The 72,089-nt window shown below is 39.6% G+C and overlaps 1 protein-coding gene across 1 annotated transcript; it reads right to left on the bottom strand.

The window, feature by feature from the left end:
- Positions 1-56,036: 56,036 nt before the first annotated feature.
- Positions 56,037-71,461, bottom strand: tmem200b (transmembrane protein 200B). The gene is made up of 2 exons (XM_040121801.1): positions 71,175-71,461; positions 56,037-61,846 (listed from the first exon to the last, which is right to left on the bottom strand). Exon 2 carries the CDS (start codon positions 61,794-61,796, stop codon positions 60,540-60,542), a length of 1,257 nt encoding a protein of 418 aa, XP_039977735.1. The 5' UTR covers positions 61,797-61,846; positions 71,175-71,461; the 3' UTR covers positions 56,037-60,539.
- Between the last annotated feature and the right edge of the window lie 628 nt (positions 71,462-72,089).

The following is a 72,089-nucleotide window of genomic DNA, read 5'->3' as shown; positions in this document are numbered from 1 at the left end:
TCTATTTTCTGTTTTGTTTGGACAAGTAATATGTAAAAAGTTCTATTTGCATTTGCAATCAAGATTGCAATCTGCGGTCAGAAGCTAAAGATATTGTCCACATTCAGGACCATGGGTAATCCATCATCAGTCTGTATTTCCTCCTGTGCACTTATTCATGGTCCAATGTCTAAGTACGTATTAAGAGCAACCGACAATCCAGGTCAAATTTATTGTATGTGGAAAATGGATGGATGGATGGATGGATGGAATGTGTTTTTTCAGATATACAGTATGTACAGCATAGGCAGTTTTCACGTGGCATTTCACAGAATTAATACAAAAGTGCTTTGAGTTCACATACTTGTTTTGAATAATTGTTTTTGTGTTGGTGCGAGTGTGTCAGTGTGTCAGTGTGTTCACGTTGTTCTGGGAGCCTGTCTTAGATCACCTGTGCAGCCCTGACACTCGGCAATAGGTATGGTCTCTTGCCTTCAGGCTGTTTGCGCTGTCAAATTTTCATACAGTCTCGTAGCATGACTCTGGGCTTAGACAGAGTTTCTTGGAGCAGAGCAGCAATGCCAGGGGGACAGTTGTAAAGATGCAGTGTACAGTTGAGGTTAGCGAAACTATGAGCTAGCTTCCCACTCAAGAGAATGATTTCTCTGGTCCTGCTCTGGTCTGGAGTGTTCTCTAGCATTACACAATCCCTCAGAGGATTAGACAAATTCTATTACTAATCACTTCTGGCAATAACAAGTCCATCCGTGACCAAATTGATCCTATGAAGAATTTTCCATGATGTTTATAGGCAATGGCATTAGCTGTACAAAAGGCCTTTTTAATAACCAGATATTATCTTGATGAAGCTTTTATGGTGGATACCATGTTAAAGAGAGAGGTAGAGCTACGTAAGTGAATCCAGTGCATTTTTTTTTCCAAAACACCATAACATTTCTGTCTTTTAACATGAAGGCTATAATTTGGCCGAGTATGTATTCAAACAGCTTGAAATGATATTGTAGAGATTCTGGTGCTCATATGACCATCAAATAGGCTTTTTTCTTCTTTATAAATTTTACCTAATGAATGTATGGGGACCGAAACATCATTATAAAGTGAGTATAAGTGATGGACAGTGTGAGTGACTTTTGCCTTTTGTCAACAGTGATAAACCCTATGATAGGTGGACAGGAAACATTTTTCATACCAGAAAAACTAGGCATTGGCTATTTATTAAAATGCTAAAAAATAACCTGTGTTTATATTTTTGGAAACATGATGGTTGGAGTTGACATGGTACTAACATTCATATCGGACAAATCCGCAATGCACAATTTACTTCCTTTGCTAATTTTTAGCTCACCTCTTTAGAAAGTAGAATGCCCTTTGTGTCGCGAGTTAGAAAATAAGTTGGTGAAAGGGTATGTAGCATCCTTGAACTAATGTTCCCTTTTTAAAACTTTAATCTTAACCATGATCTTTCCCTAACCTTTGAAATACTGTGCCTTTTAGATTTACAGTAGAGCTGCATTAAGCATTTTTAGACTATCAATAGGGAGAAAGATCCCAAAACAGCCATACAACTTTCTTAATATAGTAGGGGCTTATCAGTTGCTTATGGGCTAGCCAACCATTGCCTGCTTAAACATCTAACAGATACAGAGCAAACTGATCATCTCATTGGAGTTGTTTTTCTGTCTTTCTGATGTCTAATATGCACTGGCATTTTAGCACTGCTTTGACCCATGATCTCTGTGTCTGCTTAGGTTGTTAGATGTTCTTTGTTCACCATAGCTTTCACCTTCTCCTGCTTACTCTCCTTTTAGATGTTACCAAACTCACTGTCAGCCATGCAAAAGAAAGCACTACAAACTCATGTGAGTACTGTGTGATAAAGTTAAGCTTTAAGCAGTGCAGGTTGTGACTGACTGAATCAAGTTTTCCCTTTGGGGCTTAGTGTAGCTGTATGCACTCACCACTGAGACTGTTCAGTTAAACCCATACAAACACTTGTACTTGACTCGGCTTGAATGCTGCTGAAACGTAAGCAGCAGGAATCAGGAGTAATATCCACAGGCTAACAAGCTATTAAGTTAACAAGCACTGAGTCTACTGTCTGACTTTGGTACATGGATATCCGCAAGCCCTGGAGCTCCGAAGTGCTCTCTATGGCATTCTTCAGCATACGGGCTGCAATTCAGCATGTACAGGAATTGCTAAGGGCAGCGAGTCTGTGCAAGAGCTGTCATCAGCAGCAGTCAAGCTGAATCGACTATACAGGTTTGTAGTACTGACCGGTCTCAGCCCAGAGAGGAAAACGTTTCAGAATAAAAAAGCAGTGGCCATGATATGTTGACTACTTTCTGCCAAAAGTCTCAAGGTGCATCACATTTTATAGATGTGAAAATTATCGTTGTGCGATACTTTACCTGTCAGTGATAACACAAAATAACAATTCGAGGCAGTGATGATCCATCTGTGTCTGAAATCTCAGCCTAGTGCTCACTATAGAGTAAACTACTGAGTGTCTGTTCTACAGGGAGTAGTGAATGAGTGGATGGGGGAGTGATTTTGGAAACAGGACAAGTTTCGTTTAGTGACAATGTGCATGTATGCAGGCATCACCTGGCCTCTTCAGAAAATGAACACATTTGTCATTTACCATTAAAGACTCGCATTTTAACTTGCATGTCATAATGTAATTATCAGGAAATAGTTAAAAGAAATAATTACGGGAATAGTATGCAATCTTGAGAAATACAACTTTTTACTTTCTTACTTACGGTTAGTTTAGTTCATCACAAAGAGGGGCAGCAGGGGGAAACAGCAAGCCTTTGAATAGTAATGCGAATGTGGCAAAGAGAGTGAGATGGGAGAGAGCTATATTTTTAGTGGGTGCATTAGAAAGGGAACCAACAACAACACCTGGGGAATTAATCCAAAGGGAATAAGTACAGCTATGAAATAGGTATTGCCAAATACCAACAACCTTAAATCCACAGTTAAACAAGGCACAAAGCCTTAGATGTGATTCAAAATGAAATGAATCAAATAAAAGAAACCAGAAGATATCGCTGGAAAAAAAACAGACATCAGTAAGTGGTTGAAAATGAATGGAGTGGATGCCAGACAAAGCTATAAAAGTATGCTTTTATTACAAAACCTACTTAAATATCTGATCAAAATATTTTACAAGTAGAAGTTATATGTATATAATGTGTAATGTATCAGTATCCAAAAAGCAAACCAAAACATGGGGCTGCAAGCTATGCTAAGGACTATCTACGGGTGTTACCATATACTCACCACTAGTGCAGTCACAACAACCTAAACACACTTACACAGGAAACAGGTGTACCACTCATGCGTCCCAGTGGCTTCAACTACAGCAAACTGTGAAGGGACCCCGCCCAGGATGACTATCCTCCCGAGTGGACCGGGAGTGGCTCCCCTAAATAAATTGAACAAAAATGAACTACACACAAGGTTAGGGAATGAACTAAAGATACAAGTTGGTTAAAATGTTAAACAGTATTTTAAAATGGTTACAAGAAGCAGTGTCTAAATAGTGTTAATATTTGCTATGCACCTAAACAAAGGCAAAATTAGGCAAAAGCTAGGCAAAAACAGCAGCAGATGGGGACCTACAAAGTAACAAAATAAGTAAATTTATCTTCAATCTGCATATACAACAAGCTACTTCCTAAAGCAAACAAAGTGTCAGACTACATACCTCTGCAGGTATGAATGAGGACACCTACAACCATTGCACATGGCAGCAGCAAGAAACAGACGAGTTTAAGTTATATTCTTACACTGCAAATGATTTTAAAAAAACCATACAGTGTCTGTATCTACTTTGGACCAAAATAAAAAGTGACAGCATTTATTTCCTCATTATGAATAAATGATAAAATTTGTGTGTAAACACTTTGCAAGGGTGTTTGGCAGGCTGAGGGTTATGTAACACGCAATCTCAATCCAAGTCAAAACACTGCAAACAGAGGGAAAGAAGCAACATCAGCTTCATTAGAGACAAATGTCAGAGGTATATCTTCAAGCATCCACTCACACATTCACACACACACAGTGAACAGCCAACACGTACAAGAACCTCATTTGCTTTACTTTACAGCGCTCTTTTTCAGGTTAGTAATCTAACCAAATGGAGACCATTTAAAACAGAAAAACTACAGTTTTGGGCCTGTGCCTTATTCCCTGATTTCAGTATCTCACTGTTTTGGGATACAATTGCAGTAGCTTTTTCTAAAAAACTGCAAAGAAATACTATAGTTTGTTATTTTGCAATAAATTGCAGTAATATCATACCATTAATTATGATGTGTGATTGTTTTCAGTAAAAGTTAAAAGGATCTGCAGAAAATCAAGGAAGTTAAATATATATTTGTGGACCATTTTTGCCCTGAAGTGGCCCTATTAGTTGTGTTTCTTCCTAAGCTATGTAGCAGTCCAAACTCTTTTTAATATTCTTTGCATTCCTTTTATTCCCCTTTTTATATAATGGCAATGCAGAGAGACTGCAAATTAAGAATTTCAGGTGGTGTGTAGTTAGTCTATAGCAGCCGGTGTCATTTGCATGCAGTTTAATCAAAATGCTGCCTTCAGAGGGATTTAATGGCTAGAGGGATTTAATGAACTGAAGGAGAAACTTTTCAGACAGTATAAAAGAGCTGTGGACAACGTATACAATAAGAATCACTCATATTCATTTATTGATAAACGCAGACTGAATTACCAGCATTCCCGCTGTAAACACATTTCTCATGGCGGCGCAACACCCAGTCTAGGTAGCGCTCTGACAGTTTGGTTTTTTCCTTGACCTTGAAATTCACGTTGCACATCTGTGTGGCATTTTGGTCTTCAGAGCAGAACACCGATGCGCACACCAAGTACTTGGAGCATACAGTATGTGCAGCAATGACAGAAAAATGTTTAAAATGTAAATTAACTATTTAAAGAGGCTATCTGTACGTTTTTTCTATGGCTACATAGGCAACATTAACATTAACAGCTGTTTACTTACCAGTACAGAAGAAATGTGAGTTCAGCATCAAACTTCATTCTTTTACCCCCCAAGAGCTGTCTCCAGCGGTGGAAAGCAACGCCAATGTGAACTCTTGTTTTGCTTCTATTTCTATCAGTATATTCATATAAATCTGCCTCAGAAATAACTTTTAAAGTGGTTAAAGCTGGAACACCAATAAATTAGTCTGCATTAAATTAATATTAATGACTCTTACAGTATCTGTAGTGTAGTTTATATTCCCCGTGAGCCAGCATTTTTGCACTCTGCGCTGCTGCCCCATCATAAACCAAAATACCAGGTGCACTCAGATGCCTACACAGTCCCTGCGCCCAAGACCTACCACTTTGCACTTGTCTAATTACTTTATTTCCATTTTGAGCATCATTCTTTTATTGCTGCTCAAGATCAGAGATGCTTGCACTGGTCATTGTGCCTCTGGGAATTAGAGCCAACAGTTTTTGTAGGGGGAAAAAAAGTCCTTTGTATTTGCAAGGAAGTTGGTCCATTGAGGAAGAAGTGTAATTTAATTTGACCTGTGCTCTTGTCAGTGCTTCTTAATTGGATAATTCGAAGCAGGGAAACAGTTATGATGCAAAGATGACAGCAACCCTGAACAAATTCCGTGTTCTGTTGATTTTTGAGGTAAAAAGAAGTAAATACGACCCCTGCAGCACACATACATTAAAATGAGCCTTTCTTCAAAAGTTAAAGCAGTGTTATTTTTTATAAATGAACTTAAATTTGTTTAAAAAAAACTACAGTAACTGTGGCATGTACAAAAGTTAAGGCACCTTCCTAAGTCAGTATGTAGCAACCCTCTTTTGGCAGACACACAGCTTGCAAAAACTTCTTGTAGCAGAGTCTTTCTATTCTTGATTGATGAATTTTCAGCCGCTCATCCAGCAGATCACTTCAAGTTCTGAGATATTTTTAGGTTGTCCCGACATACAGCATGTTTAAGATCTACCTGTAGATTTTCAGTGATGTTCAGGTAAGGGCGACTGTGAGGGCCATTCCAAAAACTTCAGCCTGTGTTTCTTGAAGTGGTTCAGCCTCTTTTCAATTTCACTTTATTGACCGACTGCAGGACATTTGAAAGCAGAATTTGCTGATATGTAGTGGAATCCATTCTTCCCTCCGTCTGTACATTGTTTCCTGTGTCACTGGCTGCCACACAATCCCAAAGCAGAATATTTCCAACCCTATGCTCAACAGTTGGCAAAGGTGTTTTTTTCATCAAGAGCTCAGTTTTAACTTCATCTGTCCACAGCATTTGTTTCCAGAACCACTCTGGCAGACGTTGACTTTTGTGATCTGGTTGCAGGTAAGGTTTCCTTCCTGTCTTGACTTCCACAGTTCCCCTTAACAGCCATTTCTTAATTGTTTGTTTGTTTGTTTTCTTGAGTTGTGTTTTTTTTTTTTGTTCCTTATCCAGTCCGTACCATGTCAAATGATACATTTTTTAATATGTATATATATATTTGTAATATCTGCCAAGAGCACTTGCTGACCTAATGTGCCCTATCTCTCTCTCAATAACAAAAACTTATGTGTGTCTTGTGTCAGGTGGAACATGAAACTGAGTATAGGGCCAATTATTCTCAAAGGCTTCTCCTTGATCTACTGCAGCTCAGATTGTACCACATTTGTACATCCCTTTCAACAAAGGCCTAAATAAATGTAAGTGTAAAACTGTTCAATTAAAAACATTAAAGCAGCCAAAAGGCACAATGAAAACAAAGTATACAACAGGAAGAAACACACTCTCTTACACACACACATAAAAGAAATTGCTTCAAATGAGTATGCACTTGAAGTGCTACACAGTATGCATAAAAAAAAACAAATTCAATCATTTACTCCAACCATAGAGTTGTCTAGGTGAGCAAGGATTTGGCCCCAAATACTGTAGATGTTCTCCAGGGAAATGCTTCTTATTTTCCTATCTGTGTGATCAAAACCCTCTCAGCTATCCACCTCTGAAAGTATGGGATGAGGTTCTCCAGTCCATTAAAATTAGTCTCTTGGTCATGATCCACCCAAGCATACAAGATTGTTGTACAGCTGTAGTTAGATGCAGTGTAAAGTTTGTAGAAAGAATCTCAGCTTCAGGCTTTGCCATACAACTTTGACTACGAGGCAAAAAAGTGCAGTTGTGGAAGAACGAGAATGTATGCGATAGAGTGCCTTTTGCAATTATTCATCTGTCACACTGCGATGAAACAGAGAGAAAAAACATATGTAATGTAGACTTGGAATTGTTTAATAGGTGAACAAGTTACCTGCTTGCTGATGTTTACTATTGGTATAATAGGAGTGTATTACCATTAACCGACCAGGGATAAGCGGCAGAAAATGGATGAATGGATGGATGGATAATGGGAGGGAAATCTAGCTATGTTCCCAGTCCATGCATTCTCAGAGAAGTCCGTGCTGAGGTCACTACTCTAGGCATCTTTCAAGTAGACTTTTCACACCGTAAAATGATCACTAAACATGAATGCATAATGTCTCTGTAGGTGCAACAGGGGTATTCAGATCAGTCTCATAAAATCAGAATATCAGTCTCATAAATTATCAGTCTCATGAATGATTATCCATAGATTTTGGAATTTTAATTTTTAATTAAAATGATCAAAATTCATGTAAAATCTAGTTAAACTATTAGTGCTTAAATTTAGTTATTATTATGTTACAACAACGTTTATAACACCAATGAAATAACAATATAATGAAGGCAACTGGGAGTACTTTGTTTGCAGATGATGGCTTCAGAAAATATTCTGGCAACAACAACCAATGACGACTGCTTATTAAAATATGACAGGGTTTATTACATTCAAAACCAGTAACTACACAGCCAATAGTTTTCAAGTATGACAAACACAAGTCACAAAAACATCAAAAAATCCTAAATCATAAATAGTGGTGAGGCTATACACAGATGTGATTGGTATGTGTTTGGTGCGTAAGAGACAAAAGGGAGACAAAGAGAAGCAGCGAGCACGAACCCGCAAAGTCGGGGGTAAGATCGTGTGGGTGGGAACGTGGGCAGACAAACGATTTAGAGCAGGAAAATTAGATTTTCGCCTGAATCTCGAAAATGAAACCTTTATACTAACTTACTGGTAACGCGCAGGTCAAAATGCTGAAGCAGGAATGTGTGCCGCACTTTAGGAATAGAAACGGAGAGAGAGAGAAGCAAGCAAAGTCTTTCCACAGTAAAAGCCCAACGTTTAGGTCCTGCTCCATGACTTAACAAGCCTCCCTCTCCTACCAAGCACCGACATCAGTGTCAATTTTGACTGACTTGACTTTATTGAAAAATCGTGCTCAAAAATATGCCTTGTGAACATTTATCCAGTTGGCAAATGCAGTGCCATACATATTGATAACATGCTCTGGTGAGGCTGGCACAGCAGGAGAGCAATGGGCTTGAATTGGATTTGAACATGGCAGCTAAGCATCCCGGTCCCTAAACTCACAAAGTGCAATATGAAACCCAACAACAAAGATGAAACACCTACGCCTGCAGCTGCCCAAAACCACCACCAACTCCCAGCCACTGCGCATGAAATACCACAACTAGATCCAGGGTCCGGCTGCACAAAAGACCTTAAGTTAAGATTTTCCTTATAGTTATTTTTCGTAAAGTTAAGGTGAGCGGAGATGGATGGCTCCAACTCCGCTGTTGGGTCCTCTCTCAGTGTTCCTGGGGAGATTAAATTTCACCCTCACCTACACCCCTGGCTCCCGCAATACTAAACCAGATGCCTTCTTCTGTCAGTCAGCCCCATAGAAAAACATGTCCTAGCCTGAGACCATTGTCCCTCCATCCTGTGTGGCAGCCGCAGTGACATGGGAGATGGAAACCCTTGTCCGGGAGAAAGAGCGCTCCCAACCAGACCCAGACTGGTTGGGAGGGACAGCACTCCCAACAAGACCCAGACTGGTTGGAAGCCTAACCATGTGTTTGCGCTTAGCTCTGCTAGATCCCAAGTTCCTCAGTGGGGTAATTTCACCAAACTCATCTTTTACCCCGGCTTCAACCACAACCTTTATTAAACAATGGCCCTCCATCTCCCGAGACACCTGCACCTTTGTTTCCACCTGCTCCATCTGTACCTGCAGCAAGTCTTACCACCAACCTCTGCACCGTCTGCCCCTTCCTAGCCATCCCTGGTCTCACATCGACGTGGACTTCATTACTGGTCTTCCCCCATCTGAAGGTAACACCATTATCATAACCATAGTAGACCATTTTTCCAAAGCTGTGCATTTTAGCCCTCTCCCTAAATTAACATCTACCACTCAGACTGAGGACCTCCTGGGGCTCCAAATGTTCCAACTCCATGGCACTCCCCTGGACTTCATGTCTACACAGGGTCCGCAGTTTTCCTCCCAAATATTGAAGGCTTTCTGCCAGGCTTTGGGTGCCACCACCAGCCTTTCCTCCGGTTACCATCCACAGATGAAAGGGCAGAAGGAGTGGGCTAACCAAGCCTTCCATACCCGGAGTCAGCAAACTGTCATTTGGCCTGTATCATCCCTAAATCCAGACCAGATCAGTGAAATATGTGTTTTTTGTGTAAGTTATGTCTTTTTTCTTCAGTAAGGGCCATCTCTTCTCTGGCTTACCTTAAAGCCGAAGTTCACAAGCGACACGCTGAGAAAGGTTTAATCATAAGCAAAGCTAGATTAGACCCACAACCTGAGCTCAGTCAGTAGAGTGGTTCTAGGCCACATTTATAACCAGACAAAACAATTCTATTTCTATGTAAAAAATTAAGTAAAACGGATCCGACAGTCTACTCAACCTCAACGTTGGCATTATTTGCCTTGCGAACAGAATTCAGCTAATTATGGTTCATGATCTTTACCTGCCTCTAAGCCAGTCATTTCCTCATTTACTCACAGTGTGTCTGGGCAACACAGTGCAGTATGTCCATAGTCCATACTGCACTATACAACCTTGTAGGGTTGTAATCACCAAATTTGATGTAAAAGACACCAACAGTCTTATCATTTCAGGTGCCTACCATGTCACAACTCTTCTGGTAAGACATCGCCATGATAAGGTCCATCATCAAGGTGGCATTTACTGAGGGAGCCGCCAGGATAGTTGGACAGTAGATTGTTGGGGCAAAGCAATTAAAAAGTAGCATAATGCAGACATGTGTCGTATGCAAAAGACTCTAGGAAAGTGACAATAAACGGCAGAGCTGCCAGTGAGCGGCATCAGATCCTCCTTTCTCATATCGTGATCAAGATGTGTCTGGCCTTTGGGGAGAGACTGCAAAATGCAACAAATGCGTTTTGTTGCCAGGCAAACACTAAAACATGGGCGGTGTTGTTCACTTATACAGTATGTTTACAAGGGTAGTGCACATTGAGTTATTAGCGGAAATTAGTTCTTCAAGTTTTATAAATGCCCTTTGGACATTTTTGCTGTCAGGTGCCCATCCAAACAACTTCACTTTGACTGTGTTACAAACTACAAGTCTAGCCACTGAGTTCAAAATGGATGTTGCTGAACAAGCAAATGTGCAGGAGTACTTCAAAAAGGTCAAACTACCTTCATGACAGAATTCCCAGCCATCATCAGTGCACACGATCTAGTCGCTCTTTCATTTGACCCAGAATGTTTTCATATACTAACACAATCCACGCACTTTATAGTCTGTTATATCTCTGCCTCCTCCTGGTGACTTTGGCAAGGGAGAGATGTTCAAACAACAATGGAAGCATGTTCTAAGCTTGGCTAAGGAATCCTGGAGTAGGTGGCGGAAGGCATATCTCTATACATTGCAAAGCTGTCAACAATGGCATTATAAAAAAAAAACCTGACAAAAAAGAGGGAGGTGTTGTCCTCCTCAAAGAGAGGCAAGCCAGGACGAATGACTGACAATGGGGATTATGTGAAGACTGTCCCAAGCAAAGATAGAATGACAAGAAAGGTGCACGTAAATGTCATAGAAGAGTTTATGTTTATAAGATATTCCTGAGACCTATTTCAGAGCTTGATCTTTTTTTGCCAGCTCAGCCTGTTCTTGAAATTGTACCTTAAACATACTGGGGAGGGAGTGTTATGCACCTGACAGGTTTTTTTTGTTAATTTAACACCCCCTGCTGGCCATTTGGTATATTGACAACAGACTAATGTAACTTCCTTTTGCAGCCATTTTGTAGTGCCCAGTGTTGAATGAAGGGGATGTTCAGTCCTTCACCTTCACTTGTTTATCTAGTGGATCTAACTCTGAGTCAAGGTGTTTGAAAGAAAGGACACGTGTCCTGGGAATGTCTCTGAGAAAAATTTGTTTGCCAACCCACAGCAACACCAACTGTAATCATGAAGAAATAAGACATTCACAGGATTTCTCCCGCGTACATGCTCTCAGGGCCTTCCCGACAAAAGCTCAGAAACAAAGAGAATATTCACAGTAGCATTACAAAAGGAATGAATAAAGTTCAAAATACAGAAACAAATTAATCCAATATACTGTATTTTCTATTAGAAATATAATAAAAGAACTAGGCCTACACAAACCCACATACATGCAATTATGAAGAAATAGGACATTCACTGGGTTTCCCTTGCACAGACGCTCTCAGCACCTTTGTAACATCATAGTAAAATCACTTAATGCTCCATGCTGGCAAACAGTCTCAACATTACACTTTAGTATGGCAAGCTACACCGCAGCCCCGTGTCCCACTCAAACTTTGACACACTTCTACCCCAATTAGAAGATTTATTAATGAAGAGAAACAAAATTACTACCTTTAAAATGTAATAATGTTACTTCACTAACATTACACGTTTTTAAGCTACTTAACTTCACATTTAAAACCAAATATAGAAAAAGTTCAGAGAGCAGAGTGAACGTGTACCTTCTTAAGAAGAGTTTTTAAATCTAGGGTAAGTAAAGCCAACGGAAGTGCGGCAGATGCAGTTGGAAAAATAAAATACCCACGATACTTCCAGCTAAAACCTCCAGTTTTTCCCTCTTTAGGAAGGTGGCTAACCTTTATATTAAACCCAATAACTTAATGTACACAATTTTAAATGAACATAGTGATGACATATCAACAACACTTAAAGAACATGTGACAGTGGAAATGCTAACCCACATCCATCAAAATAAAAGTCTGTGCTTCAATGTATCAAATTAAATCCAGATATCTTCCAAGATGTACAATGCCTGTTCAAAATATAGTACAACAGCATCATACTACTACATTTAATAACATGTACTTATCTTATATTTGTTTTTGTATTGTAATTACAAAGGACCGGAATGGATTTTTAGACTTCTCACAGTTGTACTTTGTACATCACAGTGGCCTTGCCAGCATCACAGCATCAAAGCCAGCATCACAGGTCTTTGCAGACCAGTGAAATCACAAATGAGTAAGAATAACACTTGAAAAAAAAGACTTTATTCAAACTTAACAGATAAGATTTAAATACTGTAATGTTTAAACAGATTTTTTTATTCTGTTTAGATTTATTAGACCAACTACTTTCATTTATGTTGTTCAGTTTAGAAAGGTAGCATTGTGTTTGTGCTGGAAATATAAGATTACATTGCCTTTACAGCTCACATCATACTAACAGTTATTGTAAAGACAGCATGTTCCACTCATTCAGGCACCTAATTTATTGAATAATGTTGATTAAAAATAAATATGCAAACCAGAACAGGTTTCATATCTATCTTCAATTAATTATAACAGATCCGACTCCTTATCTGCACAGCCACATTCTTAACCCATTACCAGACACCAACCTTTTTTGTGCACAAGCCTGAAAATGTATACCCAAAACAAAAACGTTACTGTTCTCCAATTACAGTCATAACCCTGGTCTCCTTTTATCAAGTTACTCTTTAAATGTTACAACCAAAAAGTCAGAATGAGTAATGGAGATACTGAAACAAACTTACAGATGCACAAACATGGTAGAAATGTAAGGGTTTTTTGCCTTGCATAAAACAGGCATAAAAAGGGATAATAAGACCTGTAGGACCTTTTGTCTGGAAAACACTTTGGAACTATAACTACAAGTCTGAACATACTTTGTGTCTCAACAGATGTTGCAGTGATATTGGGATCCTAAAATGCATTAAGCAGATAGACTAAGGAGACCTAGTGCTTTTCACAGGACGATGGATTTTAAAAGGTAAATCATACAAGCTGTCACTTTGGGGCCAATTTTCTGCACCAGTTCTTTTAGCCTAAAATGAACTAGTCTTATTTGAAAGAAGTTTGAAGTTTGATTAAAATCCTCATTCTTGGTCTACACTAAAACAAGGCTAAACTTTCTTGTCAACTTATCTTTTTGATGACTAAAAATCACACAAAAAAAAGCCAAAAATGTCAAGTTTTACTCGACTAAAAATTGACTGAAAATAAAAATTATTCAGTTGACTAAAAGTGAGGAACAGTAACACAGACTTTATACTATTTTCAAACTAAAACTAAATCTAAAAATACTTTACAAAAGTAATGCTAGTAGTAAAAAACGAAAGCATTAACGAATTGTTATTGTCATACTGGTGTAATATGACTTTGTCCCATGCTGTGTCTTTGAGAATAGCTTGGCGCTGGTGATTGTGAGGTCATGATTGGATGTAGATGAAAATAAGTTAGTGTGAGTCGACAGTCTGCCATCTCCTCTGACTCATCTCCTCGGCACTGTTTAGCTTCACTCCCCCTCAGCCACAAAGGATGTTAGCAGGGAGACGAGCTGCACTGCATGACAGGCTGCTCGGCACACTCAGTACTCATCTCCTTGTAAAGCCCATTAGCTCAACGTTGCTCTGACATTGGGATTACACTGGTTTTTAATTTTTGACAGCAGTGATATCAACATGTCTCATGAAGCCAAATCTGTGAGTACTGCAGTCAGTCAGAGATTGCTGCAGCAGGTTTGTTATCAGAGAGCCAAAAGCTGCAGCTGTATTATGCATTACTGAAAATTTTCCACACCCTGTGCAGATGTGGAATGCATTTTCCTCAAAATCCTGTCCGCAGTTTGGATTTTCAGTTTGTTTTAGATTAAGAGTATAAGTACAACCTTACAATTTACAGAAGCTGTGCTGCTTATTCATATTGTCTACTTTGCAGTCATCTATAGCAGTAAAGTGGTCATGATGCTGAAGGGAGAAAGTGGTTTTGCTGTTGTTTGACTGAACAGCGGGATGTGAAAAGGGCTGCTTATATGAAGCAGTGGGATTTTTAAACAAGAGCACCAGCTGAACTTTCTCTGATCTGTCTCCCGCAGGGAGGCTGCTCTGCTCACAGTATTACAAAGACATTCAATTACTTTCATCAGGTCCTGTGCCTGCTAACCCTACCCTAACAGCAGCATTGAAGCATTCAATTATGTGTGATACAATGCTATCTTTGATTGATTCTATTGTGTTGCTCCCTGTAAATAAAAGAGTCAACATTCATTTCATTGATCACACTGCTATATGTCTAAACTTTAACCAAGTTGTTTGAATCTGGTTTTGTGCAGTAGTGGGCTTTTTTTCACGATCTCTTCTTTACGTACACAGTTCACTCAGCTCAGTTCACTCAAAATACTGAGTTGTCCATGATGTGGTCTGCCACGGGTCAGTGGTTAGCGCTGTCGCCTCATAGCAAGAAGGTCCTGGGTTTCATTCAAAAACCTTTCCTATGTGAAATTTACCTGTCCCCTCCTATGTTGGCGTAGATTTCCTCTAGGTACTCTGGTGTCCTACTACAGGTTCGGTTCATATTCTTTTAGCAGAGAAGTTAGTATTGACCAGCATTATATCTCTTTACCGAGGCATTTATCCATTTACAAAAAAAATTTTATTACTCGTCATGAGTAAGAGTCCAGTTTTATTGTACAATTGTGCAAAAAAAAAAAAAAAGGATTAAGTAAGTAAGTTATTTGTGTTGTATTTGTATCTGTGTTTGGATTATACTAGAAGTGGGTTTGGTCAATATCAAAAGTTGTCAGAAATTGAGAAGTCTCCTCCATACTCTGAATTTAATTGTTTTCTTCTGTCATTTATACTCTTCATACATACTTTATATCTATACACTGTCCTCAAAATAATATAATATTTCAATAATGTACCTGAATTAATCTGATAATAAACATGATTTGTATTTGAACGCCACCTTCAAAAAAAAAAAAAGGCTAAACTTAACACTTTTGCACACTTTTACAATATGCCAAAATTTTGTAAAATTCCCCAAAATAAAGAAGAACTCTTTGTTACCAAAAAATAAATGAAATAAAAAATTTTCAAAAAGGGTTCTAAGACTTTTTTTTGAGTCTGAGTCTTTTTTTCCTAAATGTCTCTCTACCTGGGTAGGATAAATGACTGTGTCCTAGTTATTTGTTATCTGGCAGTTTCCTGCAATCTGTTATGTCATTCCTGTAGAATAGAATCAGAAGCAGCTGGCCAGAACGTTTTCCTATTCTCCACAGGATGCTTCACCTCTGGGACTGGCTCGCCATCAAGTTCCAGCAAAGAGTTAACTCCAAGCTATGAATCCAGGGTCGTCAAACATAAATCGGAGCTTCCAAAAAAGAAAAAAAAAGGAAGAACACAATCCAACTCGTTTGGCAGACGATGACAAAACACTGTCAGTCACAAAACATTCAAAAAACAAGACAGATTGTTTTCTCACGCTTTAGACTTGTGTCTATGCTCATGCTCCCACACTTTTTCAACCAGAGATTAAGCTCTGTGTTTTAACACACTTTCCTTCTCTTTCTATGGCTGAATCCAAACGTCCACCTTCTTTCAAACTGAGCCCTTGCAGACTTTTGTCATACGTACAGTGACGTCTTTACCACGATCACTTTAAGTCTGCGAGAGTGTTGGACCACGAGGGGATGAAATGTAATATGAGACGAGACTTTAAGACCTCATGTGTTTCCATTAGATGACCTGAAATTTTTGAACATGTGATAATTTTAAAGTGTCTTTCTGAACGGTTCTGAACAGTAATGATATCTGCAACTTATGTTCAGAATTTGCAGTAAAATTATCTCTTTATATGAGCTGCCAAATACAATATTATATCAACATTAAATTTAAGTGAGGATCCTCACACCACAGAAGGATTAAAAAAAACAAAAAACAACTTTGCCCATTTGGTTGCATATTGTAAGAAATCTAAACTATTCAGTCTATTCATGTGCTGTATGTGCAATATGAAACCTTACTACATTAATAAACCTATGCAACAAAAATGAAAAATTTCTTCAAAAACGAATATGGTAAACATTATTTATTTTTTACTTATTTATGTATTTACTACATCATCACATCAATATAGCGATGGATTATGGTTAATTTACTGAGGGAAGTCTGGTTAAGTCTGCACCCTGTTAGGACTCTCTGGAAGACAAAAAGTCCGCTTGTGGACTTGATCAATTGTAGGTCTTGACAGCCCTCAGTAAAAACGGAGTCCACGAGTATGCAAGTGGAGTGAAGTCCGGATATTTGGATTTAGCCCATTGGTGGAATCTGGCGCTATTAGTGAGCACGCTCCCCAGAGTGACCTGACAGGATGCACCAAGGGTCAAAATAGCCTCAATTGAGGAGCTAATCCTTTAATGCCCATACACTTTTATGTGGGCTACATATATAATGGAAAGGGGGGCTCAGATGTATACTTTTAAAGATTCTTGTGACTCTTGATACGGTCAACTGCAGCTCATGTGACACAAACACTTACATTTTAACATCTACAATATACATATAACTTATCATAAACAATGTACTATTCATGTTAATATACATTGTTGTTGAAGATGCAACAATATGACCCATAACAGGAAAAAGGTATATAAAAGTTTGAAAATACACATAAAGCACACACCTGTTGCTGATCATATAGTGAGCGAGCCTGAGGAAGTGCGAATGTGAATGCGAAATGAGTTGTTCGCCTATAGAATACTCATTTGCAATATGTACGACTACTAATAAATGAAGGCAATCCAGACATCTATTGTGTGCACTGGAACATTATGGTAGGTTATCATGTTAGGTTATCATAGTTGAATGAAATTGTAGCCAAATCACTGTATTTAAAAGAAAATGAAACTACAATTGGAAGAAATTTTTTTTTTAAAGAACTAAGTTGACAGTTGACATTAGTGTGAAAAGGCTCCCGACCAAGCCCCAGTTGTACACAACTTTGTATACAAGACATGCTGAAGCAGTACAAACTGTAGAATGTGGCACTATAAGCCTAGCCTTCCTTTTAAAGTTCACGAAATTGTTCCTGTATTTGTTGTATAGTTGTCAGTGTTTGTCTTTGTCTTAGCCCTTTTGATTCTACAGTGGTCAGCCAATATGTTCCCTTTGTGTTCAGTTTGTCAGATCAGTTTTGTCTGCTCAGTTCTGTTTAGTTTATGTTAAGTTGTCATTGCTTGAGAGTAGTTCTATTTTGTTGACTGTTTTTACAGTCCCAGAACTTTCTTTTGCATATTTTATAAATTAATTCTTCTTTCCTGGGAAAAAAAAACCCTCTTTTTTGAAAATCCGACCGTGACTTCGAATACCCGCAAGCTCAGACACTCACAGCTCCTCTATAGACGCAAGTTAGAGCTGCAATTTGAGTTTATTTGATGTAAATTCCCAAACAAATTTGCAATTGCCCCTTTTGACCCTGCAAAACATAAATGATAGGTAATGGATGGATTAATAACCTAAATGACAAAGTAGCTTGTTTGTCATTGCCCTCCAAAATGACCTATACAAGCAGTATGTGTAGTTACTAATGCTCCTCTGGCCATTGGCCTAAAGGAAGTAACTGGCAAGGAAAATTTGGACTCCTGTCTTTTAAAGCACTCTGCCCAGATAATTTCAGAGCATATAACACATATTTTTAACATAAGTATTTTAATATATTTGACATTGTCTCTGTGTTAACCCCCCACCAATCTAATTTCAGAACAGAGCATAGCACCATCTCTAATACTTCCCTAATTTTAAATTATATAGTACCACCTGTAGAAAATAGGATGCACTGTGCTGCTCTTTTTGTCGATTTTTCTAAAGCCTTTGATACAGTCAATCATTCCCTCCTCCTGCAAAGACTATCTAGTATTGGAATTGATCCTAATACCTTTAGATGGTTCAAGAATTACCTTTCTGATAGAGAACAGTCCGAGTTTTTACGAATAACAAAAGGCATCCTGCAAGGTGCGACCTTAAGACCAGTCTTGTTCACTATTTATATCAATAATATAGTCATGTCTCTGTAACATCCACCTTTATGTAGATGACATTATTTTATACTGTTGTGCTGACTCTTTAAAATCGGCTACTAAAAACCTGCAGCTCTCTTTCAATGCTTTGCAAGATGTACTTAGATATCTTAATCTTGTATTAAATGCCAGTAAGACAAAATGTACTTTAATCTAAAAATCTGCACTTCAAACTGTACAGTCATTGAAAGAGTCCCGCATTAGAATTATTTAGGCATGTGTACCGATGATAAATTCACCTTTAAACCACATATTGATGCACTAATTTAAAAAAAATAAGAACAACACAGGGTTTTTATAGAGAAGCATGTCTTTTTTCCCTATGTTTTGCAGATAGAGGATTGTGGAAGCAGTCCTTCTCTGTGTTCGATTATGGTGATGTATTTACAGACATGCGGCAACATCCACTCTTACGCCCCTAAATGCTGTATTCCCTTCAACCCCTAGAGTTGTAACTGGAGAAATCTATTGCACCCAACATTATATCGTGTATCAGAAAGTGAGTTGGATATCAATATCATCGCTGATATCAACAAGTTCTGTCTGCTGCTTCTCCTACACATTCCTGTTTGATATCTTCATTCTTCTAACTCTCTAATCTTATAACCCTGCTTGTCACCCTGCTTGACCATCGCTGCCCTGTTAGCCTAGCTCCTGGTCTCTCAAAGGTAACACTAACTGTGTTAAAATTCAATTTATCAATGTAATTAAATTTTATTTATATAGCGCCAAATCATAACAGAGGTTATCTCATTCACCCATGAGCAAGCCAATGGCGACAGCAGCAAGTAAAAACTCCCTTTTAACAAGTAGAAACCTTGAACAGAACCCGGCTCATGGTGGGCAGCCGTCTGCCCTGACTGGCTGGGTTGAGAGAGAAAGAAAGAGAGAGACAGAATGGGAGAAACAGAGAGAAAGAGAGAGAGAGACATGGAGGGACAGGAGAGAGGAAAGAGAACAAACCACAGTACAGGTACAGCATAAAGATGTATAACAATAATGAGAATAATAATAAAACTAATAATTATAATAATAGGGTGAATAATAATACTAATAAAATGAAATATAATAATAATTATAATCATAATAAATGAAGCAGTGGGTGTTGAGCAGGATCATGGGGGCAGTAGGTGGTTTGCAGTCACAGATCCAGAGTCTGCAGCACCAGGGGTAGAAATACCTGCAGAAAGCGACATGAGGAGAGAGGAGAGAGACGAGAAAGCACACAACTACGGGAGAGAGAAGAAGTCAAGTTAGTAAGGCACATTGATGCCATATGAATGACTACAGATGGAGAGGAAGAGGAGGAGAGAGGAGCTTGGTGCATCGTGGGAAGTCCCCCGGCAGTCTAGGCCTCTACCAGCATAACTAGGAGGTGGTTCAAGACAAGCCTGAGCCAGCCCTAACTATTAGCTTTATCACAAAGGAAGGTTTTAAGCCTACTTTTAAACGTGGAGAGGGTGTCTGCCTCCCGAACCAAAACTGGAAGATGGTTCCACAGTAGAGGAGCCTGATAACTGAAGGCTCTGCCTCCTATTCTACCTTTGGAGACTCTAGGAACCACAAGTAAGTCTGCATTCTGGGAGCGCAGTGTTCTACTGGGGTAATAGGGTACTATGAGTTCTTTCAGATATGATGGTGCCTGACCATTAAAGGCTTTGTTGGTGAGGAGGAGGATTTTGAATTTTATTCTGAATTTTACAGAGAGCCAATGCAGAGAAGCTAACACAAGAGAAATGTGATCTCTTTTCCTAGTTCCTGTCAGTAATAATGCTGCAGCATTCATGATCAGCTGGAGAGTATTTAAAGATTTGTTGGGACAGCCTGATAATAAGGAATTACAATAATCCAGCCTAGAGGTAATAAAAGCGTGGACTCGTTTTTCTGCGTCTTTTTGAGACAGGATTTTAGACTGGCTGGAGGCCAGGGCAAAGCCATCCAGAGTAACTTTATCATTAGATAATGTGTTTCTGAGGTGTTGTGGGTCAAGCAGAATAACTCCAGTTTTGTCTGAGTTTACAGCAGAAAGTTGCTGGTCATCCAGGTCTTTATCTCCTTAAGGCAAGCTTGAAGTTTGGTCAATTGATTGGTTTCATCAGGCTTTATTGACAAATACAATTGGGTATCATCTGCATAACATTGGAAGTTGGAAGTATGGAGTATATAATATTGCCTTAAGGAAGCATATATAAGGTGAATAGAATCGGTCCAAGCACAGAACCTTGTGGAACTCCATGACTAACTTTTGAGTTTATGGAGAATTTATCGTTAATGTGAACAAACTGAAATCGATCTGATAGATATTCGATCTGAATAAATAGGACCTAAACCAGCTTAGAGTGGTTCCTTTAAAGCCAATTGAATTTTTCAGTCTCTGTAATAGGATATGATGGTCAATGGTATCAAATCCAGCACTAAGGTCTAGCAAGACAAGTACAGACACAAGTCCTTTGTCCGATGCAGTAAGAAGGTCATTTGTAACTTTCACCAGTGCTGTCTCTGTGCTATGAGCATTCTAAATCCTGACTGAAAATCTTCAAATAAACTAGTATTATGTAAAAAGTCACACAACTGTTTGGCGACAGCCTTCTCAAGGATCTTAGAGAGAAAGGGAAGGTTAGATATGGGTTTTTTATAGTTGGCTAAAACATCTGGATCAAGAGTAAGCTTTTTAAGAAGAGGATTCAGTTACAGCTGTTTTAAAGGACTGTGGTACATAGCTGGTTAATAAAGACATATTGATTATATCTAGTAAAGATGTGCTAACTAAGGATAAAACTTCCTTAAGCAGCCTAGTCGGGATGGGGTTTAAGAGACAAGTTGATGGTTAAGATGAAGACATTGTTGAAGTTAGTTGGCGAAGTCAATGGGAGAGAAACTGTCTAAGTATACATCAAGTTGCACAGCTGTTTCTAAGGTGCCTGTGTTTGAAAAGAGGTCGGTGCTGGTTGAGGGCAGGAGGAGGTGAATTTTGTCTCTAATAGTTAGAATTTTATCATTAAAGAAGCTCATGAAATCGTCACTACTGAGAGCTATAGGAATACATGGATCAATGGAGCTATGATTCTCTGTCAGCCTGGCTACAGTGCTGAAATGAAACCGAGGTTTGTTTTTATTTTCCTCTATTAGAGATGAGTAATAAGCTCCTCTGGCATTACAGAGGGCCTCCCTTTATGTTTAAAGACTATCATGCCAGGCTAAGTGGGATTCTTCCAGTTTGGTAGAAAGTTTTCTTGTTGTTTGCTTTAATATGCAGGCTTGGGAGTCAAACCATGGAGCTAACCTCCTTTTTTTTTTCTTCTTTTGTAGAGGGGCAAAATAGTCGAGTGTCATTCTCATTGAGCCATCAGCACCATCAACAAGATGATCAGTTTGGGAGGGACTAAAGTTAGCATAGGACTCCTCTGTTATATTGAAACATGGCAGTGAATTAAGTGCTGATGGAATCACTTCCTTAAATTTAGTTACAGCACTATCAGATAGATATCTAGAAAAGACATTTTTGCCTAATAGTGTGTAGTCCAGTAACAGAAATTCAAAAGTTATTAAATGATGTTCTGATAAAAGAGGATTCTGTGGAAAGATTATTAAATGTTCAATTTCAATGCCATAAGTCAGAATGAGGTCCAGAGTGTGATTAAATCAGTGAGTGGGTTTATTTACACTCTGAGCGAAACCAATTGAGTCTAACAATGCGATAAACGTAGTTCTAAGGCTTTCATTATCAGCATCCACATGAATATTGAAATCACCTACTATAATTACTTTATCTGTACTAAGGACTAAACGTGATAAGAACTCTGAGGATTCAGATAAAAATCAGAGTATGGGCCAGGAGCACGGTACACTATTACAAATAGAATAGGCTTTAAAGTTTTCCAGGTTGGACGTGTAAGACTAAGAACCAGGCTTTCGAATTAGTTATAATTGAGTTTAGGTTTAGGGTTGATTAAAAGACTTGAGTTTAAAATGGCTGCAACTCCACCCCCTCGGCCGGTGCCTCGAGGAATGTGGGTATTGATATGACTGGGGGGAGTGGATTCATTTACCCTAACATATTCGTCATGACACAGCCAGGTTTCAGTGAGACTAAATATATCAATATAATGATCTGATATTAGATCATTTACTAATACAGCTTTGGATGGAAGTGATCTAATGTTTAAGACTCCACATTTAATTCTCCTATTTGGTTGTACTTCTTCAGTGGTGGTCTTAATTTTTATTAGGTTTCTGTGTATAACTAGTCTTCTGCTTATTTTTGAGTTAATTAATTTAGGTGGTCAGGGGGCAGACACAGTCTCTATGGGAGTGTGGGTGGGTAACTGCTGTACTGGAAGCACACAGAAGCGTGTAAGACTGCAACTCTGCCTCCTGGTCTCAACTCTGGGGTGTCACAGACTTCTAGATATGAGAGCTGCTCCTTCCAACATGGGATGTATGCCGTCTCTCCTGATCAGACCAGGTCTACCCCAAAAAGTCCTCCATTTATCTACAAAGCCAATGTCGTTTGCTGGACACCACCTCGACAGCCAGCGGTTGAATTAAGACATCGGCTATGCATGTCATCGCTGGTCAGATTAGGCAGGGGCACAGAGAAAACGACGAGTCAAACATTTTCTTTGCATATGTACATACCGACTCAACGTTAATTTTTTTAACCTCAAATTGTAATCGGGTGTCATTATCGCCGACGTGAATAACAATCTAACCATATTTACCTTTATCTTTAGCCAGCAGTTTTAAATAGGATTCTATGTCACCTGCTCTGGCCCCAGGAATACATTTGACTATGGTCACTGGTGTCGCTACCTTCACTTTTCTCAATATAGAGCTGCCAATAACCAGAGTTGGTTTCTTAGTGCATGTGTCGCCAAGTGGGGGGTATCTGTTTGAAACATGAATTAAGGAATTCTGTTTAGGACTACGCTTCTTGTTATGGACAGTCACCTTCCGGGAGCTGTGGGGGGGAGATTAGAAGCTACACTGGGTGAGCTTGCACCGGCTACAGGGGGCTGGCTAACTGCCGTGGCTAATGTTTTGGTTACCATGGTGAAGAGCCGCGCTTCCAATTCGTTGAGACTCACCTCCATCACTGCAAATAAACTACACTTATTACATTACAAGGGCATCAATTTTAAAGGCAGCAGTCTGTTCAGAATCCGCGTGTATTCCCCCTTGGCCTACATGTTTGAGAGCAAACGATTGGTGGACCCTCTCCCACCCAGTCCACCTACCCCTGCGATCTCAGAGCTGGCATTTATATCCTGTTTCTTTAAGCAGACATCATTCAGTATCAACCGGACATTCACAACAGCCACTCACTGCTGCTGGCTGTGGTGACAATAAACTGGCCTAACCAAGGGTTAAATCAGAGAGCCATCTTCACAGCCAAGAATTTTCCAAGAAGTACACCTGTTGGATCCTCTCCACGGGGACATGTTTTTTTGCAAGAGACTTCTTTTAAATTCACTAGATATGAGAATTAAAATGACCCAGTCAGTTACACCTTCGACCTTGTGGGAACTAAGGACTCTGCTTTCCATTTGAAAATATTAGGGGCCTCCCCCGTTTGCTTAGGTCACACAACGGCCTTAATGAAGGGTTATGCGGTCTATCCCCTGTCATGCGTCAATGTGAAGAAATACGTTATCCCAGAAAATTCCATTATATGTAACCAGGGAAATCTCTTTCTGGGCGCCATGCGGAAATATGTGGTTTTGGCGATGGTCCATCATAATGCCTTCAGGGGGCGAAGAGACCTTCCACCCTTCAATTTTATCCACGATGACATGGAATATCTGGCCCTCTGTCAGGACAGCAGACAAATTCCGGCTAAGGCTTTCCAACCCCAATTTAACCAGGACATTTCGGTCAGAGAGTTTTACAATATGTTCATCGCTACAGGGAGGAATCTTAAAGATTACCTTTGAGCGTCGACCTTCAGGAATTTCATTACAGATACTCTTTATTTGTTTTTAATCTCAATCCAGGCAAACACAACAAAGCCTTGTCCCCTGTTTCCAATGGGAATTTAAGACTGGAAATTAGATGCAGAGTACCCTTGCCGCATACTACCACTCTTATCATCTATGCCTGTTGTGATTCAATTCTGGAGATCAACTCTAAAAGACAGGTGTTGGTGGATTATTATTGAAAACCTCCATCGATTTTTTTTTTAAAGAAATAAAATGAATAATCATCACTGGAAAGTCTTTTGAATCATCTGCTGGGAGATGTATTTTGCGGCATGTGGGCATCTGCCCAGTTACCTTTACTGAGTCATTCGTTTAGACTGCCCACCTACCTTATCGTGAACATAAAGGACACCAACCCGGGGAGCACTGGTTATCTTTTACTCTGGAAGAGGACAATCAAGCCACCTTTTTTGACTCTTTTGGATTCCCACCGGATTTTGCTCATTACCCTTCGAGAATCTTGCAATTTTTGGAAAACCATACCGGGACTCGTCGCATACTCTACCACAAGCGTCAGCTTCAACACACCCTGTCCACTGTGTGCGGTCAACAGTGCATTTAATATCTCTGCCACCGGGCCTTGCGGATTATCTTTTGAACGTGTACTGTCTTTGTATCACGAACATTGTAGAAATCGAAGCTGTACATCTTTTAACCACAGGGCTTGTTCTTTACAAATGTTTAATGATTGTTACAACTTGTGAGATGCTTGTTTTATTTTTCCTGCTCTGGTTTTTCATTTAAATCATTAAAGAGATGTTTGATGTAGATTTTGGATATTTTTCCTCTTGTTTTAAAGTAATGATTAAAAAATATATTTATCCGTAGACTGTAGAATTTGATTAAAAAATGCTTTTTGGGAAAAGACAAAAAAATTGTTCTTTCTCGTCTGTAGTTTGAGAACTTTAGAGCCTTCGTTTTCTTCTTCTTTTTCTTCTTCTTCTTCGTCAGAGTATTTAAGAAAGTCGTCCAGCCATTAGGTGGCAGGGTTAGGGATTTTTTTATAAGAGACTGAAAGGATTTTAAATAAATCAATCATATGAGACCCTTTCACCATTATTTCCTTAGAAACAAATTCCCCCTTTGAAGTCCACCCCCCATTGATCTGCATATTTTTTTCATGATGTACACGGCATTCTTGCAATCACGCAGGGGAAGGCTTTTTAATACCTTGTTCGCCATTTAATCTAAGTTAGCCTGTTCTGTTTGAGGGACCCGGTCGGCATCATGCGGTTCAGGCTCAGCCATCTGTTTATCAGTCAACGGGTTGTCGTGCACAATCAAACTCGAAACTCGTCCATTTTTTCCTGCGTGATCATGGCGAGATACCTCTGCAGTAGAGCATTGTATTTCTTAATTTTTTCATACGGGTTCAATCCTGGCTTGTCTAATATTCTCATGTCCAAATCGTCTTTGGCTGTTAGAAGACTCTGGTTGAGTCAGACGGTTTAACTGATGGGGTGAGACGAAAAACATTTTTTGTGTTGTCCTCTGAGATATTTTTTTATTTGTTCTCTTCTAGTTATTCCTCCTAGAAGCTGTCCGATGACAGGCACAGCAGCTGAAAGCAGGGGTAAAATAAAATCGCTTGACAATTTCATCAGAGTCTGGTGTTTGCATTTTATGCTGTTTTTTTTATTGGCCAGCAGATAATTTTCTTTTAACTTTTTAGTTGTTTTTTTTTTTTGAAAAGGAGACACCGGAATGTTTCCTTTTTTACAGTCATATTTTGATGATGTCTGTACTGTGTGAAAATTTTAACCACTTCAGGGTGGTCGGAGGCTTGATAAATAACACTGTCCAGAATGATCAAATGATTTTGATCGGGAGGAAACAGGTTTTTAGCTTCAAAAGAATTAGGTGGTCTTTCGACAAATTTAATCTTTTTATTCATCTTTTGCAGTTCAGCGTGTATAGGTTGAAAGGAGGATAAATCCATACAATGATTTCCGGTATTGTGTCCATCACATGTTCACAGATTCAACACTTGCTGTAATCCAATTGAACCATAGAAATTCTGTTGTTAAAGAAGGTAAAGTACTAGGTGTTATATTTTCCCGAAAACATGAAGGGGAAAAATTCTTCAGTTTCGTTAGCGAGGGTGGTCTGAGATAGATTACTTCTCTGTGCAAACGTTCCTCAAAAGCTGTTGAGACACAGTTTAGACGCTTGTCTTTTAGCAGGGTTCGCCTTGATTTTGCCGGTGTCTAACAGAATGCCGTGATTGAGCTGATAGCAGAAGAGCATCAAAACCCTTGAGGAACTCTTTGACCCCGATTTCGTCATCTCCGTCAACCCTTGTTCTATGATGACGACCGTGCAGATACCGTAAACAGACCTCAAAGTCTGTAATTTATCCTCGCTAGCCGCATGCAGCTCCTCAAAGGGAGTTTACGCCCTCGATCTCGACGTAACGATCTACATAGTAATTACCGATCTGTTTTTCTCCCGCGTTCTGGATAAAGATGTTTTTTACTGTGCGCTACCCAAGCTAACCACTGGATGGTGGTGTTTGAATACGTTTTGCATTGGCGCCTGTAGTTATCAGGAGAAGGTATCGCTAGAATTTTAGGAGGCAGGAAATTGGTGACAAACACCTTCATGCAGGCTGAGGCGATGTTTATGCAGCCTAAAGGTTCTATGCCTGTTTCTCAAATTCGATACAACCTGCAGAGAGAATATTAACGTTGTTTTCACAGTAATGTAGAGCTCTCTCTCAGCTTCTTCTCTGGCTCAATAATCTGTACCTGCTATGAAACTGTTCTTGCTCACTTGGCGTCATGCGTTCTACACCGTAATCGCACAGAGGGCGGTAAGGCCCTATGTAGTTTAAAGGCACCTCTGAGCTGAGGAAAGGGAGTCTATGTATTTTAACCAGAAATCAGGGTCTCCGAAACAGAGGATTTTGCTTCCTTGCATGATAAGAGAGGATTTTAAACCCAACTCTGTCATGCTGTTGAGGATCAAGTAGCTGTCAAATCCTTTTTGAATTGTGCGCTATAAATGTAGCTCTCCGGTATAGAGGTCTCCTGAAATACAGGTAAAAACTCTCCAAACAACAATCCAAACCATACGCCACCTACTCTAAACCTTTCAGCATTTTTGTACACCCCAGAAAGGGGACATGCATGCCGGCGTGACCGTTTTGCATGCTGGCGTGACCGACAACAAAACATTGGCCGGAGATAGCCGAAAAGCAGCTGGCAGAAACAAGATTTTGTATTTTTTTGCCTATCAACTCTAGCTGTATTACAACATCACGTCTGGCCTGTGAGATTGCTCTATCGGCAAGATTGTGTACGCTGTCCATGATGTTTGAGTAAAATGAGCCATGATTTGGCACGCTTTCAGGAGGAGGAAAATTCCAAGCCGTCTTATTTCAACATTGTTAAAGCAGGCGCGCGACACTGTCCCAGCCAGATCGAGTTCTACCTGCTCTCTCGGATGTCGATCGGAGGTGATGGAAGAGGGGTCTGCGGTTGGTTCGGCTTCCTGGCCCAAATTTCCTCCATGCTGCTGAGAGGGATCTGCTTTGAATAAAAGCAGATATAAATCATTTTGAGGTGAATGAAGAGATTTACGTTCAGTGTCAATTTCAATCGGCATCGAGTGAGTAGAAGGGGTTGATAATGCGCTTAACTGCATTGGAGGGTTGAGCGATTCATTTTGCCACGAGTGCGTGGACGTCGGGGTTTGATTTACATGTTGGAGAGCATACTATATAGCATCGAAATAGTTTTTTGAAGTAAAAGATTCGCTTGATTTCTGCAAAAGCATCAGAGAGGATTTTCATCTACGTCTGTATTGATTAATTCTACCGGAAAAGCCGATGGAATTCAGCTCAGTTCTTCTGCAGCGACCTCTAATTCAATCGGAACTACGTCAGACTGACAAAGATCCAAAAAAGGCCTTAAATCTAACTCTTCATCCATGTTAAAATGTCACACCTTACTTTACAGCAACTTCTCACGTGTCAGCAAAATCGTGGAAGAAAGGGTCTGGTTCGTACTAAGGACCGCTCTCACTAGAGTCTGATACTGTTGCTGATAGTAAGAGCAGGCTCTTTCACTTCTCTGAATTTGAGGGGGATCTCATTGCCTGAGCTGCATTTCTTGGTGACGTGAGTGATTCTGTTCTCTCGTTTGTAATGCCTCAGTGTTGAAAGAGAGTGAGAGAAAGTGTTGAGTTATATCTGTGTGTGTGTTTGTGTGTGCATAATTATATCTTGATGGTATAAAAGATAAATATATTTTGATATGATGTAAATAAGATGTAGATGTTAAAAAGGTTACTAAACCATAAATATACATACTTCTTACCAGTCTCCTTGTGACAGGTGCCAGTCCGGCGGATCTATTTACACGCAGCTGTTTTTACAGGTCTTACTGACAGTTGAGGATCTATATAGGTGAAACAGTTGACAAAAATAAAGGTGAAACAGTAAAGAAAAATAAAGGAAAAACATTCTCATTATCGGGTTACCTGATGATGACTTTTTATTACTATCTTACTTCAATACCTCGGTGCGTTAATATCGTATAACATACCTTAAAATGTAGAGCCATTGTACCCATTTGAGACATTATTACTACCCCCTGCCTCAGATGGCGCTGCCTTCCTAACTTCTATGTTAAACGTCACCAGGAAAGACTCTCTCACCCTCTATCATACGCTGTAGATAACAGGAAGTAGAGTTATTCAAATTCTGTAAGCAGCAATCAGGCTACATGCAAGCTAAACCCCTACTTTAAAATTAATAATTGAAAAGTTTTATTCAAGTAGGCTGCTAACAGGCTCTCTCGCCGGACCTTCCGACCCGATGTTAACGGAGGATGTGTCTGCTTCCTGCACGAACCCGGTCTTTTACCATAGAGGGAAAGGCGGGAAAATGGACGTGCTACGCTATGTGACTGTGCGGCATTCTCATCTCCGGTGGCTCCTGCAGGATTTATACACTGGAATCGACATTCCGTGGCATCTAAAAAATCTATAAGTAGTTCTTATAATATGAATTAATTTGTAATTTATAATTAATTTGTTTGAAAGAAATCATATTTTAAAAAGAGCGCAATCTTTTTGACAAATAAAATAAAAACTGATTCAGAAAAAAAGAATAGGTTTTACTTACGGGGACACAGAGATGCATTATGTTGAGGAGGAGGGTGGATCTCCGCGCAAACCTTAATTTCTATGAAAAATTAAGGTTTTAACTAATAGTTTTAACATTAATGCACTTTGCAAAGTGCATTAATGTTTCTCTTTTATTCATCATCTCTGCTCCACCGATTTAAGGGCTTTTAGTTTACTTTAGGGGTCTTTTGCTGAAGCCCTCAAAGATGAAAAGAGGGGTCAGTTAGTATCTCTTTGAATCCTTTCTCATTATGAGAAGAGCTTTTGGAGGTTAGGGACCAATCAAGATTTGACGAGCAAGCAGGCTGATATAAAAAAGGATTACGGATAATTCCCTGGAATATAGGCCCTGGGAAAGTAAAAAGTGACCTCCCTATAACCCCATAGGTTGAAAGTGAACAGGGATGAAAAGAATGAGTGTCCCCAGAGTGAGTGAGTGTCCCCAGTCTATGGTGATTCCCTTCTCATTATGAGACACGAAGGTGGACATTGGGGTTGTAAGACAAATGGATTACATATATTTCCCAAGGATATTGGCTGTGGGAAAGAAAGAGTGATGTCCTTATGGTCCACCCCCATCTGTTAAATCTGAACAAGTTAAAAGAATGAATGAAAGAAAAGAAAGTCGTCTCTCTACGCCCTCCTGGATAATGCAGATAACAATCAGGTTGGATCGGCATCGTGGGGTGGGAGAGGTCCTCTAACAAAGTACAGCTTTTTTAGATATAGACAATTATAGGACCCTAGTGATGTGTTTAGTGCAGAAAGGACTTCTGTGACATTTAATCGTTAACAACGTGAAGATTTTCTGCAGCAGGGATTAGGGATTTCATTTGATGAAATATGGAGGGAAAGGGACGGGACTTTCAGTAATGATTTGGCGCTTTCTCATTGGGACCTGTCAGAATTTGACAAAAAGGTGTTGGTATTACTCTCTCCCATGATTTAAACACACATATCCCAAGGAGTCCATCAAATCCTCCACTCACAAACCATTCCTATCAGTCCTATCCACTCTCCAACAGTACTATGGGGAATAAAATCACTACAATGATTGACCCTTCTTCTATCGAGCCCCTTTATTGCCTCTAATGCTTCCAATTCCAACCTCTGACATAGATTACAGAAATTTACAATAACCAAACTTCTATCCCCTATCCAAACTTCAACAACTACATTCTCCAGATCTTTCCCATTACTCCATTCTCTATCCTCTCTTGTGCACACATACCCTTGAATAACAAAATCTAAATTGGCTTTAAGCCATGTCTTTTCTACACACATTATATCAGGTATATATTCTAACCCCTTAAGAAATCCTTTAAATTCTTGGCCATTTAACAGCAGACTCCTTGCATTCCACTGAAGAATTATCATGAGTAAAACTAATCCTCTAAATTTGATTCTTTGTTTAACTGGTTCTGCTTTTTAAGCTCTTCTTGAACATCCATCCCAGACATTCCATAAATATCAAAATATCTTGCTGTCCTCTTCACAATTATTTAAATCTTCTCAGATCTCCCCCTTCCTTGGCATGTGCAGTTCATTACTTCATCCATGAAGTACACAAATTCTCCTTATTTACTGGCAATACATTTCATTCTCACATTTGACTATTTGTCACATGTTGTTTAGTTGACTGTTCTTCTCTTATATTTCTTTTTCTCTTGTCTTCAATGTATGTTCCCTATTAAGCACTTTTACTGCTTCTGCAAAAGATTTATCCATTAGAGGTCTTCACGGGTCAATCCTAACCCTAGGACCCAAAACCCGATCCGATCAAACAGGTCTGGTCTGGTCCAGTTCTGAAGCACATATCCTAAGACATTCCTCAGCTTCTTGTACAATTTCTGCAGCCTTTAAAGCAGGCAAAAGGAGAGCTCAGTGGTTCAAACTACCCCTCAATCAACTTGGTAGCCCTTTGGAAAACCACACTGATGACCCATTGCCAAATATCCTCAGCCAATCCAGTACCCCTCAAGATACTGAAATGCAGGTGAGATGTTGCCTAATAATTCTCCTCTAATTTCTGACTCATTGCCTGTATATTGATGTATGTATGTATGTATGTATGTATGTAGGCATGTATGTATATTTGTAAATGTCTATTTGTTTTGTATTATTTTTTTATTTTTTTATCCTATATGTGAAGCACTTTGTATCTGTGTGTTTTAAAAACTGCTATATAAATAAAGTTATTATTCATCCTAATTTATTCACGATTTGGTATAGTTATTTAGTGTTGTATTATTTGATAATTTAATTCATTTGTTGTATTTTATTCTATTCTATTCTATTCTATAGGTGCACAGGACTTTTGGCTGAAGGGGACACCACGAAAAGGTAAGCATGCTGCTCTGGCCAAAATTGCCCAACAGCAGCAAGGGGAAGATGAGAAGGTGGTGCCTGGGCCAACACCAGCACCAGCACAATACCAGCATCCCTCCTCAGCCAGTAGGCTGACATCCAGGATGCTTGCCTTGACACAGGGCCTGATGAAGTGGAACGATATTTACAGCAAGAGTCCACAATGCCGAATGATAGAGATATCCTTGTGTTTTGGAAACACAACCAAAATATTTTCCCATCCAGGCACAACTGGCAAGAAGAATACTTTGTATGCCTGCATCCAGTGCGAGTTGTGAGTCGGCCTTCAGCATATCTGGTCGCACATTAGAGAATTGTTGGACTTGCCTCAGCATCACAAGTGTAAATGTTTTGCTCTCCCTGACCAGCAACATGTGAACATGAAGATGGTAGCAATGCCGGTGAACACTTTTCTGATGTCAGTTAAGGGGGATCTGTTACTGATCATTTCTGTAACTTTCCGAAACTGTCAATATGACATTCACACCCCCTAACAGCTTGATTGGCAAAGTCTGGACGTGAGAAAGGAACCAGGCATTGTACTAGTCTCTCTAACGCTCTTTTTTTATTCTTGATACAACTATTTCTGTCACTTTTCACGTTAACAGACAAGTGCAACACTATACCACAAGAGACTCAAACAATATAGAACCTCCCCCATCTCTATGATTCTTTTTTCATTTTGTGACACTTTTAATGTGTACAACTGAGGTCAACACTATGAATGTCCTCCTGGAGAGATTGCCTGACCATTTTTAACTGAAACCAACAATGAATTGTTGGTTTGCCTCTGCATTGTGTGTGTGTGTGTGTGTGTGTGTGTGTCTAAAGCCTGATATATCTTAGTCCTTCATACTGTTGCACTGGGTGACATGTTCCTTCATTACCATGAACCCATATACTCTCTAGAGCACCAAATGCCAATTACTTCAAAAGTGAAAATAGTCCCCAACAAATGCACTGTTTCCTCCTGTTTGAGTAACATTTGTTATAATCTACAGTGACCAGCTGTACAAAACTGTATATTTTTGAGCTGTTTTATATTTTTATTTTATATATTCAGAAAGTGAGTCAAACTTCCAAAGTCAGAAAGTATGAACACATTGTTGATTTTTGGGTCTTCACATGGGATTTCTTGACAATAAAAAAATAGTAATGTTATACCTTAGTCTTTAATGTTGCTGTGTTAAAAGTTAAAGTTGTTGCTGTATGTGTCCTATGTTGCAATAAAGCAGTGGTTACAGGATTTGTTTCTTCTATCATTTCATAGAAGAGTTGTCACACAGATTACTAATTTTCTCTGTTCTTGCTGATCCACTTATGGCTCTGAAAGGTCTTTTCATCTCTTTCATCATGAGTGAACACAAGGAAATCAGCCTGGGGGTCAGTACATCTGAGTGTAGCATCCCTGAACCGATCCTTACACCTCACCACGCTGTAATACAGCTATGCTCTAAAATCCGACCAGCACAGTGCTGTGCTCTGTTATTACCTAACAGATAATTAAGTTAGGTTGATTTGATTACTGAGGATTTGACATTTGCCTGGATTGTTCCTGAAAACTTGTTTCACACTTATCTGGAGCTGACATCAAAGTAAAAGTCTTTCAGTTGAAGCCTGCACAAGGTCAGATTGATTCAAAATTAGTTGGATCACATTCAAGCCTTTCAAAGTTTACTGCATCTTTTAACTAATTTTCAGATATGACTGACTCCTTCTGCTCCTTTCCTCTGTAGCAACAACAGAGGAATGTTGTTGTAATTATGGATTTCCAAACATAACATGTAGGCTGATGAGAAATCGCAGAGGCCTTTTACTGTCTGACAAACACATAAGCAGATGAATAATTACCACTACTAAATGTCTCAAAGTTTCTTTTATTTGAGCTATTAAACTAAACAAACATGCCAGTATGTCATAACCAGGTAATGGAGATCTGTCATTTAAACACTAATCAAATGGACAAAATGTGTTTGCATCAGATTAAACTATATAAACAGATACATATATCAAACCAACTACAAAAGGCTGAATAAAAAATACATGAACTTGCTGCAGAGCTTACTGCATTTTGCAGTAACATTTGAAATAGAAAGAAAAGTTGTACCTCAAGTTGAAGCACTGGAAGAAACGGAAATGGCAGTTGGAACAGAGTTATTGAAATAAATTGAAATTTCAGTTGAAATGGCCATTTCAGTTTCAGTGTACATGGTGAATGAAGTTGAAGTGAAAGTGTAGAAAGGAGATGAAGATTCATTTGAAGTCCAAGCACTAAAATTAGTTAAAAGGCAAGCAATGAAAGTAGTTGAAATGTCAGTCAAAGTTTAAGTGATAAATTGATGTGTGGCTGTTAAAGTAGAATTCCTGGAGACGGGTTAGCATCACTTCAAGATATCAGCTGAAGAGTCAACTTTAGTGTAAGAACTGAAAGCAGATGAGTTGTCATATGAATGCCATTATATGAAGTTTCAGTTAAAGTCAAAGTGCTCAAAACTGTTGACATGATAAATGATGTGTAATCACGGAAATAAAATGAACACTCTTAATTTCGGAGCCATTTAATTCAGAAAGAGCATTTTAATTCACTACAATGGAAATGTGTGATACAAAAGAAATCTTTGAGTGATTCTTCTTGATCTTGACAGTTCTTGTATGAGAATAGCCTTGATTAGTTACACTGCATGGCTAAAAATATGTTGACCCCCAAACATTCCTGGTATACAGTGTGTTATAATTGAACATGTTATTCTAAAACCATATGGATTAATCTTGGGAACAAATCCCTGCAGCTTGGGACTCCAGCTGCAGAGATTTGTTCCCATTCTGAGCTTTTTTCCTTTATTCCTAATTGTTTTGCATAAGTCACTTCACAAAATATTCAAGCACAAACACACACACAGCCACACACACACACACACATACTTGTATCACATTGGTTGTGAGGACACTCACTGGACATAATGCATTCCCTAGCCCCTTACCATAACCTTAACCATCAAAAATAAATGCCTAACCCCAACCCTAACCCTTACGCTAACCTAAACCTAATTCTAACCTTAAAAGTGGAGTATATGATTCTGAAGAAAGGCTGTTAATATTTGAACTCAGCAGCAAAACAAATGCACCCCTTCCCTTCAGTACTCTTTCAGAAGCTCTAACCCCCAAAATTCATGAATATGCATTGCCAAGACAACAACACAGTGGCAGAATCCCGTGCATCTTACACAGCGTGGAAATGGATATTCCTTCTCATATCTGCAGCAAAACAAAGCTGAAACAAAGCTAAAATAAAATGTCATCAAACAAACAACATCCACATAAACACAGCATCCCAAAAACAAGGGAGTAAAAACTAGCTAGTTGTTTAGATTGTTTTTACAAAACTACAGTGACAGAAGAGAGGGATGTAGGTTTGTAGCTAAGCTAACAATTAAGGTAATGTTACCTGGCATAGCTTTTCGAATTATGCATCAATCCAAATAATCGCACTTTGCTTGCAAAGTTACATTTCCTGGAGTCTTACCCTAACCCTAACCATAACTCCGACTTAGCTAACCCCAGCATAAGGGTTAGGGTTGGGGTTAGGCATTTAGTTGTGATGGATAAAGTTAGGGTAGGGGGCTAGGGAATGCCATATGTCAACGAGCGTCCTCACAAAGAAAGAGGTACAAGTTTGTGTGTGTGTGTGTGTGTGTGTGTGTGTGTGTGTGTGTGTGTGTGTGTGTGTGTGTGTGTGTGTGTGTGTGTGTGTGTGTGTGTGTGTGTGTGTGTGTCAGTTGGTGAGTTAGGTGTGAGGTATTCTTCCGTTAAGGAATCCAACACACATAAACCATAAGAACAGTGTCAGAAATAGCTGACTGTAATGCTGGAATTACTGAAACGCTTAGGCTGTCAATTCTACATCTTCCATCTCCACCAAGCAAATCTGTAAAACCACAGGACTCATATTTGGCAGCCAGAGATGGTGAGCTTCTGTTTTGAGTTTTAAAGGGTCAGTTTACCCAAACAAAAAAATACATTTTCTCCCATACCTTTAGTAATATTTATCCATATACATAGTTTTGGTTTTATTTGTTCATGTTTCAGATGTCTGTAAATCTTAGATTTCTGCCCAATGAAATTTTGTTTGTGGTGTTTACATGTACAAGTATGTGTTCAAGCTCTTTGAGGTTTGAGTCCTTTTTGCAATGGCAGATTTCAGCTCTCTCCAAAAGTTTTCATGGGGATTAAGGTCAGAACTCATTGCTGGCTAGTTTTTTAAACAGTCCATCTTTTCCTTTTCAGCCACTGTTTTGTGCTGCTGGATGTGTGCTTTGGTCGTTGTTCTGCTGAAAGACCCAAGACCTCAAAAAGCCTCAAACCTGGATACCTGATAACATATTTTGCTCTAAAATGCCTTGATAATCTTCCGATTTCATCGTTCCCTTGACACAATCAATATCTCCTGAACCAGAGGCAGCAAAGCAGCCCCACAGCATGATTATCTTGATTATCATGATAATCTTCATCATGTTTTACTGTAGGTAGGCTGTTCTTTTCCTCATGGGCGTCATTTTGTCACCTATAAACAAACTGATGCACTGCATTCCCAAAGAGCTCTGCTTTGGTTTCCTCTGTCCACAGAACATTATTCCAGAAAAACTGTAGCTTACCTATGAAAAATTTTGCAAACGTTGGTCTTGCCTTTTTGTTCCTTTCATTCAATAGTGGTGTCCTCCTTGGCTTTCACCAATGGAGCAGTACCTGGTTGAGTGTGCGGCGTATGGTACAGGATGAAACCACCACTCCAGATTGGTCCAGGTCAGCCTGAAGCTCTTTAGAGGTCTTGCATAGTGTTTTTTACACAATCCGCACCAACCTTCGCAGACTTCTCTCATTGAGTTTCTTCTTAGCACCACGTCCTGGAAGCTTCTTAACAGTTTTATCACTGTGAAACTTCTTGATAACATTACAAATTGCTGAAACAGGGATTACAAAATCTTTGGCAATTGCCTTTTAGCCTTTGTTTTTTTTAATAGCGTTTCTGGTGCTCTCAGACAGCTCTCTTGTTTTTCGCATTGTGAAAAAAAAACTGGAAACAATCAGCATCTCTTTATGTAGTAAAAGCATCATTCATTGGTTAATTCAGGTCGTGCAAACACTGAAAATTAAGCACAGGTCAGTGTTATTTTTTTTTTAATTTTGTTTGCGGAACTAATTTAATTTCATTGAAGAGTGCCAATAATTGTGTCAAGTATACATTTTCTGTCCGTATTTTTTATTTCACTATATCAGAACATTTTATTGTTGTTTTAGTTGTTCAGTAACTTTGGACATTTTATTAAAAAATGTTATCATACAAAATTGGTTAATATGCATTAGTTCTGAAAATATTCTATATTCTGTACTTACAATTCAGGGGTTCCAATAATTTCAAACAGGACTGAATCTCCTTTTCCAGAAACAGTGTCCTTCCTACTCTGGATAATACAAAGACTTTGTTAATCTTGTCAACAGTTTTCATTGGAACTCTTATAAAGTTAAGAATCTACTTCCAGCCAGACTTGCAGGAAATTTGCTGTGAATTTCCATCATCCCATGACCTTTCTTCTAGTGCCACCCTGACGCCAATATTTTCTCTTATATACTCAATTCAATTCAATTCAATTCAATTTTATTTCTGTAGTGCCAAATCATAACAGAGGTTATCTCGGGGCACTTTTCATGTAGAGCAGGTCTAGACCTTACTCTTTACAGTTATATTTACAGAGACCCAACATTCCCCCATGAGCAAGTACTTGGCGACAGCGGGAGGGAAAAACTCCCTTTTAACAGGTAGAAACCTTGAACAGAACCTGGTTCATGGTGGGCGGCCGTCTGCTGGGTTGAGAGAGAAAGACAGAGAGAGAGAGAGAGAGAGGGAGAAAAGGGGGGGCATATCACAGTAGACGTATATCATAAAGATGTGTAACAATAATGAGATTAATAATAAAACTAATATTTATAATAATAGGGTGAATAATAATAATAATAATAAAACTAAATATAATATTAGTTGATAATCATAATATTTGAAGCAGTGGGTGTTGAGCATGATCATGGGGGCAGTAGGTTATCACAGATCCAGACTCTCTAGCACCAGGGGCAGAAATACCTGCAGAAAGCGACAGGAAGAGAAAGGAGAAAGGAGAGAAACAATGAAAGAGAGAAGAAGTCAAGTTAGTAATGAGCATTGATGACATATGAATGCGTGCAGATGGAGAGGAAGAGGAGGAGAGAGGGGCTCGGCTAATGGGAAGTCACCCAGCAGTCTAGGCCTATACCAGCATAACTAGGGGATGGTTCAAGACAAGCCTGAGCCAGCCCTAACTGTAAGCTTTATCAAAAAGAAAGGTTTTAAGCCTACTCTGAAATGTGGAGAGGGTTAGGGTTAGTAGAGGAGCCTGATAACTGAAGACTCTGCCTCCTATTCTACCTTTGGAGACTCTAGGAACTACAAGTAAGCCTGCATTCTGGGAGCGCAGTGTTCTACTGGGGTAATAGGGTACTATGAGCTCTTTCAGATATGATGTTGCCTGACCATTAAAGGCTTTGTAGGTGAGGAGGAGGATTTTGAAATTTATTCTGAATTTTATAGGGAGTCAATGCAGAGAAGCTAACACAAGAGAAATGTGATCTCTTTTCCTAGTTCCTGTAAGTACTCATGCTGCAGCATTCTGGATCAGCTGGAGAGTATTTAAAGATTTGTTGGGACAGCCTGATAATAAGGAATTACAATAATCCAGCCTAGAGGTAATAAAAGCATGGACTAGTTTTTCTGTTTCTTTTTGAGCCCGGATTTGAGACTGGCTGGAGGCCAGGGCAAAGCCATCCAGAGTAACTTTATCATTAGATAATGTGTTTCTGAGGTGTTGGGGGCCAAGCAGAATAACTCCAGTTTTGTCTGAGTTTACAGCAGGAAAGTTGATGATCATCCAGGTCTTTATGTCCTTAAGGCAAGCTTGAAGTATTGTCAACTGATTGGTTTCATCAGGCTTTATTGACAAATACAATTGGGTATCATCTGCATAACATTGGGAGTTGGAAGTATGGAGTGTTTCCTAATAATATTGCCTTAAGGAAGCATATATAAAGTGAATAGAATTGGTCCAAGCACAGAACCTTGTGGAACGCCATGACTAACTTTTGAGTTTATGGAGAATTTATCATTAATGTGCACAAACTGAAATCGATCTGATAGATATTCGATCTGAATAAAAAGGACCTAAACCAGCTTAGAGTGGTTCCTTTAAAGCCAATTGAATTTTCCAGTCTCTGTAATAGGATATAATGATCAATGGTATCAAATCCAGCACTAAGGTCTAGCAAGACAAGTACAGACACAAGTCCTTTGTCCGATGCAGTAAGAAGGTCATTTGTAACTTTCACCAGTGCTGTTTCTGTGCTATGAGCACTCTAAATCCTGACTGAAAATCTTCAAATAAACTATTATTATGTAAAAAGTCACACAACTGGTTGGCGACAGCCTTCTTGAGGATCTTAGAGAGAAAGGGAAGGTTAGATATGGGTTTTTATAGTTGGTTAAAACATCTGGATCAAGAGTAGGCTTTTTAAGAAGAGGATTCAGTTACAGCTGTTTTAAAGGACTGTGGTACATAGCTGGTTAATAAAGACATTGATTATATCTAGTAAAGAGGTGCTAACTAAGGATAAAACTTCCTTAAGCAGCCTAGTCGGGATGGGGTTTAAGAGACAAGTTGATCGTTTAGGTGAAGACATTGTTGAAGTTAGTTGCCGAAGGTCACTGGGAGAGAAACTAAGTATACATCAGGTTGCACAGCTGTTTCTAAGGTGCCTGTGTTTGAAGAGAGGTCGGTGCTGGTTGAGGGCAGGAGGTGGTGAATTTAGTCTCTAATAATTAGAATTTTATCATTAAAGAAGCTCATGAAATCGTCACTACCGAGAGCTAGAGGAATACATGGATCAATGGAGCTATGATTCTCTGTCGGCCTGGCTACAGTGCTGAAATGAAACCTAGGTTTATTTTTAATTTCCTCTATTAGAGATGAGTAATAAGCTCCTCTGGCATTACAAAGGGCCTCCCTTTATGTTTTAAGACTATCATGCCAGGCTAAGTGGGAGTTTTCTTGTTGTTTGCTTTAAAATGCAGGCTAGGGAGTTAAACCATGGAGCTAACCTCCTTTTTTTTTTCTTCTTTTGTAGAGGGGCAAAATAGTCGAGTGTCATTCTCATTGTCATTGTCATTTGGGAGGGACTACAGTTAGCATAGGAGTCCTCTGGTATATTGAAACATGGCAGTGAATTAAGTGATGATGGAATCACTTCCTTAAATTTAGCTACAGCACTATCAGATAGATATCTAGAAAAGACATTTTTGCCTAATAGTGTGTAGTCCAGTAACAGGAATTCAAAAGTTATTAAATGATGGTCTGATAAAAGAGGATTCTGTGGAAAGATTATTAAATGTTTAATTTCGATGCCATAAGTCAGAACGAGATCCAGGGTGTGGTTAAATCAGTGAGTGTGTTTATTTACACTCTGAGTGAAGCCAATTGAGTCTAACAATGCGATAAACGTAGTTCTAAGGCTTTCATTATCAGCATCCACATGAATATTGAAATCACCTACTATAATTACTTTATCTGTACTAAGGCCTAAACTTGATAAAAACTCTGAGGGTTCAGATAAAAATCTGATTATGGGCCAGGAGCGCGGTACACTATAACAAATAGAGTAGACTTTAAAGTTTTCCAGGTTGGACGTGTAAGACTAAAAACCAGGCTTTCGAATTAGTTATAATTGAGTTTAGGTTTAGGGTTGATTAAAAGGCTTGAGTTTAAAACTGCTGCACCTCCGCCCCCTCGGCCGGTGCCTCGAGGAATGTGGGTATTGATATGACTGGGGGGAGTGGATTCATTTACCCTAACATATTCGTCATGACACAGCCAGGTTTCAGTGAGACTAAATATATCAATATAATGATCTGATATTAGATCATTTACTAATACAGCTTTGGATGGGAGTGATCTAATGTTTAAGAGTCCACATTTAATTCTCCTATTTTTTTGTACTTTTGCAGTGGTGGTTTTTAACAGGTTTCTGTGTAGAACTAGCCTTCTTCTTATTTTTGAGTTAATTAATTTAGGTGGTCAGGGGGCAGACACAGTCTCTATGGGAGTGTGGGTGGGTGACTGCTGTACGGGAAGCACAGAGAAGCATGTAAGACTCTGCCTCCTGGTCTCAACTCTGGGGTGTCATGGTTTTGGTCTACTAATAAACTCAGTCAGATTTCTAGATATGAGAGCTGCTCCTTCCAAGTTGGGATGTATGCCGTCTCTCCTGATCAGACCAGGTCTTCCCCAAAAAGACCTCAAGTTATCTACAAAGCCCACGTCGTTTGCTGGACACCACCTCGACAGCCAGCGGTTGAATGATGACATGCGGCTATACATGTCATCGCTGGTCAGATTAGGCAGGGGCCCAGAGAAAATTATACAAGAAACATTAAAATCTAATGGGCAAACGGTTAATTTTACCATAACAAATTCATGGTTCCAGGGGATAAAATGTTTTAAATGATCAAATGGCCACCTTCAGTACAAAATGTAGCACCCACTCCTGGTAAGGCTCTAAGAATAATAATACTAAACCATTGTTGTACTATCTAACACTTATGGTAAGTATCAACTCCTAGTCAGTAGCATGATGTTAAAGCTGCATTACTTGGGGGCAAGAAGGTGTAAACTCAACACTGATATATCATCACCCTCTGAAGATGTAAATGTGAATGTGCAAACTCTTGCAAATTCAGACATCCAGTAGACACAAACCAACATTATTTGAAGTTGTGTTCATGTCCAACTGATGAATTTAAGTTCACTCTCCTTTTAGCACTGGTATGGTCTCCACCAGCTCCTCAGAAAAACCTATCTGGCTTTGGCACATTAAATGTTCATCAGCTAATCCCTAGTTTTATCTGTCTGCCATGTGGTGTTGGCATGTCGTGTACAGTGGGTTTATAAGAACTTTTTTCACTGAAAACAGCTGACTACTGCTACTGAAATCAACAGCTGAGTTACAACAAGCTAAAAATACTCATAGCGCTGAGGGGAACTGCAGAGTTACTGTTAATACTCTGTTGTTGTGGTTGTTGTATCTCTAACTTGAAATATAAAATAGAAATAGGTTTTCATTAAGCTTCATGAATGCACAGATGTATATCATGTATACTACAAACCCTACAAATTTTCACACTAATTTGTAAGCTGAGAAAAGTGATGAGTGATGATGAAGTGATGAGCCTGTTTTCTCGATCAGTCTTGTAAAATGTCTACACATAGTTACTTTTGTGGCTGTGTTAAAATTTTAAGTCAGCTACAGACCTCACTGTGAACAGACTTCAAAGGAACAATTTCTTCTGAAGAAAATTTTCCAGTGAAAAATGTTTACTGTTCTGTGGGTTATCCAGAATGATGGAGACACTGTTTCTGAAGAGACATTGCAGCTGATTTTTTATGTTAATTGCTGTGAACACCACAAACCAAGTTCTATTCAATTTCTTTGTACTGGGGTGGAGGCAGAAATCTCAAAACCTGGACAAAGAAAACCAGAACTATCTTCATGGCTAGATACCTTTGTAATTTGGGTGAGCTGACACTTTTGCTGAAACAGCACTGTGGAGGAGTATTAATTGCCTGCAATGTTGCGTGTGTGTGACCTGGCTTTAAAGATCGAGCCAGCTTGTCGCATCAGTGTTTGCCTCAGGAAGATTCCGTCCAGAGCATGTCCTTCAGTCATATATTCATACTCCAGCTTTCTATATGCTAGCCTTTTGCTGACTGTGACTGAGGTGCTCTCTGACTGAGCTCTTATAAACATGCTGAAGTTGTACTAATGGGAAGATTATGTGCTGATCTGTGTTTATGTGTGCAACTGCTGAGCTGGAGTTGATGTTTACAGCTGAGCATATCTGTCCATTTATAGATTTTAGTTTGTGTTGCATGTGTGGTCAGTGTGAAAAGGCTTTGAGGAGTTCCCCAGTTTCCCTGACTTGTTTACCAGCCATCTCAAGGTTGTAGCCATGAATCTGCTTCAGAGCTGCCAAAGCAGGACAAAGAGGAAGACTTTCTACTTTTCGTACACAATGAAGCTGGATCTCTGTCCAGTTTGCCCTCCAAGTAACATTTTACCTCTTTGCCATGCAATCTCTCCATCAGCCACCTTTATATTAGGCTATAAATTTTGGATGGATTATATAAAAGTTGAGAATAACTTCTACGAATTGCGCTAAAAGTTAACCTAGGGCTAAAAACACTCCTACCTCAGAGTAGGACTTGAGTTAGTTATGAAGCTTCTTACACTGACTTTCAGCAAAGAGAAGCGAAAAGTGTTACATCATTGTTTCCCAACACACCCAGCCACAAAATAGAAATTATTATGCCGCTTTGTGGTTCTCTGACAATTGTGATTTGAAATGTTAGACCGTGATAAAATTCCATGGATGGAAAATAGCACCACTTTAATTATGTGTAGGTATTGGTAAATAATATAAGTGACTCACAAAAGTGATATATGCAAAAATATAATGCTAAAATCAATTACAAGATGATGTTTAACAAAGATGTCATTTGTATAGTAGACTGTAAACAAAGCCACTCATGTGGCTTCAGAAAATAAATAAATGTTGCTTATTCAGAACTTTAACATGTTAGACAATTTGACTAAGCTGTGTGAAATCAGTCCCATCCAACCACATTGTTTTACAATCCCTATAATAGTGCTGCATCTCACACATATTGCACAGCATATTGCAAATCCTCTGTACGCTGCATCTTACCACTCCAAGAACAACATGGTAGGTTCTATCCTTCTGTTCAGTTCACCTTTCAACTACACCCCTTGTTAACTTATGTCCCTTACCAAGAAGTCCTCCAACCTAAAAAACCCTATAGGCTGTTTATCCCTACTCTCAGATACGACCCATAGGAGTGATGAAGACACTGTTTCTGAAGAGACATTGCAGCTGATTTTTTATGTTAAATGCTGCGAACACCACAAACCAAGTTCTATTCACTTTCTTTGTACTGGGGTGGAGGCAGAAATCTCAAAACCTGGACAAAGAAACTACCAGAACTATCTTCATGGCTAGATACCTCTGTAATTTGGGTCAACAATAATAAACATGCAGTTAACGATGGGGCACAGTCACGGTTTGGTTAGGTTTGGTTTGGCACAAACACAACTTGGTTAGGTGTAGGGAAAGATTGTGGTTTTGGTTAAAATAAGTACTTGGTTAAGGTTAGAGGATCTTCATTGTCTTGGTTACAAAAATAAATATGCATTTAAGGTTGTGGAATGGTCATGGTTAAAACAAACAATGTTGACTATCAGTTTGAAACAGGAACCAAACAATGATTTGCTCTATATCACTCTATATACTGTACAACGTCACCAGACTTCCCTACTTTTTCGTATTGTCCAATGATGCTTTTACATTTTGTCTAGATGCTTTTTTTTTTTTTAATGTAAAGCACTTTGAACTGCCTTGTTGTTGAAATTAGTTATACAAATGAAATTGCCTGACCTTTGCTCCTATTATAATTATTACGGCTGCTAGGGGGCACCAAACAATAAAACCTAATAATAATAATAAGCTGATGCAGAGACAACCTATGGTGTCAAAATAATGGCACCAATGAATTTAGAATATCTTCAGAAATAAATGCAAATTAACGAATTTTGTATTATCAAATACTTTAAAATATCCACAGGTACTGAACAACAGAAACTAAAAAAACAAAACTTGCATTGTAGTGAAACGATGCAAACACAAAATGTACATGTTTTAGCTGGTAAGGGATTACCCACTAGCCTTACCACACTTGATAAATACAGCCTTCGAACATCTTCATCAACATATTAAGCATATGCCGTTGATGTAGCCAGATCTGGACCTGACTACAAAAGAAATACTTGAGGAAAAGAGAAGCCAGACATATTTGTATGCAAAATGTTCTTATTTAAATTAAATTAAACACATTATTACACCACAGTATGTACAAAAAGGATTGTTTACTGTGGCGTCAACGAGGGACCAATCTTAACCTAACCTTAATAACAGTCTATCTGTATTTGACAGTTCCTCTCTGAATGTCCAGTATTATTTTATCTCACTCGGTGGCCACCCATCCTGGACTATGTCAATTACCATCCTCAACTCAGAATCCTACTTGGTTGTTGCTTTGAAATGATGCCGTTTTTTCTGTGATACTAAAAACTGATGAGTTACATCATTAACCTCAAGTTCATCCTGAAGGAGTTCCTCTTTGCATACTTTCAAGTGTTTGGTCCAGCACATTAGTCATGTGCATCTCTTTGGATTGTTTATATTTTACTTAAGGGCTGTACTTTTGGAGTCTCGTGAGCCTGCTTTGTAGCCTTGGCAGGTGCACTAAGAAGTGGCTTCTTAAATATCACTTCTAAGGGTTTGTGATCACTCTCTACAAACACCGTCCATATAGATAATGTCGAAACTTTGAACAACCATATACGATTGCAAGCAGCTTTTTTTCTATCTGAGCATACAATATCTCAACTGGCACTATGGGAGCGATCTGGAGCCATATGCTACAGGCTGCCCCACTTCAAGTATTTCAGCCCCCAGGCCCTCTGAACTTGCAACAACAGATAACCAGTTTAGTTGCATTATAGTACCTGAGTACTGGTATCTTGGTGACAAGGGTTTTCAGCTTTTCAAAATTCCTTTGCTGTTGTTCCCAGTGCCAACTTACATCTGCCTGCAACAGCTTTCTCATTGGAACACTAACCTCTGCAACCTCTACATTAGAGACAGACTTGGAGAGGTACTGAAGCAGTCCCACGAACTTAGGGAGTGCTGTTTTGTCCTGTGAAGCCGGCATTTCTTGCAGTGCTTTAACTTTTATAGGGTCTAGTTTCAGACCAACCTTACTCAACACATGTCCAATGTATCTTATTTCTATCATCCTAATTTTGCATGATCCAGCAACTACTTAACCTCTGACATTCCTTATGTAACCCACAAACCTTGGCAGAACTGGTTTTAGGTACTATGTACCCTTTAAATGGAATGAACTGCAAACTGTCTTTGAACTAAAATCCTTCATAGCCCTTGGAGAAATTAAAACTTTATTGTCTGATGTTTTTTATGACTGTCCCCTCAGTATTAAGTGCTGAACCAAATCCAAATCACACTAGATGTTCAATGAAGAAATTATGACTATGATTGTGAGAAACTTGAGAGGTTTCTTTATTTTGTGGTTGTAATTTTGACCTTTAGCTCATTCAGTGTAGTTCATTTTTCCTAAGTTGCAACTGAAGCTGTTAACACACAAATCCCACCACCAACAATAATCTTTACAATCATAATCATCTCATTACACATTTATTTCAGTGTTTAATTGTGTTCCTATTGAAGGAAAAAAAATCCTCTCCCTGCAAAGCTGTCACTGTAGACCCATGATGACACCATTATCAATTCCCACAGGCTCTTTCCTCAGGTCTGGATTAAATAGTTGTCAGCTTGCTAGGGAAAATTATCATGTGTTATCTGCTTTTTGCTCTTCTCTTGCTTCTTGATTTTATTTGGCTTTTCAGCCAAGAGTATCACTTTGTAACTGGAGGCTCTATAAGGCTTCTCACAGCGGTCATAAATCTAATCACACAAAGACCCATACAAGTTTCCATTGTTGTACTCAGATAGCTACACTGTAGTTTCCACTACAGGAACTTCAAATTAGAATCAAATTAGTTCCATTCATCTTTTCAGGTTCTGCTTTTGTTTCCACTAGTGATGTGTGATACCACTGATTTTCCTTTCCAATCCGGCACCAAGTAAAACCCAGGCTGCTATCGCCAGTACCAATACGATACCGGTCCAAAAGCTTAATGTGTTCAGTACAGGGAAATAAAAAGTATGCCATACCCATTTCAAATTACAACTTCATAATGACAATAAAACATCAGAATATTCTTTCTTAATCTTTAATTATAAAGAATTATCAGAGTACAGAGTATTGACAATAAAACAGCCATTTCAGCATTCAGGGCATTGAAAATAATAATACAGCTAAGAAATATTTGATCAAATTGATGTGAGGTGATCCCAGGGCCGCAAATCTCATGCCAGGCTGAACTAATTTATACTAAATTTATTAAGCTGGCATATTTATTTATATCAATTTGAATGAAACAGCATTCCGCCTAGACAGACGCAAATCACTTCGCCAATAGCTACAGGCTCTCTCTCTCTGTACCTGGATAACGCCTGCCACTGCCAAAGGACTCAGTGAGTGAAGTCTGTCTCACCCTTTTATTCTCCTATTCTTCAGATCGCTATGGCAGAACCTCATCACATTCTGTATTGAGAGTAAATCTCAGATGCTTATCAAGGTTTGTGGTGTTGCCAGAGTACCTCACAGTCCTCCAACACACATCAAATACAGCACTGTTCCTGTTCTGAGAGCTGAAAAAGTTCAACACATGATTGTGTTTTGCAGTCAGCCATCATCAACGTCAACACTCTGTTCAGTGACTTATGCATTTATAGAGGCAAAGATATAAGTAGTTCATATCAACCGATCATTATTTAGACTAGATCCCGGTGATCGCATAGTTACTTTCTGCTGCGTCTCTGTTGATAATAAAATACACATTTACATAAAATAACTGAGTTTATAAATTGATCTTATTATATGAGAATCAATCCTAAAACAGAAACGTTTGGGATCGGAAGGATCTATTTCAGTATCGATACACACACCACTAGTTTCCACTGCTCTCCACCTCGTTCTCTGGACAAGTTCCTGGGACGACATTTGTGCTCTACTCAGGAGTAACTCCAAGTTCCAGGTACTTTCATGGGTTGGTAGCAGTTCTGCTGATCGTGCTTGCTCAAGTAGATGTGATGTCATGTGAGCAGGACACACAATACCCTGAAAAAGACATAAGGTGGAGAATGCTTATTGGACAAACCAACACGTTCAGCCATCATTGGTATTTGTGGAGAAGAGGTCATTTAGAGGGTGTTGAAGTCAGCAGTTAGAAACCAAAAGATTTCTCAGTGTGTATAAGAAATAGGGCTACAACACACAAGACAGAGGTAAGATAAAAGATAAAACAAGATTATATAAATATATAATATAAAGGATCATAGTATGTGAAGTGGTACAAGCTGAAAAACTCTGACCACCAACCAGCTTGTGCCAGCCCCAGCAGTGCCCTGAATTCAGTATAAATATGACAAATCAAAAACAATCAACATAAAATTAACTATATTTTAATGTCTGCTCACACATGTGAACACGTGTTTATTGAGATGTAAGTGATGTACTGGATTGAGTATAGATATGAAAGAAATTAAAAAACAACATCAACACCACTTCTTCCATTGTCTGTCCCAAACCAGCGTATTTCACTCACATACCAACACTACAAAAAAAAGGCACTTACTTGACACAGTCTAAGGAGTCCCATTATTACCTTTTTTAATGGTGCATATCTGAAACATCTTAGTTTGTAAAATACAGCAATACAGTGGAGACACAACAAAAAACCTCATACCAAAGCCCCAAAGGGTACTCTTGCAATTTAGTGTTGCACTTCTATAAAGATAAAGGATTTGTAAGAGACACTTCCCAAATGCAACATAATAGCATCTTTCATCACGACCCTTCCTGCCCGGTAAATGTCCATGTCTTTCATACTCCATGCTGTATTCTTGTAAGGAAGGTTTTCTGTAATAAATTTGTAGTCTCCAAGCCCAAGCTGAAAAAACCTTGATGACATCACTATTACATCCTCATGGTTATTTGCTCAGACCTGACAAAGCTCCTCCACGTTAGACATTATACAAGAAGACATTATACAGCTGTTGTCACAGGCTGAGTAGTATTCTCCATTACTAGTAAATTGGTTTTGATGTTTAAAATCAGTTGAGTTCTTATTTGTATCTGTAGTGGAAAATGGCTAAGAGAGAACTATATTCCATCTCCTCAATGCACCAACACACTAACTTTGATAAAGTTACTCATAAATACAAATCAGAAGACCATTTTACTGGCCATTAAAGCATTGTGGTAACATATGGAAGGGAACTAAGTGAGGTTCATTATTCCAGCACTTACTGTTTTATCATAAACGTGTAAGGTCGAAACAGGTTTATATGTATCACATAAAATATCTTAGTGGTTTTTATAGTCCCATAACATCACTGGTTCAACATCTAGTCAATGATCTCTAGGAAGAAACATGAAAACACCATTTAAAAATAGTGAGTTTACTGTACATTGTTCATCCAGACTATAATGTGTTCTAAAAGAAACGCTTGGTCTAGTGGCATCCTTCTGTGCATGATCACTTAGGTAAATATTATTAGACCCGATTTTAAAAGGGTTAAAACTAAGCCAGTCCATGTTCTATCATATTTCCAATGTGATTCTCACCGTGTGTAACAGGTTGGTTAACTTATCTGATGATTCACACATCATTAAGACCTAATGTTGTACAAGTTCGGCACTTCTAATTGAGGGGCTCTTAAAAAGTGCAACTAAAAACACACAGATAATTTCCGAGTCTGAAGTGCATTACATTTTACAGCAAACAAACAAACAAACAAACAAACAAAAAAACAAAATGTGATAACTGTGATTTGGCTGCAGATCATGTTGTAACCACTATAGTTAAGATTTAAAGCAAATATTAAGTAGTTCCTCTTATTGCCACTAGGTTGGCTCCAAAAAACTTTTTAAGAAGTGCCCTAAAAAGTGCAGGACCAAGCAACCACCCATCCAAACTATATCGTTTTCCACAGCCCCTGTTACTAGAAGGACAAAAGAAATTTCTGGATCCAGTATTATGACACATTGCACTGATGTTTGTGTAACTTATGAATGAAAGTAAAATTGTGTTAGAGTGCTATCACATAAGGTCAAAATCTCCCCTGAATACAAATGGAAGAGGCATAAGTTATAACACAGATTTCAGTTGATTGTACTGGGAATTACTTGCAGTTATAACTCACAGATGCACCTCTTATAATAACAGAGTCAGATCTAAAGCATATTTAATAGCTTCTTTTTCCTCTAGCTTCTGCGTGCTAAGCAAAATGCAGAAAGAGCTAAAAATACATTAATAAAACGGCTGAACAGGAGGAAATATCAATTCAAACCCCTACACTTACATCAGTAAATGGAGGGACAAAGATATTCAGCTTGAAGTCAAGGATGATTTAGTGCCAAGTAAATAATACTCATTTATTACAGTATTATATTTTTCTGCTTGTATAACAGCAGAAAAAATCATCTCTCTTTTAAGAGCGCAGTAGTAGTAGCAATGTTGCATTTCTTTACAAGTTCCCTCGCTAATAGTGTCTTGATAGACAGGCACTACAACACACATGACCGTTTGATGTGATGCATGAGTGCATAAAGTATAATATCATCTACACACACTAGTTTCACCCCAGCCTAGACAATCATCCTTATATGCCCAATTGTGTTTGACCGTGCTTAACTAGGCAACGTTCACTGGATTTCACTGCCAGATCAGCCTGCAGTCAGAAATGATAATGTGCAGAAAATCTTTAGAGAGCTACACAGTAGAGGAGTGTGCACATCATTTGTAAGTTGGCTCTGTGACTAGTTAGGAGTGAGCTCTCCTTGGTTAAACAACCCGCAGTTAAAATAAAGGACATACTAAGATATGGACTCACTCTGACATTAGGCAGACACTGAGGAAGAGTGGCAGTATTTTTAGCATCTACAACACCAGATTGCTATGTAACAACAGCAACAAACAGATAATCTTTTCCATTTTCCCTCTAATGTACTCTTTATCATGTGTAAGCCAACTATGTATAGTCCTTTGAGAGGAAAGCACTTCTCATCTCACTGCTAGAAAGGGGCCCATGGATCAATGAGGGGAGCTAAATCCTACAAACCCATCAGTCAGAGAGGGAGACTTGCAGAAAGTGAATGCTGACTGGACTGTTATATAATTGACAGGCAAGATAAATATTTCAAAAATACTAATAATAATTAAATAGCTACATCTTCTTGATGTGTTGACTCTTTGCACTTAATGGTCTCTTTGATCTTACAAAAGGACATAGTAGGATTACCATTACATATTTGAGTGGCATGTACAATGTGAATTTTTTTACAAGGCTAGAAGTCTTAGCCACTAGCTAGTATTAGTGGCTCCAGGTGGCTGCAATATTCTTTATACCTAACACTAGTCAAGTGTTTGACTACATGACCGACAAACTATTTTGCTATTCTAAGAGCCAGTTAACAGAGGAAGAGTATGACTTGATCGACCTATGAACTCCAGTGCACACTGAAACGGTTTGCAAGTGGACTTACTCTGTCTGAGACAGTGGATTGCTCACTGTGGTTTGGCTGGGAGTGAGTTCAGTCATCCAACTGTTATTTAAACAGCCCGATATCACAAATCATCAATTTACCAAAAGGGGCAGTTTACAATACCCTCTATCCTTGACCCTCGATTCAGATAAGGAAAAACTCTCCCCCAGAGAAAACCCTACAATGGGAAAAAATGGAAGAGCAACAGAGGAGGGATCCCTCTGCCAGGACAGACAGACAAGAAATAAATGTTGTGTGTTCAGAATAGAACAACATGGTAAGTTTTTTAGAATGGACAGTTCAATTCAATTTTATTTATATAGTGCCAAATCATAACAGAGGTTATCTCGGGGCACTTTTCATGTAAAGCAAGTCTTCACCATACTCTTTATAGTTATATTTACAGAGACCCAACATTCCCCCATGAGCAAGCACTTGGCGACAGCGGCAAGGAAAAACTCCCTTTTAACAGGTAGAAACCTTGAACAGAACCCAGCTCATGGTGGGCGGCCATCTGCCCCGACCAGCTGGGTTAAAAGAGAGAGAGAGAGAGAGAGAGAGAGAGGGAGAAAAAGTGGGGGTTGACTTAGGACAGTAGATGTATAACATAAAGATGTGTAACAATAATGAGAATAATAATAAAACTAATAATTATAATAATAGGGTGAATAATAGTACTAATAAAACTAAATATAATAATAAAGGATAATCATAATATTTGAAGCAGTGGGTGTTGAGCATGATCATGGGGGCAGTAGGTGGTTTACAGTCTCAGATCCAGACTCTGCAGCACCAGGGGTAGAAATACCTGCAGAAAGCGACAGGAGGAGAGAGGAGGGAGACGAGAAAGGACAAAACTATGGGAGAGAGAAGAAGTCAAGTTAGTATCGAGCATTTATGCCATATGAATGCTTGCAGATGGAGAGGAAGAGGAGGAGAGAGGAGCTTGGTGCATAATGGGAAGTCACCCAGCAGTCTAGGCCTATACCAGCATAACTAGGGGATGGTTCAAGACAAGCCTGAGCCATCTCTAACTGTAACCTTTAACAAAAAAGAAGTTTTTAAGCCTACTCTTAAAGATGGATAGGGTGTCTGCCTCCCAGACCAAAACTAGGAGATGGTTCCACAATAGAGGAGCCTGATAACTGAAAGCTCTGCCTCCCATTCTACTTTTGGAGACTCTAGGAACCAAAAGTAAGCCTGCATTCTGAGAGCGCAGTGTTCTACTGGGGTAATAGGGTACTATGAGTACTCACGCTGCAGCATTCTGGATCAGTTGGAGTTTTTAAAGATGTGTTAGGACAGACTGATAATAAGGAATTACTATAATCCAGCTTAGATGTAACAAAAGCATGGACTAGTTTTTCAGCGTTTTTTTGAAAGAGGATGTGCCTGATTTTTGAAATGTTACGCAGGTGAAAAAAGGCAGACATGAAGTTTGTTTTATGTGAGAATGTTGTCAATCGGGATGACAACATTATTAATGGTAACATTAATGAAGAATATGATCTGGGAGGATGAGCAACTTCCAGGTAGTGGTGGAGGAAGTATTCAGATCCTTTTACCTAAATAAAAGTATTAATACAGCAATGTAAAAATACTCCATTCCAAATAAAGTATTACCAACAAAGTGTAGATCAAGTATTAAAGTAAATGTACTATTTTGGAATTCTTCATTCAGGCTGCTGATTGGGAGCATCACCTTGTTGTTCTGCCCGTAAAGGCCGAAGCTGCTCAGGCTCTGAGATAGTCTCAGCCCCTTCTGTAGGAACCTGCTGCCACTCTCTCAAAGCCCTCGATTGTGAAGAGGGGCCACAGAATTCACAAGAGAATGCCATGTTGGGATATCAGGCCCTTAAAATCACCTGGTAGGCTTGACTTGTCCACCACACCTAGCCAGGCTTCCAGCTCTTGTTTGGTCATTCAGATGGATGCTGTGTCTATCAGGCTGCAGTTAAACACCTTTACCAGGCTCTGGTTTCTCAGTGATGGATGGCATCTGGGTGCTGCCAAATGCAAAGTGTAACTTTTCAGTGGCCTTTCCTTTCTTCAGCTCCAGGGATCTGGACATCACAAGCTTGAAGCTCATACAAGCCCAGGTGATCAGCTCCTCAAGGTCCTTCTGGATCCACCTGCTCCCTGGGACAGATGTCGTCACTCTCGGGTCATCCATAAAGGCCCTAATGGGCAGTTTTCGAACATTGGACTTGGTGAGGGGCCCTGAACCTCGGCTGACTTCAACAGCATGTTAATTGCGAGTACACAGGGGATCACTGAAAAGGTGCATCCAGTAATTATATCCTTCTCGAGCTTGTGCCACTCTGAGGTTGTAGACCCAGTATAGACTCTTAGACTGAAGCTGTTAGTTTATTCCAGAATGAGGTCCCTGAACCTACCTGGGATATGGTGCCAGTCCAGTGCCTCCTTCCACAACTTGTGGGATATGGCATCATAGGTGTTTCTTAGGTCCAGCCACAGCAACACCAAGTCCCCTTTTTTCACCCGAGCTTCCCTGATCAGCTGGGGGAACAAGCCTATGTGCTCCAGACAACCCGGTACCTTTAGGATCCCTCCTTTCTGGACTCAGGTATCAATATAGGAGTTCCTCAGGAGGTAGTCTGTCAGGCACCTGGCTACAATACAGAAGAACATCCAAATCACTTTCAGAATCCTCTAGAGCCTGTGGAGTGGTTCTTATAAACCTTGTAAGGTACCCCACTCAGTTCTGGGGCTGAGCATGGGCTTGCCTTTTGAACCACCTACTGGACTGGGCACCCTCTGTGGAATTCCAGCGTTGGTGTAGGTGGAAGGACTTACAGTGGCCAAGATCTTGCTCCCTGGAGCTCACTGGCTCTTCTGTTTAGAAAACTCGCCATAATTATCTTTTTCACATGACAGAAAAATATTTTGTCTCTAAAGATTGTGTTCAATTGCTAAAAATGTGCTGACAGATTTGATGGAGCTCAGGACTCTGAGACCTGAGGACAGCTGCATCAATCCGGGTGATTTTACTGTTAAAGTGTGAATAAAAGCTTAACAGTCTATGTTCAGAAAAAACACAGAACATTATTTACTGTTAGATCCTGACGATCCTGTTTCCATGTCCGGAGATTTAAATAATTAATTAAGTCATGCTGCTGTGCTAAATTGTGTATAATTACACATAGCCCCTCACTCAAATCAGAGACTGTAGATGAAAACACACATAGGCCATCATTCATGCTGTTGTGTAATGACTACATGTGTTTAATCAGCTATACTGAAAAGTTTTTGTGGATAGCTCACTCATCACATAGAAAAGGTACTGACATTTTTGCAGAACTCTGGGTTTCGGGAACACACTCTAGAAGATGATATCACTGGTAACCTTTCTCAGTCTCAAGATTTATTTTGATGCATGTATCAATCTGCAATAGATGGGGGTGGGGGGGTGTAGCAAACGGAAAGAGGCCACAATTGACATATTTAAGAGGTGTTTTTTGATTTTGAAGAGGTCTTCGTGTGTGCACCTCTGCCAAGTAAACCCAGGAAAATTGCCCTGCATCTGTGTTTGCAATAAGAGGGTTAGGAGCTGGTTTTAACAAACTACTCCGCCTAATTAGCATAAACACAGGCTCAGACGTGCCTCTTCTTCCACGTCAGCACAAACATGTTCCTTTGGTGCCAGGAAATTACCAAATAAGAGAATTGCATAAAACTGTGTTTGCCCTAGCGCCAGCATTGCGTTTGCTGGAAAACAGAGCCCTATGTGTTATTGATAACAAGACACAGACAGAACATGACTGTAGTTGAATACAATTGAATTAAACTGCAATATATTTACATTGTTTGGCAGGGTGCTATTGAATGCCTGACCTAGGGCACCAGAAGCTCTAGAAACAGCCCTGACTATGTGGCCACTAAGCAAGACTGGAATCTTTATAGGCCTACTGTACATGTTTTTACAAATAGCTTGGTCATGTAACTATGGGGGTTATTCAACAATAAGATCCCTCATTTCCTTTCATTTTTTCTTCAATACCTCTGTCCTAGCCTTTAGTTCAGTTGCATGTTCATGTCAGCATGGCAATGTTCACTTCATGTCAAACAAGCTTGAAACATTTTACAGTCAATAAAAGGGGGTTTATTTGATGTGTCGATTACATATAACCAACAGCATTTTAGTTAGATGCCCGCTTCATATTGAATGTCAGTTCACAATTGTTGTAACATACGTTATATGTAATCTAGACAGCTAAACCTTAAATTTTTCTATCAGATCAAGACTGATTTTAACTTGACCTGAGCCCTGCTCTTCATGCAGTATGTGGATATCTGATCTAGCTCGCTTTCATCGTCGATGATCCGATAAAAGCCTGGATTTTTTGGTTCTTCAAATCTTAAAACTGACCTGGAGCTGCTGTCACAACAAAAAGCCATTAAGCTCAAAGCCCACTGTCAGTCCACAGTTGGCTGGGTGACTGCTGAGACTATTCAAGACAAAATCCATACCTGAACTAATTTTACATGTGAATGACTTCTTTCCTTCTGACATCAGTGGAGAAATGTTGATAAAATTAAGGTTTCATAGCATATATATTAATCGAAAGTAATCAAGATCTATAGGTGTAATTGTCAGAATTAAAATTTCAAAATAAAGAGCTAAGCTCCTTCTCGATACGAAAAAAGGCTGTAAAATAAAATCAGTCCACTTGCATAAAGAACCAAAATCCAGGGGTTAGTTTGGGATACTACAAGCAAAAGAGATCAATTCAACTAAAAGTTTTGGATTTATTAAACAAAGGGAATCATACATGAAATGGCATTTAATTATGCCATTTTGATGGATATTTGTCATTTAAACACCAAGATGTATTGTACTTGAATCTGAGGTATGTTTTACAGTCTCAAATTTAATCCGTCAATTAATTTGAGCTTTCAATGAAGTTTAGTTAACTGGAATCAGCTTAATAAATGAGGTTGATCATTTAAACAGCACTGACATAAGTGCCTTAAATCTGCTTTGGGAGAGATTTTATAAGGTGTCATTGCATAATTTGAATATGTGTAGATGTTTCACCAGCTTTAAATGTACCACTATGTAGCTGCCGTCTGTAACCACAGTGTCATGCCAGCCAATCATGAATATAGTATGATCTTCACTCAGCCACTGGTTCACTGTAGTGTGAAAGTGAACGTGCAGTGGCTTGAATTTTCTTTGACTTACAGGAGGTAATCCTTCCAGCTGATAACTCTGACAAGTTAATTTCCATACTGAAGTGAGATAAATCAGAACAAATGCCTGAGATCGGAAAACAAATTATGAAATACACACTGTGAAACACCCACGTATGCTTTTGAATTGTGTCAGCAGTATATGTATGTATACATGCTTTGTAGGAAAAGAGCTAAAACATGCCAAACACTGATGTGATCTTTGAAATTTGATGAAATTGGTTTGGATAATTGATAACTAAGGTAAAAATATAAACTTCCGACAATGTGGAAATAATTATCCTGCTCTTGCTTCACTTTGGAGAGACCACTGTTTCACCAATCCCTGCTTGCCAGGTATTAGTGCATTGGGTATATTAGCTAACGGGCAGCAACATTTATGAGCCAGTCCAAAGGATCCTGGCTGAATCTTGAATCAATAAAGCCGTTCGTTTCAGAAACCTCTTTCCTAATTTTGCTGTTTTTGTTGGCAGTGTGGTGAAAGCTTGACAGATCAACTGAACAGATGGGAACAAGAGCTGATGTCTGGCACAGAGGCAGTAAATCATGAGCCCCGATTTTTCACATCTGCACCCTCTTGTCCTACGCAACCATGTAATCCTCTACCTTTCTGTTTTTGCAGCAGAGGGCAGGAGGTCCTGCCTTCTCACTTTATGAGCTGGTAGAAACCCAGAAGCCATCTTGTAAATGACCAATTAAATAGAAAGAGATCACAAGGGACTGCATACCTGCCCGGAAGGAACCATAAAATCTCATTAGAAGGGAAAAATTTGGAGTGTGCACTAGGCTCTGCTGAGAATAGTTGCAGCTGGAGAATTCCCCCTGCCACTCCACCCCATCCCTGCTCAGAGCTGCTTCAAAATATCAGGCTGGTGGAGCAGAGAAGAGAAATTTCATTTCTCACATTTTCATTCATCAGTTGATAAACTGAATGTGAGCCTCACTGGTCAAGATCCCAGCTGGATGTTTTCAGCCGGAGATATATAGATCGAATTCAAAGTCTCCTTTGGGGTGAGGAATGGGGTCATAAATAACAGGCATGGTGAGATGATTATATGCTGTATACATATACAACCAGGTGCCATTACCTTGACAGCTTGAATAAGTGAGACAACAGCGAACAGGAGCTGCTTTTGCTTTGCTGTATATTTGCAACAAAAGCATGGCAATGTTGTTTAATTGGGTGGTCGACACAGGGCAAGACACAGCCATTGATTGTTCTGTCAGACCATTCATATTGCTTTGTATACATTTAGAACACAAAGTGTCACACATGGCATCAGAACAGGCAGCACAGACAGAAAGAAAACCAGAGAAAGACTGTTGATTCAAACAAGGAAGGGTCACAAGGAGCAGGGGGCCCATGAGACTCTGATTCATATTCTCTTTCCTCCAGGACACACACCCAGCTGTATACTGTAACATTGATCACCTCAATAAATCTAACTGAAGCTTCGGGCTTGCCTTGTCTGCACAGTCCATTCTGTCCATTTGATCAAAGGTTAGGGAGGGTGGGGGTGGGTGTGTGTAGGCAGGGCCTTCTCATAAATATTGGGTGTACTCTGAAGGGAGAAGATTAACAGGAAACCAGCAGGAGGACTCATCCGTGCTTTCACTACAAGCTAATATTGGAAACAACCAGGGGAAGGACAACAAAGAGAAAATCTCCTTCATTATTATGGATAACTGTTTTTTTTTTTTTTACAACTTTGTCTTATTTTCATAGTTTTAGCCATTCTTCTTAATAGTAATAACAACAGTGTAATCACCAAGTTCACCCATAGTTGAGATCTGGGAACACTGTGACATCACTAAACAGAGTAGTCAGAACATCAGACAATTTTGTTAACTAATTTGGTAAGACTGTTTTTAATTGCAGTAATCTGTCTATGCTTCCAAATAAGTTTGGTGGTAACAATTTAAGTCCACCTATTAAACATTTATAAGCAGTATATAATCATCTAATAAATAGATTATAACACACAATAATATAGTTGTACACAGCTCTAATGACATTTTAAGTACTTATTAATTGTACAGTATTTATCAGGAAATGTGATAAATTTTAAAAGACAAAAGACAAATTTGATATTTGTGTATTTAAGTGTTTTTCTATATTGTCATTCATTATCCATTTATACAGCAGCCTCCACTGATGGGTCCCCACAAAAGGAGTTGTAGTTGATGAAAATCTATATCTGCTTCCTACATTATAGTGTGTTGTAAACCGCTTATTAAATGTTTATATACTGCTTATAAATACTAAAAATACGGATTTAAAGTACAGTGTTGCCACCAAACTTATTTCGAAGCATACATGGATTACTGCAAGTGCAAACACATATGTAAATAAAAATGTCATAAGAATGTCATTCCCTGTACTTGGTAGAGTAGCCGATGCCCTGCTGAATGCAATGAAGTAAAACTAATGCCAAATGGCCACTGCTATTTTAACATGTAAAAACACATTTTCATTAGTTTGGCATGAGGTAAGCTTAAAAAGAAAAAGCATATACAGATGCAAGCTAGAGACAGAATGGGACAGTGTTTAACTGACAGAGGAAACACTCACTCCTCTGACAGCCTTTCGATTTGGAGGAACATCTGCTCTGATTAATTTTATGTTACATCTTTTATCACACCTTCCATCAGAGCCTCTAAAACAATGCTGAATTGTGGATTACAGTCAACATGTTCTTTGTACATTTCTTGTACAAAGAAATGTGCCTAACCCTTCCTGTCCGCAACTGTAATCGTGAATATTATGTTTTCACAAAATGTCAAGGATTAAACACCAAACAAAACTATTTAACTACTGAGCTAAGGACATTACATGGATGACACAGAGGCACCTGAACATGCTTTCATTTATGGTCACTGACCCAGACCTTGTCCGGGAGTTCGTCTTCAGTTACTTCTCTTTAGAGAGGGCCATCTGGTGTTCTAGGTGGAATATTTACCTCTACCATGCTGTGCTGTGTTTAGCCGTCTGGTCATTGCTGTGGCTCTACACTACATTTGATTCTCATTTCTGTATTCTTTCAGGGCTAGCAGTAGGGTGATGTTTTATAGACTCACTCGTTATTCACATCTGGTTTCTGTTTTGACCCTTAAAGATAAGTAAAATATGATGGTGTACATAGAGCAAAACAGAACTAAAACATGGTCAACCTAATATACCAAAATAAACATAACTGGAATTTAGACTAACACATGGTGCTTGAAGGTTTCTTGGCCATGTGCTGTTGTGCACTGAAGTCCAACACATGGGTGTATGTGTGTGTTGGTAATGGCCCTTAGTGAAAATAAGGCCCAGGAACCATGGTCATGATAATCTGTCCATAAGAAAAAAAAGGCAAGCCGTATAATTATTATCCAAACTGTCCAGTACAAACATCCATCACAGTTGCAAGACAAACACTGTCCTTATGTCCCCAGGCCTCAGCAATTAATTTGGGCGGTTACAATGTTATCCCCACTGATACTATAGGATTAATGGCCAAACATAAGAAAAAAGAGACCCAAATTGTAATAAACCAGAATTACCCTTTAACTATCATTACTTCTATACACATAAAACCAACAATGACGATACTCTGCATAAGTATTAAGATGTGACATACTGTACATCACTGCCATGCATTGCATTTGGAGTATAGGACCTCATCTGAGGAAAAAGTCCTAGCACTTTATGTGCTCAGGGGTCCAGGTAGTTTGGTTCAAAAATGATTGCACAGTGAAAACAATGCTGCATCCTCCTGCACCCTTCTATCGCTTCTTCATTGGGTTGTGAACACTGTGTCCTGGAAATGGGCAAACGCATTTTGGCACTGGGATACAAGTTAATTTCTCAAATTGCTGCCAACCCAGACTGAAGTAAACAGTCTGTCAAATTGCTTTGCCCATCTCTGACAGTGTAGGATCTGTATATTGTTCATCTGCTTCACTTATATAAACATCTAGCACTTCCAGCCAAGCAAAGACCATAACCCTTGCGTATCAATATATTGAGAACAGGCTCAAGTTTTGGAAGATCCTTGTGAGAAATACTGTACTCCAAATGATCTAGGACTCACACAGAATTTAAAACCAAAAATATAGTGCAGTTTTTGAATCCAGGGGAATAAATCCTTACTGTGAAGCTAATACAGCCATCACTGGAAAGGCCCAGAGCCAAAACTCTTATCCCACTGAGAACACTGTTGCTCTAACTGATCCAGTAGTTTGTCCACTGAGTCCTCTTTGTTTTCTAGTTTCAGGTATCGTCTGCCACTGCCCAGGTCTAGCCGAGGCCAACTTCGGTGAGTCTGCTCCTCAGCAGCATCCACAACCTGCCCCAGAATGTTCACGCAAACCTGTGAACCAGCCTCTCTCCTTGTGACTGCTAGCTGATTTATTTGAACCTCCTCTCCAGGTGTGTGGAGTGCTTCTTCCGGATGCATACCAGTTCGGGCTACGTAAGGGTTAGTCCTGTAGCTCATACTGTGGCAGCGCCTCGGTTGGGCAGCTGGGATATCCACCTCGTCCACCCCCAGGGTGGACATGGAGCTGGCAGACACCATGCAGTTGTTCAACTTGACGAGTGGGGCAGCCTGCTGATTGAAGCTAGCAATGCCCCTGTGCTCTGCACCAGGCTGTGTGTTAAAGTCTGTCTGACTGGAATTACATGAGTTGGAGTGGGAGGAGTGGAGGGAAGGCGGTGGCTCGGATTCCTGGTGGTGGATGGCTTCTGTCTGGAGAACTGCCAGCTGGTAGATGCCCTCCACACTGTCCTCATGGTCTCTGGGGTGTCTGGTCTGGAGCAGGGGCTCAGAGCTGGCAAGCTGCTGCAGACAGAGGATGTTGAGATGGGCAGCTGGTAAACTGCTCACCCACTGGTAGTGTTTGGCCATCGAGTTTGCTGCTGCTATTTCTTTAAGGTCCGCTGAGGGCACAGCTGCAGACACAGAGCAGATAACATTGCGCATTTGAGCCAGCAGCATCTGAGTTTCTCTGTCCCTGTTTTCATAAAGGACTGTGTTGGCACATATGAGGATGAAGAGTCCCACCCCCATGATGACAGGCCCCAGCAGCTTCATCCGTTCACTGTGGATGAGGCTGGCTGTGGACAGGAGGCCCTTAGCTCCCAAACTCCAACCAGAAGTCTGTGACTCAGAGATACTTTTTCCCTCTGCAGCTCCCAGGATGGATGACCTCGATATCCGGTAGGGCCAGTAACCTGCCACAGCCAGAGCAGTGCCAACAACCACTACAATGACCCCCAGCACCAGGAAGGCTCCAGGCATGGAGCGGATGCGAAGCTTGCCTTGGATAACCCCGTCCTTCTTCTTTCTGCCTCGTAAGGTGAAGCGAGACTTCCGTTGGCAGGAAGGTGAAGTTGGTTTAACACCTCGGGCCTTCTGGGTCTTCATGGCACAGGTCAGTCCGGAGCTATTGCTCCTGGTCACACCCTGTCAGAGGACTTAAGGAGTGAGGAAATTTCAAGAGTTAATGCAGCAGTGTATCTACATGTTGCATTCATTAATTCAAATGCATGAGTCTGTGTCTACGTGTACACAATACTTCAGTCAGCTTATCTTTTCAACTTCAATTTAATGGATTACAAAAATGTGATATGAAGATTTTTCATGTTTCGATTACAAGTACATAATTATTAATTTTTCCATTTATTTTCACCATACTAAGCTATTTCTATTTAAATTTATTAATTACTTGGTACTTCTAAACAAATTTTAAAGCCACTTTGAGTACATTTTGAAAATTTCTGACTGGTGCCCTCTGGTCGTAGTATCCAAAAGACAGTGCAGCAGACAGTGATACAGTCTGCTTACCCCACCTTCCTCACATATCAGACCTGGGGACCCAGAATGAATGGGCTGAAAGCAGTGCATTGAGTGCAAAACAAAAGCGATGCCATCAGAATACTCTAAAATATGCTATCACATATCAGCTTTAATATCTAGAGGTGTATTTCTACAAATCTTTGTGATAAGGCGGTATTATAACAGTCTGCATCAAGGGAACCTTTTAAGGATCCATCTGCTGTAAAACAAACAAACAAACAAGGAAGAAAGAAAGAAAGAGAGAAAGAAAAAGGACAGGTGCCAAATAAAGATGTCTGGAAATGTTTTGCAATACTGGTATCAGTATCTGTCAAAACTGGGGAAATGTTTGGTTAACAGTGCATCCCTAGCAAGATTTTCTCCATACTGCTGAGATGTTACATCCAGTGTTGGGCATTAATGAATGACCTATTAAAGAAATATTAATACTTTTGGAAGTAACAGGTAGTGTAAGGCGATACAATTCAGTCATTGCATGTTGTTTGGATGGATGGTTTATATCAGTTTAGTCTTTGTGTTGAACTAAAAGAGAAGTCCAAGATGTGTCATGTGTTTCTACTTGTGTTAAATACAGAAGATGAGACGTGTGGGTGTGGAGGCTTTACACTTTAAGAGTACCTTTAATGCCCCCCTAAGTAGCCCTGGGAAGACCTCTTCGAACTAAAGCCTAATCACAAGTCACTGATCTCCACGATCTACAACCAGCTCTTGTCATTTGGCGATTATTCTTAGTAAAACAGAAGCTGCTTGGGGCATCAATAGACTGATGAGTGGTGGAAATGGGCTGTCCCTTTACTGCAAAATTTGGTGTCCCCAAGGACTGGAGCCCAGTCATTTTTAGACATTTTAGCCTACACATCTTTATTACCATGATGCCATCCTCTGCTTCAGAGGAATCCAGCCCCGACTGTCTCTCAATGGCTTAACAATGTCATGTTTTTTCTAAAACTGAAAAAGATCAAGTACGAGGTGACAGGCAGCCTTTAGTAATTCTTTAGGGAATGTCAACCTTTTATAACTTACTTACAGTTTTTTCCTTTTTCTTTCTTTCTTTGTTTTCTCTTTACTCTCGTTTTATCATTACTCTACTGACAGGGAGAGTTTGTTTGCTGTGTAAGGGGTGTGACTGTTAACATTGTTCCAGATCTTGTCTCGGTGGGCGGAAGGGACTGGGAGGAAATTGGTAAACAAATAAGGGGGGGGGGGCAGAATTATGCTTCTATTTCCTCTGTAATATTTTGAACTGTTATTTACAAGAACAGTTTGACAAGGAATTTGAAAATGTGATTGGATCTCAATGTCTGTATAACCTATAGTCCTGAATACAGAAACTAAATTAACAGACTAATTAACTGAAGGTAATGTTACAAGTAATTAAACTAATTACCTTTGCAGTTTAGTAATTAGTACAGTAATGTAATAACTTTTTCTCAGAGTAATAAGTAGCAAGTAATTTATAACATTTTTTGAGTAAGTTGCCAAACACTGTTTTGACATTATAAAAATGTATGCCTCTCCGTCAAGGTGTCAATGTTTCGGGTGTAGGAACTGCTTTATATTTCCGTTTATGAAATTTAATCCATTGATTGTCATAGGATCATTACAACACCCAGTAGATGTGCTGAGCATTGTCAGACTGTTAAATGCATTTATTATATATCCAAAGTAATCATCAATTCCTTCCCTCAATTTGTGATAGAGAGAGGCAACCGTGATGAGCATGTTTTGTCTTGGAAATGGCTTTGCTAGGTCATAAAATATAAAACTTTCTAGTGTTACTGAAAAGGAGAAGATAACTGAGTTTTTCTCAACTTGCTTGATATTTTCTTCAATAACAACATTCTCTACCAGTTGAAGTTCTTGTAAATTTCTATTTTGTATCTAGGGAGCTACCCTAGCCCCAGAGTGCAGCCAAATTCTTGAGAAAGTAAACATCCCCCCTGATGTTTTCCCTGGCAGAGCTTCAGAGCAAAGCCTCTGCAACACTCTGACATAGAAGCATGCACAAGATTAAAACCATTTACTGGTTTTACTATCAATTAACATATAATCATGGTCTGTGGGATGTATAAAAACGCTGAGCAGGCCCAGTTGATTATGATTCTTTATCAAGATGGCAAGAGGAAAAGATCTAAGTGAACTTGAAAGAGTTCATTGTTGGGGCATAGTTCGCAGGAGCTTCAGTGACAAAGGCTCCTCAACTGGCTGGCGTTTCAAAGGGCAAGACATCAGTAAATAGGGTTGAAAATTGTGGTCGACAGCGCACATTTGATTACCGTTATTCTCGTGCATTGGTGTGATATGTAAAGAGAAACAGGAGAGCAACTCTTCCTCAGTTGACTGAGAATGTCACTGCAGGACGTGATGGTACTCAGCAAGAGCAATTACACGGAGAGGATTATTATTGTAGTACTGCAGTGCATGAACCCCTCATTACAAAGATGAATGACAGTTCACTGGTGCAAAAACCATAGGCACTGGTCTACAGGGATATGGAAGTGATATGGTCAGATGAGTCATTTTTCACCATATTCTTGTCAAGTGGCTGAGTGCATGTGTGGCGTACACCGAGAGAATGGTACAGGCCTGACTGCTGGACCCCTACAGTGAGGGGATCCAGTGTCCCTGTAATGCTGTGGGGGGCAATTTGCTGGCAGAGTTTGGGTCCATTTGTCCCCTTAGAAGGGAGGGTCCCTGCAAATTAATACAAAGTTGAGTGAACACCCCTATCCTATGATGAAACATTTCTATCCTGATGGGAGTGGTCTCTTCCAGGGTGACAATGCCCCCCATCTATAGGGCAGGAGGGGTCACTGAATGGTTTGTTGAGTATGAAAATGATGTGAATCAAATGCTATGGCCTTCGCAGTCACCAGATCTCAACCCAATTGAACACCTATGGGAGATTTTGGAACGACATGTTAGACAGCGCTCTCCACCACCATCATCAAAACACCAAATGGGGGAATATTTTCTGGAAGATTGGTGTCCATCCCTCCAGTAAAGTTCCAGAGATTGGGAGAATCTATGGCAAGGCACATTGAAGCTGTTCTGGTGTCTCGCAGTGGCCCAACACTTCAATAAGACACTTTATTTTTCTTTTTCCTTCAATTTGTCTGTATATACACATATCTATCTATCTATATATATATACACATATCTATCTATCATATATATATATATATATATATATATATATATAGATATATATATATAATATATATATATATATATATATATATATATATATATATATATATATATATATATATGCGTGTATATAGATATATAACGTATATATGCACAATTCAGCCAAAACATTAAAACTGATATTTGGTTTTAATGTTTTAGCTTATTGGTGTACATTTGGCTTTGGAGTAGGAGTTTGCTGTAGATACATCGAATTCTTTCCTTCTGAAATATGTTTTATCTTTCATCATGAAAGATTAGACATAACATATGGTTCCTGGAATCCAGACATAATTAGTCCTGTTTTAATTTACTTTGGTCATCCATTAGTCAGTGATTGTTTTCTATGCACAGTCCATTTTTAAATGTTAATCAACTCTGAAAATAATTACAGTGAAACTCCTCAGTGTTCCAAGTTTTCCATATCTGTGGGGAGCTTGTTCAATGATGTATAATCAAGAGAAACTCTTGCACATATGCTGCTTTTCTTGAGGTCTCACATGGTCCTAAAAAAAGCAGAGTGAAATGAAAATACAGCTTCAAACTGACTGCAATTACTGGAAGGTCCTGAGCATTTTATGGAGAGTGTAAAATGTTGTAAGTCATTTTTCCTTCTTACTGTGCACAGATGAGGCTGGGCCTCATCACACTTCCTCAAAGCTCTTCAGATATGATTTGGGTTCTTTCAGTTTGATAGAGGATGACTCAGGTTCAAAGCAGAAATCTGACTAGTCTTTTGTTTGTGAAAGTCTCATCAACAAAATCATATTGTCTTTTGTTACAGGATTAACATAATAGTTTAGTTTAAAAACCGTGCAATTGTTTGTCCACTACTCATAACCATCCTTATAAATACAAACATGCAGAAGGAAATCTTGTGCCAATTAAAGACTACAGCATATTTGTGAATTAATGTATATTGTCAGATATAATTATAAGTACAATAATCTTCACTGTAGTCTCCTGGGGCATCAGCATCACATCCCATGACAAACTGAACAAACTGATCAGGAAGGTTGGCTCAATGCTGGCAACTTCTCTGGAGCCCATGGAGTCAGTTGTGGAGAGGATGCTGCACAAATTGCTTAACATTGTTAAGAACATCTTGCATCCTCTCTACAACCTGCTGATCAAACAGCGAAGCCCTTTCAGTACGAGACATCTTAAGCTCTGCTGTGATGAGGAGCACATACAGGAAGTCATTCCTGACAGCTGCCATCACTCTGTACAATGATTCTCCTTTGTGTGGTGTGAGGGGATTCATCTGACACAATAGTTTTTCCTTGTAACAGACAGACTACTCACCTGGACTTTTTAAAAATCGCATTATGTATCACATCTGCTATACAGTGCATTCAGAAACTATTCAGTCCCCCCCATTTTGTTATGTTGCAGCCCCATGCTAAAACCATTTAAATTCAATTCCCCATAATGAAGAAGTGCAAACAGAATTTTAGAATTTTTTATTAAAAAAGGAAAGACAAATATATTGACATAAGTATACAGACCCTTTACTCAGTGCTTAATTGAAGCACCTTTGGCAGCGATTACAGCCTGGAGTCTTCTTGGATATGACGTGACAATTCATAGAGTTCATAGAGTTGTCCTGAAGCCACTCCTCTTGACTGTGTACTAAGGGCCATTGTCCTGTTGGAAGGTGAATGTTTTCATTAGGGATATTTCTGTACTTTGCTCCATTCAACTTTCTCTCAATCATGACCAGCCTCCCCGTCCCTGTGGCTGAAAAACACCCCTACATTATGATGCTGCCACCAACATGCTTCACCACTGGGATGGTATTGGGCAGGTGATGAGTGATGCCTGGTTTCCTCCAGACATGACTCTTAGAACTGAGGCCAAACAGTTCAATCCTGGTTTAATGAGACCAGAGAATCTTGTTTCTCACAGTCTGAGAGTCCTTTAGGTGCTTTTTTGCAAAGTCCAAGTGGCTTTAATGTGTCTTTCATTGAGGAGAGGCTTCTGTCTGGCCACTCTGCCATAAAGCCCAGATCAGTGGAGTTCTGCAGTGATGGTTGTCCTTCTGGAGGTTTCTCCCATCTCCACACAGGATCACTGGAGCACAGCCAGAGGGACCATCGGCTTCCTGGTCACCTCTCTTACCAAGGCCATTCTCCCTCGATTGCTCAGTTTGGCTGGACAGCCAGCTCTTGGAAGAGTCCTGGTTGTTCCAAACGTCTCCCACTGAAGAATTATGGAGACCACTGTGCTCTTGGGAACCTTCAATGTAGCAGAAATGTTTTTGTAGTCTTCTCCAGATCTGTGCCTCGACACGAACTTGTCTTTGCTCTGATATGCATTTTCAGCTGTGAGACCTTATATAGACAGGTGTGTACCTTTCCAATCAATTGAATTTACCACAGTTGGACTCCAATCAAGGTGTAGAAACATCTCAAAAAAGGGTCAAGAGAAACAGGAGGCACCTGAGCTAAATTTCAAGTGTCACAGAAAGGGGTCTGAATACATTTGTGAATGTCATATTTCAGTTTTTCCTTTTTAATACATTTGCAAAAACTTCTAAAACTCTGTTTTCTCTTTGTCATTATGGGAACTGAGTGTAGATTGATGAGGGAAAAATGAATTTAAATGGTTTTAGCATGAGGCTGCAACATAACAAAATGTGAAAAAAATTAAGGGGTCTGAATACTTTCTGAATGCAGCGTACATAAAATTAATCTGATCTTTCAATGTTTGCTCTATACATAGTCTGAGACATAGTCTTTCTAATTTTATACTTTATTTACTCTATTGTTTAATTGTACAGAATTTAGCCTTTAATTGCATTGTTTGTTATTTACCTACCTCATTCATCCCTGCCGTAACACTGCAATTTCCCTTTGGGCTTAAAGTACTCTATCTATCTATCATTTTTCAGCTTTGACTAATGACTATATGTTAACAGATCATTCCCCATAAAAAGAAAACAGAAACATTTTTATTTAACCTAAAAATAAAATATTCCAAACCGCCAATACATCATTGTTAAATAAATAACTTTGCTTAAAAAGATATAATATTAATACTTGACTTTATCAACATTTTTATTTTTTTTTAAAAAAAATGATCAAATGACTGTGTGAAAGGTTTTTCTCATCGTGACAAACCCAGAGAGAATTGATACCAACTCAGTTCTTCTCATCTCTACAGAGCTTTTTAGCCTCTTTCAGCTCAGTTTTTGTTTTTACAGCCACAACTTTTAATGTTCAGCAGCACATTGCTGCAGTACTTAGCACCTTCACCTGACACCAAGAAGCCTCTTGGTGCATGTTTCCTCCTGGTGCTCTGTTTTTATGCCACAGTCCAAATAGGTTCCATAACAACTCTAAATTGTCTCGAGGTGTGAATGGGAGCGTGAATGGTCTCTATGTGTCAGCCCTGTGGTTGACTGGCAAATGTCAGTTAGCACTGGCTCCAGCCAAAAAAATCAACTAATGCAGCTTTAAGTTAAAAAAGTTTCCTGGTTTAACAAGCCTAAGAAGCTAAGAATTCAATGACAATACTTAAGATGTCTGACACATTTCAGTTGATGAAGTCCTAGTATCAAAGAAATACAATGCTTGATGACGATAAAGAGGAAATATATTTTAGTTTCTCAGCCTTGGGTTTAGGACACATTGACGTGATCTCCTGGGATTGTGTTTAAATAGTACGCCACTTTCGGGAACGTTTTGCATTTCTAGGCATTTTAAGCTTTTTGCTTGTCATTTAATGCTGTTTTGGTTAGGGTTAGGCTAAGGGGGAGGGTTAGAGGTTAGTCAGTAGAGAAATGACGTTGCGTGAAATGACACGCAAAAACGACTTAAGGAAAGTGGCACGTTATTCATACACCATTTGGTGAGCCCGTGCTGAACACTACGACAAATGAGCAAATTTCATCTGCCGATGAAGACCATGAGATGCAGTTAAAAGTTAAAACTAGTATGTTGACCTTCAGTTAAAAAATTTTTTGTCAAGCTACTATGCCCAAGGTCAAGAATGAACTTTCATGTTTAAATAAAACAAGTTTAAATATAACAGAATTCCTTAACAACCGTCTGGAACTCCCTACATGTCCTTGAAAAAAGAAAAGCTTTCTCAGAAGCCATAGTCAAATTCTCATAGATCAATTTCTAATTCCTGGCCAGGATTGTGTTCAGCATTTCAGTATCTTTTGAACACAAACTGAATTGTGCCCACCACAACTATCAAGCACTGATACTTTGACTGAATTGTGCCCTGGTCTGAATCAGGTTTTCTTATTCTTTGATATTACCTGATTTAATCATTTTGTTAATTTTATTAGAGCAGAAACAAATTAGTTATTAATTTACTGGTTGAGCAACGGAAAATGAATCAGCAACTATTTTATAATTCCCTAATTGGATGAGTCTTTTAACGTAAAAATGCCAAAAATTCTGTAGTTTCAGCTTCTCAAAATGTGGAGAATTGCTTTTTTTCAGGTTATCAATGATAGTAAAATTCATATCTTTGGTCAGACAGCCCAAGTGAGAGTCCCAAAACTCCAAGGTGAATAAGTCACCTTGGGCTGGGCAATTCTATTACAAATCATATTCTGACCTTTTACAATAAAATATTTGGCAGATTAATCAAAACTGAAAGATTCATAAGTTGCAGCCCTAAATCTTACACTGCATGTTATTTAGGCAAAGGATCCCAACAGCTGTGTTCCATTTGACATGTCTGGCTCATTTTGTTCATTTTGCTTTGTTTTGTAATCTGAAATCTAGTCTGAAAGGCATGTCCTACAGGTGTCCTATTGTAACCAGTCACAGCAACCAGTGTGTCTTTTGTCTGCCCATTTCCTTTTGGGTTCTGACAGCAGTAACGCAAACATGTCCACTGGAGAGACTATGAGAGCAGCTGATTCACAGTGAACCGCAGTCACCAGCCCTAACACAAGTTTCTGTTGGCAGAGTGTGTGATACGCAGCAAGGCTGTACCTGAGTATAAACACACATCTAATCCAGGAGATGCTCGGACATCCGGGAATCGGATGCCCAGGGGAGCAGCGTGCGCTGGAACGCACTTTTATCGAGCATCAGCTCCATTGTCCTGTCTGCCACTGGCGGCACGTATTCCTTGTGTCACAGACCCACCAACACTGTTCATCTGCGGTTTTCCAGGCGGTGGAGGAGGATGGACCGGGGCCAATCCACTCCTGGGAAGCCACAAGTTGTGTGCTTCATGATGGTAATAGACAAAGTGTGCCGTGTGACTACCTTACAGCGGGGTGTGGAAGGGTGGAACCGGGCCGACCCTTTTTCTGTGATGCAAAGCAACACAGGCAACCCGCGATTATCTTCTATGAAGCTGAACAGTGGGGGGGGGCGCATGAACCCCGCTGCAATCAATCCTGCCTCAAGGCTTCGGTTCTTAACAAGCAACATACAGCTTCTTCAGTCGACGGGAATAAAGCGTGTGCTCTTTCCCCGACGGGCAGTCGCTGACTGCCGCTCTGCGCCGGGCTGTCTCCCCCTAGAACTGTGCCTGCTGTACTGGGGGGATACGGGCGCACGGGAACGTCTCCGACCGTTGCACTGCTCGACGACAACACACAAGCAGCACCCCATACACACCGTCATTCGCAACAATCCCGACCAAAACTGCGTGTGACTGCAGCACTCTCTACTCGCTGATTAACAAACCGGAGGAGCGCCTCTCCTCCACAGACCCCGCTAGTCTAAGTTCTCTGTCTTTCGAATTCACAAGTCCGGCGGTCGGCGACTTTTGGAGACTTGCCTGTATTTCTCGGATCCTGCTGCGGCTCCTTCATAGTTTGAGGACACATAACATCCCGATCTTTTGGGGTGAGTGGTCTCCAGACTGTACACGACCCAGCGGCTGACCCTCTTCCAGCGTATTCGCAGCAGGGCAGAGGACTGGGAAAGGACGCCGCGCGGTCTTCACCGACTGCTGCGGACCGTCTGGCAGAGGGCTCACTCAGTTCATCGTGAGAGCAACCAAATCCTGCAGAGCCCAGCCCTGCCGCTCTGCTCCGCTCTGTCGTCTGTCTGTGGCCGCGTCCAATGGACCGACACAGTCAAGCGAGCAGCAGCCAACCCCGCCGCTTCAGAAGACACTGTGTTTTTCAAAATAAAAGTATTCACGGAGCCTCAACGCCCGCAACACGGTAATAACGAGGCATCTCCATCCCTAAGCCATACAGAAAAAGGTCTGAGATATTTGTAATCAAACTCAGTGGTGGAAAGTAACTGAAAGTACATTTACTCTAGTACAGGTCTAGAGCCACGATTTCAGTAACTCTAAATCACTGGATACAACTAATACCAGTGTGAAGAAACGGGCACGGCTATTTGTCTCCCCCTAGTGGATTACAAGGGATGTCGCATAGTGTAAAATAAACTCTTCTACTTGATTTCAAGTCAACCAGCAGTGATTCAATGTAAGTTCAACATCTGCTCCTTTCAATCTGCTGCTGTCTACATCTGGCGGTCCAGCCGCTGATGACTTTTTGATTTCACTTCATTTCATTTTACCCTCGGAAAAAGTGTCTGAAATTTGTCTTGTGTCCTGTCAGGTCTACTGTTTCACACACGTACACTTCCAAACAACAAAACAAATACTACAAACACACCAATCAGCCACAATGTTAAAACCAGGCAGGTGAAGTGAATAACCTTACTGTTACTGTCA

Source organism: Xiphias gladius, chromosome 24 (assembly GCF_016859285.1).
Source record: "Xiphias gladius isolate SHS-SW01 ecotype Sanya breed wild chromosome 24, ASM1685928v1, whole genome shotgun sequence".
NCBI classification, from domain to species: Eukaryota; Metazoa; Chordata; class Actinopteri; order Istiophoriformes; family Xiphiidae; genus Xiphias; species Xiphias gladius.
This window is presented reverse-complemented; position numbering and strand designations above follow the sequence as displayed.

Excerpts from the sequence above, each read along its gene's own strand:
- tmem200b (XM_040121801.1), bottom strand. The coding sequence starts at position 61,796 with ATGAAGACCCAGAAGGCCCGAGGTGTTAAACCAACTTCACCTTCCTGC.